General features: G+C 34.7%; 3 protein-coding genes and 1 long non-coding RNA gene across 5 annotated transcripts; all 4 read left to right on the plus strand.

Annotated features, from left to right (window-relative positions):
- Positions 1 to 3,688: 3,688 nt before the first annotated feature.
- LOC146732773 (uncharacterized) lies at positions 3,689 to 11,820 on the plus strand. The gene is made up of 3 exons (XR_014926856.1): positions 3,689 to 3,844; positions 7,716 to 7,808; positions 11,684 to 11,820. It is a non-coding gene; the product is annotated as an uncharacterized LOC146732773 (long non-coding RNA).
- A 1,119-nt stretch (positions 11,821 to 12,939) lies between these two features.
- LOC100374871 (WD repeat-containing protein 76-like) lies at positions 12,940 to 42,784 on the plus strand. Its single transcript, XM_085491952.1, has 11 exons — positions 12,940 to 13,052; positions 14,088 to 14,220; positions 15,514 to 15,653; positions 17,987 to 18,146; positions 20,479 to 20,637; positions 20,945 to 21,081; positions 22,197 to 22,298; positions 23,400 to 23,555; positions 38,261 to 38,320; positions 40,333 to 40,435; positions 41,815 to 42,784. Exons 1-11 carry the CDS (start codon positions 12,940 to 12,942, stop codon positions 41,971 to 41,973), a joined length of 1,422 nt encoding a protein of 473 aa, XP_085348078.1. The 3' UTR covers positions 41,974 to 42,784.
- Positions 42,785 to 49,218: 6,434 nt separating this feature from the next.
- Positions 49,219 to 58,811, plus strand: LOC146732774 (zeta-crystallin-like). Of its 2 annotated transcripts, none has more exons than XM_085492536.1 (9): positions 49,219 to 49,238; positions 51,631 to 51,759; positions 52,105 to 52,257; positions 52,627 to 52,790; positions 53,117 to 53,168; positions 54,165 to 54,314; positions 55,005 to 55,106; positions 57,863 to 57,958; positions 58,595 to 58,811. In XM_085492536.1, exons 2-9 carry the CDS (start codon positions 51,634 to 51,636, stop codon positions 58,757 to 58,759), a joined length of 1,008 nt encoding a protein of 335 aa, XP_085348662.1. In that variant the 5' UTR covers positions 49,219 to 49,238; positions 51,631 to 51,633; the 3' UTR covers positions 58,760 to 58,811. The 2 variants fall into 2 exon arrangements, with proteins under 2 accessions (XP_085348662.1, XP_085348661.1); XM_085492535.1 differs by having other exon boundaries at positions 49,224 to 49,300.
- A 5,024-nt stretch (positions 58,812 to 63,835) lies between these two features.
- LOC102803722 (von Willebrand factor-like) lies at positions 63,836 to 67,024 on the plus strand. Its single transcript, XM_006815452.3, has 6 exons — positions 63,836 to 64,016; positions 64,710 to 64,767; positions 65,002 to 65,304; positions 65,488 to 65,732; positions 66,010 to 66,302; positions 66,429 to 67,024. Exons 1-6 carry the CDS (start codon positions 63,945 to 63,947, stop codon positions 66,436 to 66,438), a joined length of 981 nt encoding a protein of 326 aa, XP_006815515.1. The 5' UTR covers positions 63,836 to 63,944; the 3' UTR covers positions 66,439 to 67,024.
- Positions 67,025 to 72,089: the final 5,065 nt, after the last annotated feature.

Below are 72,089 nucleotides of genomic sequence, written 5' to 3' on the forward strand. Positions count from 1 at the left end.
CTGGCCAACAGAAACCTACCCTAACTCACCAACAGAAACCTACCCTAATTTGTCATTAAAAACTGCCCTAACTCGCCAACAGAAACCTACCCTAACTCGCCAACAGAAACCTACCCTAATTCACCAACAGAAACCTACCCTAACTCACCAACAGAAACCTACCCTAATTTGTCATTAAAAACTGCCCTAACTCGCCAACAGAAACCTACCCTTACTCACCAACAGAAACCTACCCTAACTCGCCAACAGAAACCTACCCTAATTTGTCATTAAAAACTGCCCTAACTCGCCAACAGAAACCTACCCTTACTCACCAACAGAAACCTACCCTAACTCGCCAACAGAAACCTACCCTAACTCGCCAACAGAAACCTACCCTAACTCACCAACAGAAACCTACCCTAACTCGCCAACAGAAACCTACCCTAACTCACCAACAGAAACCTGCCCTAACTCACCAACAGAAACCTACCCTAATTTGTCATTAAAAACTGCCCTAACTCGCCAACAGAAACCTACCCTTACTCACCAACAGAAACCTACCCTAATTTGTCATTAAAAACTGCCCTAACTCGCCAACAGAAACCTACCCTTACTCACCAACAGAAACCTACCCTTACTCACCAACAGAAACCTACCCTAACTGGCCAACAGAAACCTACCCTAACTCACCAACAGAAACCTACCCTAATTTGTCATTAAAAACTGCCCTAACTCGCCAACAGAAACCTACCCTAACTCGCCAACAGAAACCTACCCTTACTCACCAACAGAAACCTACCCTAACTGGCCAACAGAAACCTACCCTAACTCACCAACAGAAACCTACCCTAATTTGTCATTAAAAACTGCCCTAACTCGCCAACAGAAACCTACCCTAACTCGCCAACAGAAACCTACCCTAATTCACCAACAGAAACCTACCCTAACTCACCAACAGAAACCTACCCTAATTTGTCATTAAAAACTGCCCTAACTCGCCAACAGAAACCTACCCTTACTCACCAACAGAAACCTACCCTAACTCGCCAACAGAAACCTACCCTAACTCACCAACAGAAACCTACCCTAATTTGTCATTAAAAACTGCCCTAACTCGCCAACAGAAACCTACCCTTACTCACCAACAGAAACCTACCCTAACTCGCCAACAGAAACCTACCCTAACTCGCCAACAGAAACCTACCCTAACTCACCAACAGAAACCTACCCTAACTCGCCAACAGAAACCTACCCTAACTCACCAACAGAAACCTGCCCTAACTCACCAACAGAAACCTACCCTAATTTGTCATTAAAAACTGCCCTAACTCGCCAACAGAAACCTACCCTTACTCACCAACAGAAACCTACCCTAACTCGCCAACAGAAACCTACCCTAACTCGCCAACAGAAACCTACCCTAATTTGTCATTAAAAACTGCCCTAACTCGCCAACAGAAACCTACCCTAACTCGCCAACAGAAACCTACCCTAACTCACCAACAGAAACCTACCCTAACTCGCCAACAGAAACCTACCCTAACTCACCAACAGAAACCTGCCCTAACTCGCCAACAGAAACCTACCCTAATTTGTCATTAAAAACTGCCCTAACTCACCAACAGAAACCTACTCTAAATCACCAACAGAAACCTACCCTAAATCACCAACAGAAACCTGCCCTAACTCGCAAACAGAAACCTACCCTAATTTGTCATTAAAAACTGCCCTAACTCACCAACAGAAACCTACTCTAAATCACCAACGGAAACCTACCCTAACTCGCCAACAGAAACCTACCCTAACTCCCCAACAGAAACCTACCCTAATTCACCAACAGAAACCTACTCTAAATCACCAACAGAAACCTACCCTAACTCGCCAACAGAAACCTACCCTAATTTGTCATTAAAAACTGCCCTAACTCACCAACAGAAACCTACTCTAAATCACCAACAGAAACCTACCCTAATTCGCCAACAGAGACCTACCCTAATTTGTCATTAAAAACTGCCCTAACTCACCAACAGAAACCTACCCTAATTTGTCATTAAAAACTGCCCTAACTCACCAACAGAAACCTACCCTAATTCACCAACGGAAACCTACCCTTACTCACCAACAGAAACCTACCGTAAGTCACCAACAGAAACCTACCCTAACTCACCAACAGAAACCTACCCTAACTCGCCAACAGAAACCTACCCTAATTTGTCATTAAAAACTGCCCTAACTCGCCAACAGAAACCTACCCTAATTTGTCATTAAAAACTGCCCTAACTCACCAACAGAAACCTACTCTAAATCATCAACGGAAACCTACCCTAACTCGCCAACAGAAACCTACCCTAACTCCCCAACAGAAACCTACCCTAATTCACCAACAGAAACCTACTCTAAATCACCAACAGAAACCTACCCTAACTCGCCAACAGAAACCTACCCTAATTTGTCATTAAAAACTGCCCTAACTCACCAAGAGAAACCTACTCTAAATCACCAACAGAAACCTACCCTAACTCGCCAACAGAGACCTACCCTAATTTGTCATTAAAAACTGCCCTAACTCACCAACAGAAACCTACCCTAATTTGTCATTAAAAACTGCCCTAACTCACCAACAGAAACCTACCCTAATTCACCAACGGAAACCTACCCTTACTCACCAACAGAAACCTACCCTAAGTCACCAACAGAAACCTACCCTAACTCACCAACAGAAACCTACCCTAACTCGCCAACAGAAACCTACCCTAATTTGTCATTAAAAACTGCCCTAACTCGCCAACAGAAACCTACCCTAATTTGTCATTAAAAACTGCCCTAACTCACCAACAGAAACCTACCCTAATTCACCAACGGAAACCTACCCTTACTCACCAACAGAAACCTATCCTAACTCACCAACAGAAACCTACCCTAACTCACCAACAGAAACCTACCCTAACTCACCAACAGAAACCTACCCTAACTCACCAACAGAAACCTACCCTAACTCGCCAACAGAAACCTACCCTAATTCACTGACGGAAACCTACCCTAACTCACTGACGGAAACCTACCCTAACTCGCCAGCAGAAACCTGCCCTAACTCGCCAACAGAAACCTACCCTAACTCACCAACAGAAACCTACCCTAATTCACCAACGGAAACCTACCCTAACTCGCCAACAGAAACCTGCCCTAACTCGCCAACAGAAACCTACCCTAACTCACCAACAGAAACCTACCCTAATTCACCAACGGAAACCTACCCTTACTCACCAACAGAAACCTACTCTAACTCACCAACAGAAACCTACCCTAATTCACCAACGGAAACCTACCCTTACTCACCAACAGAAACCTACCCTAACTCACCAACAGAAACCTATCCTAACTCACCAACAGAAACCTACCCTAACTCGCTAACAGAAACCTACCCTAACTCACAAACAGAAACATACCCTAACTCACCAACAGAAACCTACCCTAATTCACCGATACCTCCCAAAACTTAGTAACAGATACCTGCCTACCTTGATAACATATACTCGAACACACATCTACACCCACCTATTAAATAAATAAATACTTGCCTAACTTGTCTACAGAAACTTGCCTAACCTACCAACCGAAAGAGATCTGCCTAACTCACCAACTGGCTTTGACTTATCAAATACAACATACACATTAACCTTCCGTTTCTGGCTTTTTAAAGAAAGAAAAAGATGAATACTTCTCTGTGAAACCTATCCATAGTGGTGCAATGGTTAGTCCTGACAGTTCTGGATCTCATGAGAACACTTCTGAGCTGAGTCATCCTCAATCTGATGATCGTCTTTCTGAATCAAGTAGTGATGATAGTGAGTCTGATAGTGATGTAAGTAAACTGTCAACATTACATGTTATATATATTAGTAGTCATTATGACTTAAATGAAATTCTATGACTGTGCGACTGACTCGTACACAGAAGAATCTATATTTATGTGCTTCCAACTTTGTAATATATGCAAACTCCTCCCAACATTAGGCCAAATAAAAATGAGTAGTGCGTTTTCGGTAACCCGACGTTCCCTAAAATTTGTATGCTGACCCTGTATCTTTGTACGACTAAACTGAAAAGTGGCCACTAGAGGGTGCTCACTTCCTGTTTGTAGGAGCATGCTGGACAATTACTTCAAACAAAATTTGGGGTCTTACATTTGCATCATTATGCGTTGTTACAATTTCTTTTGCAAAAAATGGCAACATTTCCAAGAACATAGTTAGTTAGTTAGTTTAAATAAATAAATATTACAAAATAAAAAAACCTACCCTATTTTCATCAGAAACACACTACCCGGTAATTATTTTTATTAATGGGAAGTGTCTGTGTATACTGGTAATGCAAAGTGAGAATGGAAACTTCAAAATGAGGAACTAAATATACATTTTTAGGGTTGAGTCGTACAATAATAAAGACATTTCATCAAGGTTTTACTCATTACATCACCATGAAAAATGATTTGGCAACAATTTCTGTTTTGTCTAATCACCAAATCAAACATATTGTTGTAATCACTCAAGGCCACTTTACTTTATTTTAGGCAAGCGTTTCTAACCTTTTCACCACCAGACTTTCTCATCCAAATTTGTCCGCACTTCTTTTCTTGTATTCTTATATATTTCTGGAAATGAACCCTAATTTTAAAACCAACAGACAAAATTTGGATAAAATTTCAGTTTCTACTCAAAAAATTTGGCTACTTTTGTCCCAGTCTTCTGAAGAAAAGTGCAGACTATAAACGGGACTGTTTTGTGAATTTGTGATGAAAAGAGGGAACTGGTGGTGAAAAGGCTAAATATGATTGTAGGACTCTGTTGGATAGGATTTCTCATGAACTGTGATGCTCACATAGATTAGTGAGAGGTTTTCTTCAGATCATACATAGACAACTTTAATAACTTCTTTTTTTGCTAACTCTTTGGAGTAACAATACATGTGTTTTTTAGCTCCGCTGTCGACTTTGTCGAGCGGAGCTTATCATATGAGTGATTGTCCGTCGTCGTCGTCCGTCGTCCGTCGTCGTCGTCCGTGTCAATGTTTTACTTTTTCGACTTCTTCTTGAAAACTACAAGCCTGAATGCTTTGATACTTGGTGTATATGTACCTTGGGTAGACCTCTCTTAGATTTGTTCATTTCATGTTGATATCTTCAATTCTCTAATTTTGGTGAATATTTTTGTCATTTTTAGTAAAAAGTGATATTTTCGACTTCTTGTTGAAAACCGCAAGTGCAATTGCTTTGATATTACATATATAGGTACTACATGTGGACCTCTCTCAGATTTGTTCATTTCATGATGATATCTTCAATTCTCTAATTTTGGTGAATATTTTTGTCATTTTTAGTAAAAAGTGATATTTTCGACTTCTTGTTGAAAACCGCAAGTGCAATTGCTTTGATATTACATATATAGGTACTACATGTGGACCTCTCTCAGATTTGTTCATTTTGTAATGATATCTTTAATTCTCTAATTTTGGTGAATATTTTTGTCATTTTTGGTAAAAAGTGATATTTTCGACTTCTTGTTGAAAACCGCAAGTCCAATTGCTTTGATATTACATATATAAGTACTACATGTCGACCTCTCTCAGATTTGTTCATTTTGTAATGATATCTTCAATTCTCTAATTTTGGTGAATATTTTTGTAATTTTTGGTAAAAAGTGATATTTTCGACTTCTTGTTGAAAACCGCAAGTCCATTTGCTTTGATATTACATATATAGGTACTACATGTGACCCTCTCTCAGATTTGTTCATTTTGTAATGATATCTTTAATTCTCTAATTTTGGTGAATATTTTTGTAATTTTTGGTAAAAAGTGATATTTTTGACTTCTTGTTGAAAACCGCAAGTCCAATTGCTTTGATATTACATATATAGGTACTACATGTGACCCTCTCTCAGATTTGTTCATTTTGTAATGATATCTTTAATTCTCTAATTTCGGTGAATATTTTTGTAATTTTTGGTAAAAAGTGATATTTTCGACTTCTTGTTGAAAACCGCAAGTCCAATTGCTTTGATATTACATATATAGGTACTACATGTGGACCTCTCTCAGATTTGTTCATTTCATAATGATATCTTTAATTCTCTAATTTTGATGAATATTTTTGTAATTTTTGGTAAAAAGTGATATTTTCGACTTCTTGTTGAAAACCGCAAGTCCAATTGCTTTGATATTACATATATAGGTACTACATGTGACCCTCTCTCAGATTTGTTCATTTTGTAATGATATCTTTAATTCTCTAATTTTGGTGAATATTTTTGTAATTTTTGGTAAAAAGTGATATTTTTGACTTCTTGTTGAAAACCGCAAGTCCAATTGCTTTGATATTACATATATAGGTACTACATGTGACCCTCTCTCAGATTTGTTCATTTTGTAATGATATCTTTAATTCTCTAATTTCGGTGAATATTTTTGTAATTTTTGGTAAAAAGTGATATTTTTGACTTCTTGTTGAAAACCGCAAGTCCAATTGCTTTGATATTACATATATAGGTACTACATGTGACCCTCTCTCAGATTTGTTCATTTTGTAATGATATCTTTAATTCTCTAATTTCGGTGAATATTTTTGTAATTTTTGGTAAAAAGTGATATTTTCGACTTCTTGTTGAAAACCGCAAGTCCAATTGCTTTGATATTACATATATAGGTACTACATGTGGACCTCTCTCAGATTTGTTCATTTCATAATGATATCTTTAATTCTCTAATTTTGATGAATATTTTTGTAATTTTTGGTAAAAAGTGATATTTTCGACTTCTTGTTGAAAACCGCAAGTCCAATTGCTTTGATATATTATACATATAGGTACTACATGTGGACCTCTCTCAGATTTGTTCATTTTCTAATGATATCTTCTGTTCTTTAATTGCCATGTGCATTGCTAACAGCGGAGCTATCTCAGCCGACAGGCTGCTTGTCTATGATAATTTCATACCAATGGACATAATGTCCAATTGTCTATACGGTGTCTTGTTTTTGCAAATTTTTTGAAAGATGGATAATAGTTTGGTTATTCAGTATAATTTTGGTCCAATGTTTCCATACCGGTATATTTTTGTGTGTGTATTTTTTTTTAAATTTAAATTTCAAATCAAATTGACATAATTCACAAATACTTACATGTCTTGATCAACATTTTATTTTCATGGAAGATTGAAAAAGTCTGGTATTCAGATGTTAAATCTCTACTCACAGTCACCCTGTGAATATTGAGTGTAATTTTGTGCATGAAAAAATATGTTGCACTTACAAAGTACAGTCTATGCATAAATTAACATTAGAGTGGGCTTTCAGCTTACTTTGCCTTTTTATCAAAATTTTTTAAAATGTCATCATTCTCAATAATTTGAACCTAATATTCTTGGTAGTATATATCTATGTTACCAATATAAATTTAAACACAATTTAGATACATGTATAAGTGGTATTGAAAGTCAACTGTGTTTTATGCCAGCTAAATCTAAATAAATGGACCGTACTGAAAAACTTTGAAGGCCAAAGTCAACATTTCTCACCATTTGCAGAAAAAAATACATATTTTTCAAAAGATCTTGTTCAATGCTTGTAGTCAATAGAAAATCATGTCCACTTGCTCCAAAAGTAAAAAAAAAATGATAGAAAAATACATCAAAATGTGGCCTTTCAAAAATTTTCTAAATGTTTGTTGTGATGTTCTTAGGGGAAACAAGGAGAGATGTCTGCATATGAAAGAAACAGACTGATGAACATAGAAGCCAACACTAAATTCTTTGCTTCTCTTGGTATTTTCAAGGTAAGTACAACAGTTTTTAGCCCATTGTAAAATTCAATCTTACAAAACCCAGTTTTTCTAGAAAAAAAACTGCAAGAGAAAGCACTGCAATTCAGTGGCGCCACCAAGTGGGGGAGATAGGATTCTCTCTACCAGGGTGTGGAGTTTTTGATAATTCTAAGTTAAAATGGAGCATTCTATGCTTCCTTGGGGCCAAAATTACTATCAGACAGATCACAGCTGAAGACTGTGGCCACATGTGATCCCTGGTCAATCAGAATTTTATGGTTGCCAGAGGATCTGCTCCCCAGGGCAAAGGGGTGCATGGCCGTGGCATGATGGCGCCACGCCCCTGTTCCCTTGTTTAAAAAAATCTCTGAAATCTGTCATCAATGATAACTGATTGTGAATAATTGCAGTAATAATTGCAAATTATTTCTTCGATTGCGGTACTATTCAAACCGATATTACTGACCACTACCCCATATTTGGTGTCATTGAACGTCTTAATCACGTGTTTCAGACAGATAATCATGTTCAGAAATACGACTTTTCCTACTATAATAAAGACCGGTTTTTGACCGACTTAAGTGATGCATCTTGGCAGTCAGTTTATAATTGTACCGATCCTAATGTCGCGTACACATTATTTTATAATATTTACTACGGTATTTCATCTAAACATCTTCCAATTAAAACCATTCACGTTAAATCTAAATCTCTTCGAAAAACCTGGCTATCCCAAGGTCTCCTTAAATCGGTCAAAACCAAACATAAATTATTTGGCAAATTGAAAAACAAACCAACTGATATTAAATTGTTAAAACAATATAAAACCTACAGAAACTTGTTAACTAAATTACTAAAATTGGCCAAGAAACGGTATTATTCAAACAAATTTTCAGCATCCCGTGGCAATAGCAACAAAACATGGCAAGTGGTCAACAAAGTCCTTAATAAGTCTAATCGTTCAACCGTTCCACAGAAATTAATTTCAGGCAATTCTGGCAAAATACTGACCACTAGTTCAGATATTGCAGATGAGTTCAATGACCACTTTGTTAATATCGGTCCAAATCTTGCCGCTCAAATTACTAGCTCTGGTGATTTCATTGATTACCTCACTGGCAATTTTCTAAACTCTTTCTTCTTTCATTCTGTAAGCGACATTGACGTTTTCAAAGAAATTATTTCCCTTGACCCGAAAAAATCTGTTGGACATGACAGCATTCACCCAAAACTGGCAAGAGACGCCGCGCACCTAATCTCTCATCCTCTCGCACATATTATCAATTGTTCACTGAGCCAAGGCATTTTTCCAGACTCTCTCAAAACTGCTAAAATTACCCCAATTTATAAAAAAGGACCTACTACAGATACCAACAATTACAGACCCATATCTATCCTGCCTACATTTAGTAAAATTGTTGAATCAATTGTTAATAAACAGCTGATTAATTTCATAGAAAAAAAAAGTATACTTATCAAAACACAATTTGGTTTTCGTAAAAAACACAGCGCAACACTTGCCCTAGCCGACCTGATCTCAGACATAGCCGAGAAACTGGACAAAGGTTATATTACTTTTGGAATTTTTATCGACCTGAAAAAAGTCTTTGATACTATAGATCACAATATTCTGTTCCACAAATTACAATATTATGGGATCAGAGGGCTCCCGCTACTCTGGTTTAAAAACTACCTTTCTGTCCGTTATCAATCAGTGAAAATTAACAATATTACATCTACATATAAACCAATAAAGTGTGGTGTTCCACAAGGATCGATTCTTGGCCCACTTTTATTCCTAATTTACATAAATGATATCAATAACTCAACTAATGCTTTTGACTTTCGCCTATTTGCAGACGATACTAACTTCTTTCAGTATATTAAAAGTAACACAATCAAACTTGCACATACTAACAACGATTTTCAAAGAGTCTGTGAATGGTGCAGTGCCAACAAACTTACAGTCAATGTAAAAAAAACCAAATGCATGACTATTAAAACGCCTCATAAACACCTGGGCATTGAGGGCAGCTTGGATATAAATGGGTTTGAGATAGAGGGCGTTTGTTCAATCAATTATCTTGGCGTGTCCATTGACCAGCACCTCAACTGGAAACCTCACATTGAAAAAGTAAAAAAAATAATTGCCCCCAAAGTTGGTATTATCTCCCAGATCAGACATTATGTGCCCAAATCAGTTTTACTTTTGTTATACAATTCCCTGATTCTCCCGCATATTAGTTATTGTTTAGAAGTATGGGGAAACGCCTATCATACACTATTAGAGCCTATCCTTCTTTTGCAAAAGAAAGTTGTACGGCTTATCTCATTTGCTGTTTACAATGCACATACTGCCCCTCTATTTAAAAAACTGGGCATACTTGATATTCACAAGTTGTGTAAATTTAAGATATGTCTGTTCATTTATGATCTGAAAAGCAACCGCTATGCCCATACTATCAATGACTATCTCTCCCCTCTACCTCATTTATATCCAACACGACTTGCGTCAGGTAATAACTACTATGTCCCCAGGATGAATCTTTCACTTTCCCAACATACTTTAAAATATACAGCCGTAAAACATTGGAATTCTCTACCTGAGCCAATCAAACAAATTACTAATAGAATAACTTTCAAAAGTTCCCTAAAACAACATATACTGAACACCGTACTTTAATATTTAAATACTAGCTTTATCATATGTATGATACAAATATTATTTGCAGCTAAACTTTATTTGTACTTGCCCACGATTGTTCCACTAATAATATGATGTGCAGAGTAGCGCGTTAACAGCTCCATTTTTTTTTCTTTCTTTTTTTCTCTCATTATTTTTTTATTATTATTATTTTACTTATTTATTTCTGGAGATTTTGTTTTTTGTTTGTATGTGTATATATGTATGTGTGTGCACGTATATACATATATATATATATATAGCCTGCATAGAAATTTATATTGGTTAGGATTGGGCCACAGACTAGATTAGTTCGGATGAACTACCTCTGTGGTCCACACCAAGAAATTATTATTATTATTATTATTATAAGATTACTAGAATTATTATTATTGGTGAAATAAATCATATATGGTTTATTGTTTATGTACTGAATCATTACCTTGTTTGAATTTTTCAAATATAAACTAGTAAGCACAGCTTTTGAGCAAAATAAAATATCAAATAAGTGATGTTGAGCAAATAAAAATAGGGGCTATCCAAACTTGTTTCCATGGAAACAGTAATGCATTAAATCCTACATCAGCAGCCATTTTGAATTACTGGTAAAACATGCATACATTCAAGGTTTATGGTTCAGAGATTTGTTTGGAAACCCAAAGTTTATTTGTTTCAAATAGCATTTGTTTCAAATGACCTCATTAAGCATCACCTAATCATGAAGTTGTTTGATTCGGACAAACAAATAAGTAAACATGAACTAATACAGTGACAAAATACATTCACAATTGTTGTGCCATTGAAAGAATTACATTTTGGCTTTGCTAAGACAATAAACATTGTGATAGGGTAAATTTAACTGCCGTAAAAAATTCAAACCGGTTGGAGTTGAAATTGGCATTATCTTCTCCACATACATTTCACATTTGATCTATTTCACATGCTGTACAATATACTATTATTACATCAGTTCACTTTTATTAAGATCTCGTTATCGCGACAAATATTACCGGTATAGCCTGTTTCTTTTAAATACATGAAATTCTTAAAAGTCTGAGCTGCACTCTCCCTTAATTTTTTTGTATTTTAGTGAAGTATGTACCTGTACTTTTGTGTGTTGATAGTTTATTTTTATAATGAAACAAATATAGTTATTTTCGATTTTTCTATTTTTTCTATTTTCTAATTTTACTAACTTTTGAAGGCTAGGGATGCTCTATCACATAGCATGGGTTCAGCAAAGAAAAAGAAACCTAGTCAGTATGGTCTTAAAACGTAAGTATTAATTCCCGAATTACCGCCAGACGTGATGTAATTCTATTTGCGCATACGTAACCTACCTAGCAACGGGCGAGGGTAGCACAAAAATATAAAAAGTCAAAAGAGCACCGGTAGGCATGCAACCCGTAAGAAGTCAGCAGCAAATTTGAGTTTTTTTTAGCTCCGCTCGACAAAGTCGACATATGAGTGATATCATATGAGTGATTGTCCATCGTCGTCCGTGTCAATGTTTTACTTTTTCGACTTCTTCTTGAAAACTACAAGCCTGAATGCTTTGATACTTGGTGTATATGTACCTTGGGTAGACCTCTCTCAGATTTGTTCATTTCATGATGATATCTTCAATTCTCTAATTTTGGTGAATATTTTTGTCATTTTTAGTAAAAAGTGATATTTTCGACTTCTTGTTGAAAACCGCAAGTGCAATTGCTTTGATATTACATATATAGGTACTACATGTGGACCTCTCTCAGATTTGTTCAATTTGTAATGATACCTTTAATTCTCTAATTTTGGTGAATATTTTTGTCATTTTTGGTAAAAAGTGATATTTTTGACTTCTTGTTGAAAACCGCAAGTCCAATTGCTTTGATATTACATATATAGGTACTACATGTCGACCTCTCTCAGATTTGTTCTTTTTGTAATGATATCTTTAATTCTCTAATTTTGGTGAATATTTTTGTAATTTTTGGTAAAAAGTGATATTTTCGACTTCTTGTTGAAAACCGCAAGTCCAATTGCTTTGATATTACATATATAGGTACTACATGTGGACCTCTCTCAGATTTGTTCATTTTGTAATGATATCTTTAATTCTCTAATTTCGGTGAATATTTTTGTAATTTTTGGTAAAAAGTGATATTTTCGACTTCTTGTTGAAAACCGCAAGTCCAATTGCTTTGATATTACATATATAGGTACTACATGTGGACCTCTCTCAGATTTGTTCATTTCATAATGATATCTTTAATTCTCTAATTTTGATGAATATTTTTGTGATTTTTGGTAAAAAGTGATATTTTCGACTTCTTGTTGAAAACCGCAAGTCCAATTGCTTTGATATATTATACATATAGGTACTACATGTGGACCTCTCTCAGATTTGTTCATTTTCTAATGATATCTTCTGTTCTTTAATTGCCATGTGCATTGCTAACAGCGGAGCTATCTCAGCCGATGTTTAAAGATAGCGGAGTGAGTGTGAGTGGGTACAAACAAGGGCAGCTAGAAGAACTATTTAAGACAGCTGAGAAACGTGGATTTCCAGTTGAAAAAGATGATTTTTCAGAGCAAATAGACTGAAATAGAGATGGTAAAATATGACTCGCAAAAAATATGAAAATATTACGCTACAGCCAAAGATAATTTGTATGCTCGTTATTCTTGTTTAGGCAGAATAGTGTGCAAATTTTCAGAGGCTAGGACGAGTTAGCTGAAAGATGATTGCAGTTATATTTCAGCGGAATTTTTACGTTGCACTGACACTGCACGTTCGGAATATTCAAATCTGTCCTACCTTCTGGTTTGTTGTCCTCAGGGAACTGAATATGCGCAAGCGCACAAACGATGAACACACAAACGCTATCAATTCCAGAACCCCCTATTTGTAGTCATTTTTGTCACTTTTAAAAACTTTGCAGAATTTTTCTCATAATTTAAATCCTGGGCAACACTGATGTCTAATGGATGTCTGTTCGTCTGTCTGTATACTGTATATTAATTTTCGCTGAAAAGGCTTTTTGGGCATTTTGTATGGAATTTATTTTCACTGATTTTTGATGAGCTTAATGTAAAATATAGGAAAAAAAGTGTATTTGCTGGATTTTATTTTCACGGAATCATCCCTTCAGCGAAAATAGCAAAAATAAATTCAAGCGAAAATAAAGTATTTCACAGTATCTGTTTGTTCATTAGTCTGTCTGTTCATCGCATTTTATAAGAATTTCATGGACCGTTTTTTATTCCAAACTTGGTACATAGTTAACACATAATGGTATAAATGTGCTCCACATTGTATTTCCTAATTAGATTCAAATTAACAGTAACCATTTTGTTTGACAAAAATCATATAATTTGGTACCTAGACAATTGTATTCTCGTATTCAAAGAAAATTAATCTGTTTTGTGATCCAATACAAGACTTATTTTCATCTTCATTATACTCACAGCATAGAACTAAAAACATGTACTTATACAAAAAGGAGCATGTAAAAGTTGAAACTGTCTGTCTGAAAATTAACAAAAAATTATAGAAAAATATGTGCAAAATGTTAACTTAATTAATGTTGATAAAAAGGAATTAATTTTAAATAATTAATTTTCAGTAAAGTGCATGAAAAATCGCCATTGCCACCACCTCGGACTCCGTCTTTACGTCTTCGCGGTTTAAACCCAAGTGGTGATCCTGTGCCTGACACCCCGAGTAGGCAGACAGAGCTGAGAGAACATCGTGAATATGTAAGTACCACAATCATTGTAAAGGCTGGTGGTTGCCGTGCTACACATGCTCAAGATATGGGTCTTATATGGAGAAAGATGCCAACTTAGTACAAATTGAGACTAAGCTTTAACCAGGTAATTTCTGAAGGTATCCTGAAGTCACCACTGGTAATTTGCATTAGAAGAAGGCATTGGATTGTGGTGAAACACAAACGTCACACATGCATGGTACAACGACCACTGCCCTTTAACACATACATGTAGCTGCCTGTAGCTTTAACATCAACTTAAATGTTGGTGTTCATGTTTGTTATTACATTTAATAATACTTCTTAGCTGAGTAAAAGTCTTCATGTTCCTTATCTGGGTTAGTGATGTTAACATTGGTGATGATAAAATCATGTCCTTTCCTATTTATCATGATTTTAACAGTTTTTTCACATAAATCAAGTCATATAATAATTTAACTCACCTGCTGCTGACAACATTTTAGTCTCCATTCAGACGCTTGTGTTTGTGCTAAAAGATCATCAAAATCAACATTTCTTGCATTCTGGAACCAGATCTTGGCTGTTTTCAGATGGATTTTGTTCAAACTTGGTACATACATTGGACATTATGGGTTCCTGATGCACGTCATTTTGTTTTTCAGATGCAATTCAAAACGGCTGACTGGCGACCATTTTTTTTTTAATGAATGTGGTTCTAGTGCAATATCTCTGATATGCTTTGACTGATTATGTTAAAATTTTAAATATTTATTATACATCATATCATAGATATACTGTACAGATGTATTGGTTTGATGATCCGATTCAAAATGGCCGGCCGTGGCCATTTTGTTTTAATTCAGAGCAATATGTCTTAGTATAGACAAGTACTCATTTTACGATCAGGTACAAGATGACTGAATGTCAATTATTTTAATGTTAAAAAATCATCATAATCAAGCATCAGCTTCATGATCCTTTTCTCTGACATGTTTATGTTCCAACTATATTACTATAAACAAAACTATATATCTTAAATATGATAACAGGGACTGTACCATGCATGGCTTGTCCCTATTCATTTTGTGTAAGCTTTCAGCAGGAAATGTTTTTAGGGTAACCATTTTTCATCCGAGTAGGGGTAGGAATACTTTGTGGAATACTTTCCCAATTAATAAAAAAATTTTTTTAACTACAGTTAATTAGTATATTAATTTTGTAAATATACTGTACTTTCGTGTTTGTGTTAGTAATTAACATGTATACATTTTATTTGTTGTTGTTGGAAACGGTTCATGCTGATGTACTTTTATTCTGATAGGTTCGAAAAGCACAGGGTCCTTTACCGTTGACCGCAACCAACATTGAGGAAGATGAAGCTGCGGCTCTGAGTCAAGTTGTGAAGAATGTCTGTCAAAATAAAATATCTAAGAAACCATCTATTTCTAAAGACTTTGAGAGGTAATTTACACAGTAATAATCTGAAAATCTTCTAAATTTTAATTCCTGTGACTCTTTGAAAGTGAGAAGGAAAAAATTGAGAGTACTCTCACTGAACTCTAACTGTATATGAATTCTTCAATTCAAAATGGCCTCCAGAGTTGGGCTTGCTACAACAAAGTGATCACAGTATTATTGGGTTCTGTATGTGTGCATGCTATTTTTCAGACATGCTTTGACCAATCTCATTCAATCTCAACAGAAATGAACAAGCTGATATATTATTCAAAACTGTGTATCATGATTATTTCTATTGGGTGCAGATCATATTTTTTTTGAGATTAAAAATTTACTCTCATTTTTGTTCATGTCCTTGCATATTTCTCACAATATATCGCCTGATTCATTTTGCACACAAGCTTCACCTGCTCTAGAAAGTGATTTGTAACACGAGTTCTGATTGGTTGCTGATTCTACGAGACTTGAACGCGATTTGTATAGGTACTTGGTCAGATCCTTGTGGGCTTTCGCGATTACCAAAACTTCAAAAAAATACCAGCAAATAAATTTTGAAAAAAATAAATAATAGAATATATGAAAAAAATATGAATGATATTATTTAAAAAAAAAAAAAAGCCCAAACCAGGATCTTATTTTAATCAGATTGGGGCGTTTTGATCGACAATCAATAATGGTTGTTTCTAACAATTTATGTTTTGGCCCCCAAATTCTAATTTGTTCTTTGTCATTTATTTGAAGAACCATTTCTCTCATCAAAATATTAACAGTTTCTGTTGCTTTCAACTTTCCTGTTTTGACGTCCATACTTCCGTGTGTGTGGACCAATCACAATCAAACTTCACACATACATCATACATGATATTATACATATGCACATCAATTTGTTTCACTATCTGATTCAAGCATTTCTCAGCTGTTTACAGATTGATTTTGTTCAAACTTGCTATATACGTTGGACATTACAGGACCTTGATGCACATTATTTTGTTTTTCAAATAAGATTCAAAATGGCCGACTGGCGGCCATTTTGTTTTAATGAATGTGGTTCTAGTGCCATATCTCTGACTGTGACTGATTACATGTATGTTCAAATTTTGAATATTCAATATACATCATGTCATAGATATACAGATATATTGGTTTGACGATCCTATTAAAAATGGCCGAATGATGGCCATTTTTGTGCTAAAAAATCATCAAATATCAAGCATTTCTGGCATTTATGGATGGATTTTGTTCGAACTTGGTACATACATTAGACATAATGAGTTCCTGATGCACATCATTTTATTTTTTAGATCTGATTCAGAATAGCTGACTAGCGGCCATTTTGTTTTAATGAATAGGCTTCTAGAGCCATATCTCTGACAGGCTTTGACTGACTATGTTAAAATTTTATATATTCATTATACATACGGTACTAGTATTCAAAATGGCTGATTTTGTTTTAAAAAATGCTGTTCCAGAGCAATTTCTTCCCATACTCGTTTGACGATCAGATACAAATGCTAATCATTTAAATGTTGAACAGTCATCATAATCACATTCCTGACATGTTTATATTCCAGCTATAAAACTATAAACAAAAATTCTATATATTAAATTTGATAACTAACAGGGACTGTGCCATGCATGGCTTGTTGTACTTGTTATATAGTTATGTCCACCCTTTGAATGCCATAATTTTGGTGCAACAATTTGACTATTTTATAGGTTTTTTTGGTAATTTTGCTGATAATTTTGGACCAAATGGACATAATTTCATACTAAATAAAGTTTGTGATCAAAATTTTTGAAAAAATGTAGAAAATTTTGTGAATGGAGACAAAAGTTGACTTTTTCACTCAAAGAGTTGTTTCATTTGTGAATAATATGAGGAAATTACGAGGATACCTCAAAGTATGCACGAAGACAGTACAGCTGGAGTATCGACTGACGCGCAGGGATGTCGATGCGCGGCGTACTGTGTGAGTGCATAATTTGAGGTATTCTCGTGATAACCTTATTATTATACATCTTTTCCTTCCAAGGATGCATCATGGGAATGCCAAAATCTAAATTGTTTAGAACAGAATCAGCGAACTTCTTTGTGTGGAGTCAGGTCAAACCCTGATGGCAGCCATGTTTGTTTTTATTATTAAAGGACGTTTACGGGCATAATCATTACATATTTGGAATTCGTATTTCCTTATATGGTAGGATGAAAATACCCTGTAAAATACCGCAAAATTACGGCACGCTGTAACTTATGGCGTTACGGTGACAGATGTATAATAATACTAAGTTCATATCATTTAGTCAAACATTTTTCATTTTTGTTTTACCAAACAAAGGTTCTTGGCTGATCTGTCCAGAATGTCTATTACTGAGAAACATGTAGCAAAAGTTGTTCCATCAAGGATTTTTTCCGTAGCTGTGCATCCGTCAGAATCAAAGACATTACTTTTTGCTGGTGACAAAACTGGACATGTTGGATTGTGGGAAGTAGTAAGTGTGAATTTAGTTTAGTATGGGTAATGAGAATGTAAGATTTTCATCTGACTGTGTTTGCCATTTAACCCATCACCAAAAACATTTCAAGATCTAATCAATCGCACCGTTCTCTCTAGAGGGTTTCAGTGTTGATATCCCCATTGCCATATCCATGTTCATAGCGAGTAACCTACCCGCTAATGGGACAGATTTTGTAGAAAATATAAACTAAAATAAATAATAAAATTTGGTCATCTTGCTGGTGGAAGGTCTTCAAGACAAAATGAATATCGGTATTATTGTTTGGTTGTATAAGTAACTAAAAAAGTTTAATTTTACCAGATTACAGATGTTGCAACTAAAGTAAGATGTTTTTCATGACCACTATATCTGTATGATGTGAGTGGAACACTGCATAGATTGAGATACTACTAGCATTGTACATAGGCATTAGTGTAGTTGCTTATATACTGTAGTGAGTGGAACACTGCATGGATTGTAAGCTATATTCAAACAATGAGATATTACTATCATTGTACCTAGGCATTAGTGTAGTGGCATACCTGTATATACAGTAGTGAATGGCACACTGCATAGATTCTAGGCTATATTCAAACAATGAGATATTACTAGCATTGTACCTAGGCATTAGTGTAGTGGCTTATACTGTACACTGTAGCGAGTGGAACACTGCGTAGATTCTAGGCTATATTCAAACAATGAGATATTACTAGCATTGTACATAGGCATTAGTGTAGTGGCATACCTGTATATACAGTAGTGAGTGGCACACTGCATAGATTCTAGACTATATTCAGACAATGAGATATTACTAGCATTGTACCTAGGCATTAGTGTAGTTGCATATATACAGTAGTGAGTGGCACACTGCATAGATTCTAGACTATATTCAAACAATGAGATATTACTAGCATTGTAGCTAGGCATTAGTTTAGTGGCATATATACAGTAGTGAGTGGAACACTGCATAGATTGAGATACTACTATCATTGTACATAGGCATTAGTGCAGTGGCTTATACTGTACACTGTAGTGAGTGGAACACTGCGTAGATTCTAGGCTATATTCAAACAATGAGATATTACTAGCATTGTACTTAGGCTTTAGTGTAGTTGCATATATACAGTAGTGAGTGGCACACTGCATAGATTCTAGACTATTTTCAAACAATGAGATATTACTATCATTGTACCAAGGCATTAGTGTAGTGGCATACCTGTATATACAGTAGTGAGTGGCACACTGCATAGATTGTAGGCTATATTCAAACAATGAGATATTACTAGCATTGTACCTAGGCATTAGTGTAGTGGCATAATACAGTAGTGAGTGGCACACTGCATATATTCAAACAATGAGATATTACTAGCATTGTACATAGGCATTAGTGTAGTGGCTTATATACTGTAGTGAGTGGAACACTGCATGGATTGTAAGCTATATTCAAACAATGAGATATTACTATCATTGTACCTAGGCATTAGTGTAGTGGCATACCTGTATATACAGTAGTGAATGGCACACTGCATAGATTGTAGGCTATATTCAGACAATGAGATATTACTAGCATTGTACCTAGGCTTTAGTGTAGTTGCATATATACAGTAGTGAATGGCACACTGCATAGATTCTAGGCTATATTCAGACAATGAGATATTACTAGCATTGTACCTAGGCATTAGTGTAGTTGCATATATACAGTAGTGAATGGCATACTGCATAGATTCTAGACTATATTCAGACAATGAGATATTACTAGCATTGTACCTAGGCATTAGTGTAGTTGCATATATACAGTAGTGAATGGCATACTGCATAGATTCTAGACTATATTCAAACAATGAGATATTACTAACATTGTACCTACATGTAGGCATTAGTGTAGTTGCATATATACAGTAGTGAATGGCACACTGCATAGATTCTAGACTATATTCAGACAATGAGATATTACTAGCATTGTACCTAGGCATTAGTGTAGTTGCATATATACAGTAGTGAATGGCATACTGCATAGATTCTAGACTATATTCAGACAATGAGATATTACTAGCATTGTACCTAGGCTTTAGTGTAGTTGCATATATACAGTAGTGAATGGCACACTGCATAGATTCTAGACTATATTCAAACAATGAGATATTACTAGCATTGTACTTAGGCATTAGTGAGTGGTGGAGATTATAATGAATATTACATGTAGGGATTCTAGGCAAGCATGGCACAATATATCACCTCAGACATAATGATTTAAAACATGGTAAAACATGACCTGTATTTGTGCATCTGTTTACATCTGAATATACAAACTAGTTGTATCTTTCTATTCCAGGATGGCCAGTCTAAACAGAATGGTGTGTTTACATTTGAACCTCACTCAAGGCCAGTCACCTGTTTACAGTTACCAAGGCAACATAGTCATAAACTGTATTCCTGCAGTTATGATGGCACCGTTCGATGTGGAGATTTTGAAAAAAGTGTATTCGATGAGGTAACCAGAATTTCAATGCAATTTATTTGAAGTGTTGTAAGTGAATGAACAAGGAAGTGCTTCTTAGGTTGCAAACGATAGTCATTGGCTAAGATTGAACTTGTTGAGATCAAAGTCAACTTTGTCATCGTTCACAAAATAAACTGACTGTCTATTTTAGTATGTATACTAATTGTTGTCTTGGCCATAGGTTAATTTACAAAGTAATGGTGTTATATTCGCTCCAACTTAAAGCATACATTTTTAATTACCAGTGTGAAGCATAGTGTAACATAGAATGAATTCAATATTATATCTATTTGTACAGGTTTGTTCATCTACCGTAGGACTGGATGTGTGGTATAGTCATTTTGATTTTCTCAGTCCAAGTGGTGATGTCCTGGTCCTTGCTCACAATGAAAACAATGAAGGATCCATTGCTGTGGTAGACACCAGAACAGCTAAGTAAGTTTTCATCATACGGTTAAACGAATTCACAAAGGTATTTAAGACCATCGTCCTGTAACAACAGGCCCAAAAAAATTAAAAAGTTCTCTGCAGTGCTGCAGTGAGGCCATCGTAGGCAGTCGGAGATGGCCAATTTGAGTTTGTAGCAGGCCGAAACCCTTGGTTAAATTGGACACTTGCTGACCTCCCCTTTCCCCCATAGATTTTGGTATGTCATTGGAGGTACTCAGCAGGCAGTATGTCTAAATCACAAAATAAATCCACATAGTAATTTAAATATTTATATTTATCAATTTTGATTCAGAACTGTACTCAACGGAAAAATTATGTTCATTTGATCCAAAATTAACAGAGTGTCACACGCAACGTAATATTACCGTAATTGGTATAGTACAGGTGTGATGGTTCAAATACCAAAATGGCAACAGTAACAGAAAGACTTCCCTGGCGTCGATGATAACATACGAACACGGAGTCAACAGATGAGGTTTCAACTGGTACTGGTATTATTATACTCTGCAAACATCAAGTACAATAACTCGGTAGAACTCCAAACCTCCAATAACTAGATACTTAAACTCCAACACAATTCAACGAGATCTCCGATCTGATCTCAGTGCTGAACAACTCCCCTATATATACCCACACTGTCTATAAATAAACCATTACATCAGCATACATAATGAGTCTGGAACTTACTACAAATTTCTAGAATGTTCCATTACCTATTCAACCAGTTTCTAAAAATTCCACCCAGACACAGTACGGTTCTAGAACATTCTCAGTCACACGGAAGTGGTAAACAAGTCGTATGCGACACAGAGAAATTAGAGATAATTACAGGTAAATGTGCAAAATAATCATTTGTTGTTTGGCCTACTCTTAGTAATTATAAAACTATGGTAAACTCAGTCAAACTGGGCATCCCTTTTTATTAAAGATGTCATGATGGTCTACTGGATTGTGTACCTGATTTCTGGGTAAAGGAGAACGGGTGTTGCCATTGATGGTTCAAAACCACTCAAAGTGAATATAAAATATTTCACAAAAATTAATCAGGAAAAATTGTGACTTTCAAAGGGTTAATATATTTGTTCTTATTTTGTTTTCAGGAAGACTGCTGAAAACTTTTACAGAGCTCATGATAAGAGCATTAAAACTGTTAGTGTACACCCTGTAATGGACTCTTACATTGCTACATCCTCTAGAGACTGGTAATAATGGTTATCTATTCTGTAAACTTGTATATTTTTTTCACAATTTGGTATTCTGATCAAAATAAGATGTATTCACAAACGTTTGTGTCATCTAATCTTTTGCCTGGAACCCTGCTCACATACATTATACCAACACCAATGGCTTCAGAGTAAATCACTCAAAACAAATTTATTATTTAATCTTTTCACCACCAGTTCCCTCTCTCATCACAAATTCCGAAAATAGTGCTGTTTATAGTCTTCACTTTCTTTCAGAAGATTGGGACAAAAATAGCCAAATGTTTTGAGTAAAAACTGGAAATTGACACAAGTTTTGTCTGTTAGCTCCAAAATTAGGGTTCATTTCAAGAAATGATTTTGCTTCCAAATTTTCAACTACATTTTTTTGTTTTTTAATTTTCTTTCTGCTATTAGCGTTAGATTAAAAATTCTGCCAATTTTTTGTGTCAACAACATGTTAGTTTATTTTTGTTGTTGCCACATTTATGTGTATTGTTTCATGTATCAATACAAATTATTGTGTAATTAGATTTGAACAAAAATGTCTAGGAGTTGGTAGGATCTATGTGACTTTGAAAAATATAAAATATAAAAATGGCAAAAATATAAGTTGAATAAAAATTTGAACAAATTGTATTAATTAATTTAAAGACAAACAAGTGTTTTCAGTCAAATTGTATTAGGCATTAAGTGCCATGCACTTGTATATATATGCAGATTTTGTAGTTAATTCACACACATATGTATGTAAAATTCTCTTTTTGCGGTGTAGATTGTTGTTGAGATATACCAATATAGTTTACTTATTTTTCTTATCAAATTAAACTTTGTGCCTTGATATCATTCATGAAACAACTTCAGTTTGAGAAAAAAAATATTCTTCTCCAAAATGTCGCCAGAACTTTCCCATACCAGTATTTACATGTATGTGCTGATTTAAGATATTTTCATACAGAAACGAGTTTTGAATTCCTTGCTTCTGCCTTTTTATCAACATAAAACTGATTGTGCTGTTTTTCACCGAGTTAAAAGGGTTTTAATACAGTGTATAAAATTTAGATTATTTAACCAATTTTTTTGTGAACTTTTAACTTGTAGTTCGGTGGCTGTTTGGGATATTCGCAATATGAAAGCAGGTGGCAAAATAAACAAAAGATTAGCAAGTACAGAACATTCTAAGACGGTGTCTGCGGCGTATTTTTCACCTTTAACAGGCGGCAAGATTGTTACAACCTCGTATGATGACAGAATTCGGTGAGTGCCTTGCTTTACTGTCACCAATGGAAGTCCAAACATTTTAGTTCCTGTTCTGACGAATTCTGAGAACGAGAACTTATGGATTGACATCACACATACATCATGGAAGTCATGTATGTCTATTCATTCACGATTTGATCCAAGACGGCCAAATGCCGTCTGCCAGACGTACAGTAGTACGAAACATGGATTTTTTTGTCAGTCTGTACAACCATGTTCCTGTTTGTCTGTCTAACATTTCTAAGAGATGTGTGGACGTTTTTTCTGAAAGACAAGTTGACTATTGAATGGCTTACTTTGCATTCACAACCAGTCCTACATGACGACTCATTTTGTGGTGAACGAAAGATATAATTTGGATAATTTTTTGTGGGTGGTAAGATGGTAACAATGTTAAACCAACAACAACAAAAATCAACTTTTCTGAGGTGGTTCTCGAGTATAAGCCCACCCCTTACTTTTCCCGATTTCAAATGTTCAGGCCACTGGGCTTATGATTGAGAAAGAATGGTATTTCATTTTTAAGAAGTGCACATACAAACCTCAAAGCCTTACACAAATGTATTTATTCACTGACAATGCAATTTACTTTCTTATAATTTTATTTTTTCATATGTTTGTGTTACAAATTATGTATGTATTCTTATTTGGATATTGACTTGGAAAAAGTTACAAATAATGTATGTACCCTTATTTGGATATTGACTCAGAAAAAGTTACAAATTATGTATGTATCCTTATTTGGATATTGACTCAGAAAAAGTAACAAATTATGTATGTATTCTTATTTGGATATTGACTCAGAAAAAGTTACAAATTATGTATGTATCCTTATTTGGATATTGACTCAGAAAAAGTTACAAATTATGTATGTATCCTTATTTGGATATTGACTCAGAAAAAGTAACAAATTATGTATGTATCCTTATTTGGATATTGACTCAGAAAAAGTTACAATTTATGTATGTATCCTTATTTGGTTATTGACTCAGAAAAAAGTTACAAATTATGTATGTATCCTTATTTGGTTATTGACACCAAAAAAGTTACAAATTATGTATGTATCCTTATTTGGATATTGACTCAGAAAAAGTTACAAATTATGTATGTATCCTTATATGGATATTGACTCAGAAAAAGTTACAAATTATTTATGTATCCTTATTTGGATATTGACTCGGAAAAAGTTACAAATTATGTATGTATCCTTATTTGGATATTGACTCAGAAAAAGTTACAAATTATGTATGTATCCTTATTTGGATATTGACTCAGAAAAAGTTACAAATTATGTATGTATCCTTATTTGGATATTGACTCAGAAAAAGTTACAAATTATGTATGTATCCTTATATGGATATTGACTCAGAAAAAGTTACAAATTATTTATGTATCCTTATTTGGATATTGACTCGGAAAAAGTTACAAATTATGTATGTATCCTTATTTGGATATTGACTCAGAAAAAGTTACAAATTATGTATGTATCCTTATTTGGATATTGACTCAGAAAAAGTTACAAATTATGTATGTATCCTTATTTGGATATTGACTCAGAAAAAGTAACAAATTATGTATGTATCCTTATTTGGATATTGACTCAGAAAAAGTTACAAATTATGTATGTATCCTTATATGGATATTGACTCGGAAAAAGTTACAAATTATGTATGTATCCTTATTTGGATATTGACTCGAAAAAAGTTACAAATTATGTATGTATCTTTATTTGGATATTGACTCAGAAAAAGTTACAAATTATGTATGTATCCTTATTTGGATATTGACTCAGAAAAAGTTAAAAATTATGTATGTATATCCTTATTTGGATATTGACTCAGAAAAAGTAACAAATTATGTATGTACATGTATCCTTATATGGATATTGACTCAGAAAAAGTAACAAATTAAATTCAAGCAAGAAGCGTTAAAATATTGATTTTACAAGAAACTTGTTTTTTGTTTCTTGAACACCAGCCATAGTGTTAGAGAATCACTGCACTCCTTGAATCCCGGGTTGTTTCTGATTTTATGATACTTTTCCAGTGCAATAATAGTGTATGGAACTCGACCACGTTTGGCTATTGCTATATTCATCTTAGTACTAAGAATTTTCATGAGTCCCATTCCACGGTATGCTGGGTCACAGTAGGGACTCCCAGTATCACAATACTTATTTTATAATAGCCATGCGACAGGTTGACAGTGTTGATCAAAGACAACCAATGAGAGGCAGTATTCTAACCTCTTTGCATATAACAGCATATCATTGTCGGGGTGAATCCATCGTTCTTCTGCAAGTGGAGCATGTTCTGGAGTTAAGGGACCAAGACTGAAACCATTAGGTAGCGGGGTTTGGGAAATTTTCCTCATAATATCATTAGGTTCTCTTATTACGATTACCCCACTATAATGATATATTTTCTGAAAACTTTGCTCAGACAATTTCTTGGTTGAAATCTGGCACCCCATTTAAAAGCAATTTTTCTTGTCGCCAGTCGATAAGATCACCAGAAGTTAGCATGGTTTTAAGTCTCTTGTTGTCTTTGGAAAACACAAGATACTCTCTGTTCATTGGAGGATAGCGGTAGTTCTTAACCACAATCACAACACTTGTACATTGCTGGATTTTTTCAGTGTCCGTGTACACATCTATAATAGGCCAGACATTCTGTGTGGATATGCTGTTCTTTATCATCCAATAAATCGGATACGAATCTGGTGCCCATCATCACGCTTAAGTGGGATCGCCATGTTTCCACTGTTTTGAGATTCAGATACAAAATGGTTAAATTTCAACTCTTCATTCAAAGTTCAGTAAACTTTATATAGTTTAGTAAAATTTATATGTCAACAAATTTGACTCAAAATTATATCCATTTACACTTCAAAATGTAGCAAACCAAGTGACATTTATTAACACTTAAAAGTTGGATTCTCTCGTATTATGTTCCATTTACAATCCGGAAGGTACATCTGTTTTGACCTTTGACATTGTATTACAATTGAGTATGTTATATCAGTGCATGGCTCAGATTTCAAGGAGGTCATCAGTAGGTTATTGTGTCAGAGGTCTAATCTAATTGTCGCAATGGCCCTTAAAATATAGTCTGCTACTTCTTTAACAAATTAAATAATTTTACCACTTTTGTTCTTGAAATTTGGTCCATTCAGGATACAAAGTTTAAGTTCTGCCAGTGTCGACACCATAGTTGACTTTTAGTGCTAAAGTCATAATCTCCAATGTTATATTTAAGCCTTTTGCAGCAGTGATATTTAACAAAAATATTTGTTCACAATTTTATAGACCTTTTGAAACTGACTTTGCAATTCCCACCACCAATTGGATATATTGTCACAGGATTTTGGCTCATTTTTAACAAATCAAAAATTAATCTTGATAATTTTGTTTACTTTGCATGTGTGCCATGAATTATTCATAATGAATACTAAATATAGCTGTTCTTGTGGGTGAGGTTACTGTAAAGAGGTCAGTGAATATGTAAAGTTTAGCATAGAACACATTATGTCAGTGATAAAACCGTGAATTTAAAACCCACTGAATATGCCTGAAATGCTAAATTTAATCCCACCGAAAATTAGTCATTTTACAGTACATCACAGAACGTTCTACATTGCCAAGACACACACCAGCAGAAGTCCAGAGAATGACACAAACTCAATTACTAGACAATCCTGAACAACAAAAATTATATATGTTGCACGTGTAGGAGTAATCTTGTTACAGTGCTTAGGGGACAGGATTGTCAACAACCATCCCAAAGTACCATTTTCTAAGAGTTTTCAGCCTTTGCTCTACCGTGATGATTGCCAGGTGGTAAAAATAACCGGATGTCCACCATCGAGAATAGTTATAGCCAGCAATTGAATCATCGATCTTCATGAGTGATGTAACTTGAATTTCAATCTATTTGCTTCTATTCCTACTAACCTTACGGTCAAGCGACTGTTGTCAAATTTGCAAGTGTGTGTGTGTGTGAACATTTCATTTCAGTCCATGGTATGCTGAACAATGGTCAACTTTGGCCTAGTACCATTGTCAAATATTGGGGAGCCGAGAACTATTCATATGGGAGTCATTCCAATAAAGAATTGTTAAAATTAGCATATCGAAATCTAGTATTGAAACATAACATTATCTATATTCACCAAAAAAACAATGCTATCCTTCTAGACACACAACAGACTCGAAACAAAAAAAAAACGTCTTATCTAAAAGACCTGTGTCTTTGAAAATTGAGTCTTGAATCGCCCTTGTGTTTCGGAGTGAAAAAAACATTGTTCTTCCCATAATGCATTGCATTTATGTGCTGTAACAGACTCAGTAGTGCAAAATTTGAATTTACCTCAAACTCCCCTATAAACGGTTAAATAAAATTCCTTTGTGATTCGAACATAACTTTATTTTAATAATTGTCACTGTTTATTTTACAAACATCAGCCATAATGTTAAAGAATCACTGCCCCTGTATGCCTTGTTTCGTATTTTTCCCCCGATGTGCTTCTGGCCGAACATTGGTATATGGATCCTCATCTCGTTCGACTATTGCTATGCTCATCTTTTCTCTTAGAATTTTACCAAAGCCCATCTTTTGATACGCTTGATTGCAATATTCACTTCCAACATCTCCATTTTCTAGTAGCCATGCGACAGGTTGGCAATGCTGATCCAAAACGGTCAAAGGAACGACCTAATTTAGCTTCATTTATCACAAAAGAATGAAAAATCACTTATGAAAAATCACTTATCAACAAAGGAACATAAAATGTAATTTTACAGATATGTTTTTTGTTTCCTGAACACCATCCATAATGTTAGAGAATTACTGCACTCTTTGAATGGCAGCTGTTTTTTCATTTTCTCATACGCTTTCAACTCAACAATTGTCCACGGTACTTGACCTTGTTTGACTATTGTTAGAATCATACTTGATCCAATAAGTTGCATCAGTCTCAATTTACGGTAAGCATGGTCAGTATAGGCACTCCCGATATCTCCTGTCTCGTTTTGCAGCATCCATGCAACAGGCTGAAGGCGCTCATCAAAGACAGCCAAGGAACGACGGTATTTCAACCGCTTTGCATACAGAGGTGTATCTTCTTCAGGGTAAATCAATCCTTTTTCTACAATTGGAGCATGTTCCGGGTTTAGGGAACCCAAAGTGTAACCATCTGGAAGTGGCGCTTGAGAATTTTTTGTCACTGTGTCATTGACTTCCAGAATTATCATTACCCCATTATAATGATATATTTTCTGATAGCTTTGTTCAGCACATGTCTCCATGACAACTTCTTTGTTGAAATCTGGTACAGCATTGAAACTCAACTTTTCTTGTTGCCAGTTGACAACGCCATAAGAACTCAGCACAGTTTTAAGTCTCTTGTTGTCTTTGGAAAACACAAGATACTCTCTGTTCATTGGAGGATAGCGGTAGTTCTTAACCACAATCACAACACTTGTACATTGTTGGATTTTTTCAGTGTCCGTGTACACATCTATAATAGGCCAATAAATCGGATACGAATCTGGTGCCCATTTGTAGAGATGAGTGAGTAGTTCTGGTAAGACATCACGCTTAAGTAGGATCGCCATGTTGCCACTGCTTTGAGATTCAGATACAAAATGGTTAAATATCAACTCTTCATTCAAAGTTCATGCAAGTTCAGTGAACTGTCAGTCATCTGTGATTCACTCATCAAATTTTTAAAATACTTCAACTCAAGTAGCAAATCAACATTTGTTAACAACTAAAGTTAAAGCTTGATTCTTCAACATTATATTCAGTTTATAAACTGGCAGAAATATCTATTGTAACCTTTGACATTGAAATACAATTGACAGACCTTGCGTTTTAAGACGAGCGATCGCTCCACGCTCCTAACGCTCGCCTGAAACGCCTCCCAGGCGAATGATTTATCGCTGACCTTGTGAAAAAAAGATCCTACATTTTTTTATTACAGTATTTCGGTTTCGATCGCTAGTATTTATGCTCAGTTCCTTTCTATCGTCACTTAACCGTAAAAGGGTGATAAACCTTGTGGTAGTAGGTAATTTGTATCGTGCATTCTCATTGGTCGACATGACGCATTTTCTTTCAAGGTGACAGTCAATAGCCAATTAGATTACGCGATACAGGCTGAATTCAGTTGTACCGAGAAATTGACCTCGTAACCTAAACTCAACTACGCATGCCTCATTTTTGTAAATAGCCTCCGTCATGCCTTCTAGATCTTCGACTCGCCGATCAGTTGTAAACTTTTTAAACTGGATGGTTGGAAAGGATATGCGTTATCATGTAGACGAAACCGAAAAAGGTCACAAGCTTGTTACGGAAGTGTGGTGCAAACGCTGCGCAAAATATATTGACAAGATACTCGCAGACGGGAACATTAGAGGCCAAGCCAAAACAGACCTCCAAGTGTATGTTAAAGCATGGAACTATAAACCCCAGGAAGAACAACGACTTCGTTTCCTTTGAACTATGATAGTTGCCGCGATGTCGAATGTTTATTTTGACTGTTTATTTCGTCGCATTAAAAAATAAGCCGATTTACGCAAATGAACGTTTATCTCCGACTATCGGTCATTTTCGGAGTCAATCGGGCGACTTCGGGAGATCACGTGATCGAGTTGTTTCGGCTATAGCCTAAAAAAACAATGGCGCCAAGACAAAAACACTGATAAATGAGCGACATTCAACGGGAAAAAAAAACACATTGCCACTTCTGGCGATCGAAGAGAAACACGGAATAAGTCGGGATATCTCGACAACAAACAGCATACCAAACCCCATGTTTCGCAAACTTTCGCAACCTTATTTTTTCGAGGGTTGAAAAAAACAAGAAGTAATCTAAAAACGACATTGAAAATTATGAAAACTCGCTAAAACTCTGACCCGTTGCATGATTTCCGGTACACTGAAGGTCACCCTGCAGACCGACTTGTTTGCGCATGCGTAGTGAACGAAATATTTTACTGCGCAGATATGAAATTTTTTTTTCAAGTTTTCCGTTTCCAGCAAAGCGATTGATACGGGCGTATCGGCGGCAACTAACATGGAGTATGACTAATGTTGTGGAAACAAAAGCGAAAGCACTGTAAGATAAACTAAGACAAAGGTTTTTTTAATCCTCTTAGTTACGTTGTTCTTCCTGGGGTTTATAGTTCCATGGTTAAAGGGACGAATTATGTGACAAAGCATAATGTTACAAGACATTTATCATCCAAGGTTAGTTTGGGTAGTTTGCTTTAATTTTATTTATATACATTGAACATTATGACTGGCTAATATTTTATCAACACCTGTGTATCTGATATAATAAAGTAATAAAAATTTATAGTTATAGTTCTACTTGTATGTATCTACATGTATGTTATTTAGTACCATATAATCATTGTTATGTAAAATATGTTAATGTTTTAATACCACTACATGTTTTAATTAAAGTTAATTCCATAAATATTTAAAAATTACTGTTACAGTTTACTATGAAGTTCAAGACTTGAACCAGTGAATGTGCTAATAATTTAACTACAGTGAAAACTTGATAGAATATTTCCAGTAGTGATATTTCTAAAAGAAGTCAGCCTCGAATTGATGTTGCTATTAATGAGCAGTCAGAGGAAGTCTGTCGAAAGCTGCTGAAAACTGCATATCTCATGGCAGTTAATGGGCAACCCTTAACTACATTTAAAACACTTGTTATGGTACAAAAAGCTAATGGAGTGAAATTAATTCAAGGAACTGATTCCAGTAGAGCAGCCAGAGAGTTTGTTCATGTGATTGCCAATGCTATTCGTGATAAAGTAGCCATTTTGCTCTGTAACACAACTTGTTTCTCGATTCTAAGTGATGGTTCTGTGGCTAGGAAAACTGGCAGTGAGAAAGAGTTGGTACTGGTAAGGTTAGTAAAAAGTGGAATACCAGTCTATGTAACAGTGTCCCTACAAGATATAGGTGAATATGGGGATCCCAATGCTGAAAATATCAAGCTGTCACTTGATGATATATTTAAAAATAAAGTCATAATCCCAGCAGATATCTACATACAGAAACAAATCTCTGCAACTGCCGATGGAGCATCTGTCAACACAGGGGTTTACTCTGAGTTTTAACAAGAATGGTGAATGATGGTCGTCCCTGGCTTTTGACAATTCATTGTATTTCTCACAGAGTAGAAATAGCGTTAAAAAAGACAGTCTGTTAAAGGTGAAAGACTTTAGCAATGTGAAAGACCTTATGGTAACGATATATTATCTAATGAAAAGATCAGGCAAATTTCAAAGACATTTCATGGTAACAGATGAAGGCTTTGGGACAAGGTTTGTGAACCACCAAAGGGGTGGGGTGACCACTTTGCTACACAACTGGGTACCTCTATTTCAGACCTTAGAGAATTCTATAGCAAACAATGAATACAGATAAGTATCAGCAAAGCTGCGAGGAATTTTAAACAAGATGAAAGATGTTCGCTTTCTTGCAGCATGTTGTCTATTCAAGGTTATTTTAGACATCATTGCAAAGTTGTCCCTCAAATTTGAAGAGGGAGAAATGTTTGTATTTGAAGCCATTCCAGCATTAGAAGCAATGAAAAGTGAGCTTGCAGATCTAAGGAAAGAAGAAGAATCTCCTATTTCTACTGTTGGTATAGAACTTGTGAACGCTAAGATGACCTGTTTGCTACCAAAACCTAGTCATGGAAAAAGAAATCCAGAGAACAGAGAGTATATCACTGTAAATTACGAGGAAATGAAACATTCTGGACAAGATGAAACTACAGTTAACCGATTAAATAAGAAATACATGTTTGCCAGCCCTGAATGCATGTTTTGACCAGAGATTCACTTCACTGTTCATCAGTAACAATATTTATAAACATATGTTGTGGGCAAACCCAGCCAACTTGGTTGAGGAGAATACCAATACTGAGATAGAGCACCTTTAGTCTTTAGCTGAACATTTCTCTATAACTTTGTCATCTGGCAAGACAAAATATGATGCCAGTAAATTAAAAGTAGAATGGAAGAACTTGAAACGTACAGTCAAGTACTACTACCAAGGAGTGAAAGCAAGTGACCTTTGGGAAAGAATCCTTCAATTATTGGTAGAAATAGTTCTCTCAATTGGACTAAGTAATAGCACTGTAGAAGCTGGTTTTAGTTTTTTGACAGCAATGCTGTCTGACAGACGTCTTTCAATGAACCACCAGACCATGGACGATCTGCTAGTCATCAAGGCAAACAATGTTGTTTGGTCTGAAAAGGAGAGACTTGATATCATTGACTCTGCACTTCACAAGTACATGCAAAAACGCCGCAAACTATTAACTGATGATGACAGCAGCATTTTGGATCTGGGCAATTCATGCAAAAAGAGAAAGCTTGATGAGCCAGAAGTCAATGATAAGGATTGTGATGATGATCACCATCAAAGTGAAGATTCAAGCAGTGACTCAGACGATACTCTCTCCATCCCTGAACCAGTCATTGATTCAGATTCAGAGAATTAACAATTTTTAGTATAAACAAACACTGAAAAATCTGTAACTTTATTCAAAAGTAATAAAAATTACTTGTACTTGATATTTCTTGCTAATCCACAAGTGTTCTGATTGTATTTTTTTCAAAATTTAAGTAATCACTCTCCTGTTACTCTCCTTACTGTTCTCAGAAGAGCAATTTCCAGCTCACCTGCCATTTCTAAAACACAAGCCCTGAATTGAGAATGTTAGTACTGCGTGGTTCAGAATCAAAGAGGTCATTAGTCGGTTATTGTGTCAGATGCCCAATTTGATTGTCTCAATGGGCCATTCCAGTTTATATCTGCACCCCCCTGTTGATGAGGTCTGATTTCCAGCACTGTATGATGGGGAAAATACCCCGGAATTCCAACTGTATATGGAGAAACAGAATCTGTAAATCTAGACAAGTATGGAAAAAAAAATTCTGGAAATCCAGGCAGTTATGGCTACTAAATAAAATATGGCCTAGTTTATTTCACCACATATCAGTTGATGAGGTTGGATTTCCAACACTGTATGACTAAAAAAACTTGGAATTCGGACTGTATTGGGCCAGTATGAAATAGTTATTACTGAAATTAGATAATGATGGTGGGACGAATGAGCTCATCAACACAGTGAATCAGGACTAGTTTGGATTTCCATTATCAGATATAAAATTTTGAACTTGGTAAATTAGCATATGATGAGAGTTATATTTGGAAATCCTACTTTGTATGGTGTCACAAAGGAACTCATCAACACCATAAGTAGAACCTATAGTTTTGGATTTCCATTACTGTATGGTGAATGGTGATTTGGAAATAAAACTTTGTATGACTTATACACCCATGGAAATTATACCCTGTATGAAGTAAACTCACAAACTCATCAACAGTGGGGGTGCAGATATAAACTGGAATGGACCAATGGTCCTTAATAAAGTCTGATACTTCTTTAATAAATTGAATAATTCCAATTATAGTAGAACTTATTATTAGTCCCTGTTCGAAAATTGTTGGTCACGTGATAGGATGGTGCCGCCAGTGGCCGTTTATCTCGAAAGTGGGCTATTCGGTCTTCGTCCGTCTGTGCATCCGTCCGTCCGGAGTCATATTTCAGAATCCTTTGGACCGATTTCGTTCATTCTTTGCATGTGCCTAGTACTTTATGTGGGACATATGCACATGCAGTGCCGACTGGCAGCAATCTTGTTTTTTGAAAATAACATGAACATGTGCCTTTCGCATATCTGGGATTGCTTTCCGCCTCTCAGATATGATTATGGGGATATGGACGTTTTACCATAGACCTTAGAAAACAGGGACATGCAACTTCTGTCTGAGACAAAGGAAAATCCAGTTTCATGTGTGCAACGTGGGTTATAATCTCCTGTATAGATAATCCCATTAATACATATACCTATACATCTTAAACAGTTTTAGTTCTTACCTTTCTACGCTTTTTTATATGTTTGATAAGTTATGCTGTGCCAATATTCACATTTGTCAATGTATAACGGGTGCACTATGCTATATCTGTTCTAAATATGATGAAAAATCCACTTGTTATAATGACACAAATGTTGACAGGTCATTGTTTATGTTTAGGCAGTTTTGTTTTCTTGTAGACAAAACTGACCATTTTTATTTCCCTTTCCTGTTTTCATAGTGATATAAAAACTGTTAACTTTGCAATTTTCAGTTTCACTTGTATCAATAGAATGGACTTGGTTATTCAGTTTTAATGAAATGTAATTTTTCTGTTTATATTCTTACCACAAAGTTGGCTCATTTTGTGTAGCTACTCCCTGGCAGCCATGTTTGGCTTATATAACAGGAGAGGATGTAACAGTGGTGTTGACATAGCTTTATTGTCAGTTTCACTAAGGTGTTAATTGGGTAGAGGATTATAACTAAGGTTACATGAAAGGGATACCCACAGTAGCATGTCCCTGTTTTCTAAGGTCTATGGTTTTACACTAATACACTGACGAACTACGAGTTGTTTTAATTTTATGATGTAGATGGGCAAGTGTAATTCACAGATAGATCACCATTGTTTGACACCCTGTAAATTTAAATTATAGGCATGACAAACGTTAAATTGTATTCAACTGATATTTACTAAAACTGCAAATTTAAATAACACACCAATCAGCTGTCTTAATGTATGCAGATGATATAGTTATTCTTTCTAAATCCAAAAGTGGCCTCCAGAATGCCCTTGATAATGTCTCAAAATACACACAGAAATGGAAACTCGCTGTGAACACAGAAAAAACAAAAATTATGGTTTTTAATAAAAATAATAAACTCTATGACAGTGATTTATTCTTTTTTGAAGGGAATGAGATTAACATCGCGAGAAATTATAATTATTTAGGTATTGTTCTCAGCCCTAATGGAAAATTTAAAGCTGCTATGAAACATCTGAAATACAAAGGAATGAAAGCATTATTCTCTTTGAAAGCCAAATTAGGTCATAATGAAAGCCTCAGTCCCTCATTATTGTTATCATTGTTTGATAAACTAATAAGACCAATTCTTATATATGGATGTGAAGTATGGGCTGAAGAAAGTTCATTCAACTCTACTATAGAAGATGTACACCTCAGCTTTTGTCGCTTCATCCTAGGCGTTTCAAAAAACACTCCGAAATTGGGAATTTATAGTGAGTTGGGTAGATATCCTATCGATTTATTCATTAAAAAACAGTTAATATAATATATATAAACCACCTAAACAAAATTCAAAACCCCATTATTAAGGAAGCCCTCCTACTTAACAAGACTATAAAAAGTAAGTGGTACAATGAACTTAACTCAGTACTGAAATCTACAAATACAACACTATCAGATATTGACAATATAGAGCTAAAATCGTCACAAATGTCACGGATATATGATAAAATAAAAAATGTATTTATAAAACATTGGATTAACTCAATTAATGATGATAACAGACAAAACACTAATACAAAAAACAAACTGAGGACTTACAAAAAATTTAAAACAAACTTCATTTTGGAAAACTACTTAATTAAGCTAAAAAATAAAGAACTGAAAAGTACCCTAATTAAATTCAGACTGAGCAATCACAGTTTAGAAATTGAAAAAGGAAGACACAACAGAATCAAAAGTAGCGACAGAATCTGCAAATTGTGTAATAAAAATGATATTGAAAATGAACATCACTTCCTCATAATATGCCCAGTATATAGAGAGGGTCATTTTATACAATGAAGCTGAAAAGATTATTCCTGACTTTACTAATCTCACACCTGAAAATAAATTCATAAAAATAATGTCAAATAATAACTTAGCAATTCCTCTGGCACAATATCTGAAATACAGCTTTGCTATTAGACAGCAGCACCTACTTAGTCATTAACTTTTTTTTTAAACCTATTCATTGGGTTTTTGTTTTTATATTCAGTTTATAGTTTTTTGTTGGTGTTTCATTTTACTTTATTATATATTTCCGTTACTAACTTCAATTTAGTCTGTTTCTGGTTGTCTTTAAACTATTAGCCATTGTAATTTGATTAATTTTTATCTGTAATTTTTGTTGTTGTAACCTTTAACCTCCTTCAGTAGGTTGTTATGAGTTAATAAATTGTTTGTTTGTTTGTTTGTTTGTTTGGAACTGCCTCCACCATATTATTCAACACAAGAGGGTGCTTGACTTGTACAAATGGTCTATTAGCCACTTCAGTCCGGAACTAACAATACAGTTACAAAGAATTGCAATTGCTGTATTTGGTCATTACACATATGTTAACATTATAAGCCCCATGTAAAGACTTACTGTAGGGCACCATGGCAACATGCATTCATATTCATGAGATGTATGGTAATGTAATTTTAGTGCTTCATTCCCATCCTCAGACTTGCATTTTCTCAAACATACTTTAAACAATTTTAGCGAGTGCAATAACATAGACATGCACCTCAATTTGTTTTACTTTCACTTGTGATCTATGTTTTTCTTTGCTATGTCTTAAACCAGAGGGGTTGTCGCACAACACGTGTTCGAATTTGATGTAAATAAACAATCTGTTGTATTTGCCACTTGGAACTCAAGTTTCAAAGACACGCTCGTGACAACCCCTCCGCTTTAACATGACAAGCACATAGAGAACTTTAACGGCTCTGTGTCATTTTCAATGACTGGTTATCAAAGTTGTAGTATGATTTGTTGGCATTGATTTTGATTGATTTTTTGGAGAGGTATAGGATATATCAGTATATATATATTTGGTCAGATTCTAGATGGCCAAATGGCGGCCATTTTGATATAAAAATTCACCAAAATCGAGCATTTTTAGATTGCCCCTTTCATTGGATTTAGCTTGCATTTGTTGAAAATTATAGATTAAACTACCAGTACCTAAAATCATAAAATGTACTTCATGCTTTTGGTCTTGAGATGTTCCAAAAAATGTTGGCATACTTATTCTTGCCATTGGGAACAATTTCATGCAATTGCAGAAGAAAGCAATGACCTAGCAATGACTGGTATGGTGCAAATGCTCAATTTTAATGAAGCACTAAAATGGCTGCCATTGGGCCATCTTGAATTGGATCATGAAACAAACTCATGTGCTTTGGTATGATAGGAAGATTGATGTATGTGTAAAAGTTGAATGTGATCAGTCAAGGCAGAGATGTGGCCTTGGAACAACATTTATTTGTACATGTCTGTTTGTGTATTCAAGAGCTGTCAAGATATCGTCTGATAACAGGGATATGCATGGTACTGACAAACGAGAATTACTGTTTTAATAATGGACATTATAATGGTATTATAATTCTTTGTAATGTTTCAACATTTCATTTAGCATTATTCTGTCAATAAATTACTGAAGTGATTTAATTTGTCTGTAAAAGGAACGCTGTTGCAATGGCCAAAACAACTGACCAGAGTAGATAGTGCCCTCTGATGAGAATCCCCACTAGGAAAATGCATTAAAAGGCTTGAGCTGAATGGAGGCAAAAATCTGCCTTATTTGAATAAATAAATAATTAACAAAACATTATAAAGTTGCATTCTAGCCTTGCAATTTTCATGACATTTTTACTGTGATATCACGTCTGGTGGTATCGACTAAAATTCTCTTCATCTTTCCTAGTTGTGTCTCTTTGTGTAACAATGTTGTTTCTATATAATCTTTCATAGGGTATTGGATTTTACAGCTGATAGCAAAGGAATTTCAACAGAAGTTAAAAAGTCATTTTCGTAAGTTTCCTATTTTTGTGTCATTTTCACTCTTAATCTTGATAGTAATCTTTGATAGTTTTGTTTACTTGTAATAAGATATTTATTGGTTATCTTATGTTTACTTGTAATCAGATATTTACTGGTAAACTTATGTTTACTTGTAATCAGATATTTACTGGTTATCTTATGTTTACTTGTAATCAGATATTTACTGGTAATCTTATGTTTACTTGTAATCAGATATTTACTGGTAATCTTATGTTTACTTGTAATCAGAAATTTACTGGTAAACTTATGTTTACTTGTAATCAGATATTTATTGGTTATCTTATGTTTACTTGTAATCAGAAATTTACTGGTAAACTTATGTTTACTTGTAATCAGATATTTACGGGTAATCTTATGTTTACTTGTAATCAGATATTTACTGGTTATCTTATGTTTACTTGTAATCAGATATTTACTGGTTATCTTATGTTTACTTGTAATCAGATATTTACTGGTTATCTTATGTTTACTTGTAATCAGATATTTACTGGTTATCTTATGTTTACTTGTAATCAGATATTTACTGGTTATCTTATGTTTACTTATAATCAGATATTTACTGGTTATCTTATGTTTACTTGCAATCAGATATTTACTGGTTATCTTATGTTTACTTGTAATCGTATATTTACTGGTTATCTTATGTTTACTTGTGATCAGATATTTACTGGTTATCTTATGTTTACTTGCAATCAGATATTTACTGGTTATCTTATGTTTACTTGTAATCGTATATTTACTGGTTATCTTATGTTTACTTGTGATCAGATATTTACTGGTTATCTTATGTTTTAATACTTGTAATCAGATATTTGCTGGTTATCTTATGTTTATTTGTAATCAGATATTTACTGGTTATCTTATGTTTACTTGTAATCAGATATTTACTGGTTATCTTATGTTTACTTGTAATCAGATATTTACTGGTTATCTTATGTTTACTTGCAATCAGATATTTACTGGTTATCTTATGTTTACTTGTAATCGTATATTTACTGGTTATCTTATGTTTACTTGTGATCAGATATTTACTGGTTATCTTATGTTTTAATACTTGTAATCAGATATTTGCTGGTTATCTTATGTTTACTTGTAATCAGATATTTACTGGTTATCTTATGTTTACTTGCAATCAGATATTTACTGGTTATCTTATGTTTACTTGTAATCGTATATTTACTGGTTATCTTATGTTTACTTGTGATCAGATATTTACTGGTTATCTTATGTTTACTTGTAATCAGATATTTGCTGGTTATCTTATGTTTAATTGTAATCAGATATTTACTGGTAATCTTATGTTTACTTGTAATCAGATATTTACTGGTTATCTTATGTTTACTTGTGATCAAATATTTATTGGTAATCTGAAGTATAATAATTGTAATTGGATATTTACTGGTGATCTGAAGTAATCAGATTTTAATCAGTAAAATGTAGTCTACTGATAATCGGAAGTTAATGGTTTTAGTTCAAAACTAAATTTGTGTTCACATGTATACTTTCATGTATGAATGAGAATTGAATGATGGTCGTTGTATGTTGTGGTGTGCCTATCTCAGCCATATTTTTGGTTGAATTTTACTGTGTTAAGAAATACTTACCTCATACCTAATTGATTGCAATATATTGATTGAAACTTTTGCATTACTTGAGGCAAAAAATAAATAATGCCTAAAAGTTTCAATCGATATCAATTGTGTGTGAGGTAAAGTATTATTTTACTATGTACAATGTCAAAATATCACCTCAGTTACTTTAAAATTATTCACTGGGTTTTAATTTTGCTTATTTTGCTGACTGATAAATGTGCTAAATTAAAACCCAGTGAATATGTAAAATTTAGTATAGAACACATTATCAAAATGATAAAACCGTGAATTTAAAACCCACTGAATATGCCTGAAATGGTAAATCAGCAAAATTTAAACCCAGTGAAAATTAATCATTTTACAGTAATTTGTTAATCCTCTGCTCTGTAGACATAACAACCAGACAGGACGCTGGCTTACACCATTCCGAGCTGTATGGCACCCTAGTAGAGAAGACGCCATCATTATTGGCGCTTTGAGTCGACCTAGAAAGGTGAGATCACATGATATCAGGAATGACAATTACAATTTTTTTGGGTTTTGAAACTAGTAATAGAAAGCTCCATTTTATGTTTAACTTTTTCAAATTATATTTTTTTTGCCATTTTTTTGGATGTATTTCTCTATAATTTCTTCTTCAATTTTTGGACTAAATGGCTACAGATCTTGTTGAAAAATGAGTAAATGTAATGGGTTTATTTTAAAATGTTGATTTTGGCATTCAAAAGTGTTAATTGGACCGTCTTTGAAGAATCAATCATAAACTGTATCAAGTCTGGTTTATCAATAATAAATATAATATAAACAATAATATTTATGTTAGAAATAAATAAGCATGTCTTTATATTTGAACATTGGTACATTCTCACCTAATAATTACATAAATTAAGCAATTTATATGTATTCCACAGTTATCTTGAATACTACTCATCAAATTTGTATTAAACTTGGTACATACATGCTTTTTGATAATCCACAAATCTGATTACTTCAGTGTTAAAATCTTTGAATAAATGGGGTCATGTGACTTAAATATGCATAACTAATATCCAAAAGCAGTATTGCAGATAAGGACATGCAGCTAGTGCTATATTGGAGACATTTCACAAGAAATATGAGTGACCGTAAATGACCAAATGTGGTCATGTGACCTAATTATGCTTATGCTAAACTGAAATGTATTAATCACTATTGCGAATATCCTCAGAAAATGAGTTTTTCCAAAGCTTTGATTGATTTTTCATTACACGCCAAAGATACTTTAGCAAAATACACTGACGAAGCCTGTAATTGATTCATTCATGAATAATAGCCAAATGACCAATCAGCAGTTGTTTTAGAATGAGGGCATGATTGATTGGTTTCCTGTAATTGAATGGTGACATGCGGATCAGACCATTGTTTTGCTAGCTCCTGAATACTACATGTACAATGTAGGTGTGACTTGATGATTGGTTACACAACCCTAACACCTAACAGTCAAGCCAATCTTAAAGCAGCTTGTTCTTTCAAGAAGTTAAATCATCTCGTATAAATATTTGTCTCAACTATCCAGGTTTTATGACAATATGTTGGTGACTGGGAATGTGCGAAAGAAGATACTACTCATTCCACATAACGAATAGTAACTGTGCACTTTGCCACATTATAACCTATTTCAATTTTGGGACTTCATGACAGGGCTGCATTCCTACCATTATGGCATATATCATTATTAACACTATTCCTAATTCATAGTTCCTAATTTACAATTCCTTTTTAAAATTTGCCCTGTGATTGTGCTACTGCAATAATTGGAAAAAAGACAAATATTATTATATTAAATTGAGATTTGAAAAATTGTTTCCTCTTCTCTCTTTTTTTGTTTATTAGATCCAGATATACAATGATTGGAGTCACAACATTCACAACTTTCTAGATGAAGACCATCTGTGTTCTGTTTGTTGCATCAATGCTTTTCATCCAACTAGAAATCTTCTAGTTGGTGGCAATGCCAGTGGACGTTTGTACGTATTTATGGAAGAGAACTGAAACCCATTTGAAGCTTTTTTTAATTTTTAGAGCAATAGCTTTTACACTAGGGAGTTTCTCAACTGTGTTACTAGGTTATTTAAGCATAAAATTATATGTTTCTTAATTTAGCATCATTATTTGGTTGTTTAATTCTCTGGTTTGGAGTATACTGTTGTACATTTTGATTAATATCTCATCATATGAAGACTTGATTTTCGATTTTGCAACCTTATGAAAGTATATAATTACGAACATGTGATTATGAGAAGTGTACATTTTTTTGGCAAATTTATGGTTCAAAAGCAGTGCAATACATCTAAAACAGTGACTGCCCCAGTGACAAACATTGCAGAGAAAATTTGCAGATGAAGTATGTAGAAAAAATGTTAAAGGCCGATAGTCTTTGAGCCGCACATGTGCGACATTTGTGTTGATAAACATTGATTTTCCCACAATCCAATGCGCTTTTTTAATGAAATCATGAGTATGAGTTTTTCCTTGGGCGCCACTTGCACTAATTACAGCTGGCCACTCTTTTGATACTTTCCAAATACCAATAAATTATCTAATTAAAGCTTGGTAACCTCTCAGTTTGTACATGCAAGGTGTGTGTAACAATCAAAATCGTCATCTTTGTTTATAGGAGACCAATATCTTGCGCATGCGTGCATGACAACTAACAACCCTTGAAGATCCTCTTTGATCATCAGTGCTAGTTCACCCAATGTGGTGTTAGAATGGCCTTGTACTGTAGATGTAGTAATAAACATGTATTTATAAATATTTAAAAAAATGCATATTTTTGCAATAAACCTTTCATTACTTTAAATTAGTTGTATATTGTTTTAATTATTGTGATGATTGTGGGTCTGCCTGTTTCACTGATATCTCAAGAACCACATGTTGATTTTTGATGAAACTTGAAGCATACATACTCTGGGCTTAAATCCATGCTTATTAATTACCTAATTTGCATGATAATTAGCTAATTTTTAGCTGTTCCACTGATTTTATTTTAATGAAACCTTTTAATGATTAGTTTTAGGTAAAAACCATGCATAATTAATTGCATTAATGATTAGTCAATTTTTGCTTTTCCACTGAGACCTCAAGTACTAATCGTTGCATTGCAATGAACGTAGGTACATAGATGTCATAGGACAATGCACAGTTTTTGGCTAATACCCATATCTAATAATTACCTAATTTGCATGATTAGTACATTTTCGGCTTTTCCACTGATATTCAAGTACTTATCATTACATTCCAATAAAACTTAATACTTAGATGCTCTAGGACTGTGCACAGACCTGATAAGTTTTGTGTAAAAATCAGTGCATATTAATTAACTAATTTGTATAACAATTCATCATAATTTTTCAGATTTTCCAGCGATGTCTCAAGTACTTAACTTGTCAATGAATCTTGGCACATAAACAGACAGTGCAACTAATTAGTTTTGGGTTGTTATCCATAATGATTCCTTAATTTGCATAGGAATTAATTATCACATTATAATGAAACTTGGTCAATATTAGCCATGGAACAATACACATATTAAATCAGTTTGAGATTGAAATCAATGACATAATAATTACTTAATTTGCATAATAATCACCCAATTTATTTTGAAAAACAATACAAGTGCATGGGATCAATGTATTAGTTTTGGATTTAAATTCGAGCATACTAATTGCATAATCATCACATTTCATTGAAATTTGGTTCATAGATGTGATTAGTTTAATAATGAAAAACATGCTCCCAAATTAGAGCAGCTCTCCAGATTTTTGGTAGATTTGTTATGAGGCAGCATTGAGTCAAAATTAGGAGAGGAAGATTGGATCGGACACGTACCTTGTAAGCAGTCAACAAAATGGTCTTGGTGATTTAGGGATGCCCAGTGGGTCCCAGCCCCATTTCATGCTGGCCACCATACATGTAGATACAAATTACATATTCTCACTAATACCTATACCTCAATCCTATTAATCAACTTTGCGTAAGCTTCTAATTTCTTTTTGAATAGAAAGACCAAATTGAGTCTTGTATGTTTGTTCTGCGGATGACCCCGTCTGCAGAACCTTTGAAAAATATCCCTAAAGCAACTAGATCTAAAGATTTTCGAAAATATATTCACTTTGTTAATGTTTGAAGGGCAACACCTATTTAATAAAAACTGAATAGTTTTGTTCATTAACTGTTTTAGTTAGTCATTGAAAATTGCATCTCGATTGAGATCTTAAGCAGCCTCTTACCGATTGTGCCCTTCTGAAAATGTTATGATAATCTATTTATAATATTTGAGTTATAAAATAGTTGATCATTCCTGAAATTGCTGTATCCCTGACAACCCGATCCAAATCTCTTATACATATAATTGTTTGCTACTATAATTGATATCAAAATGTAATGGCTTAGGGACAACCTTGTGATTATTTCTTGAAAATCCGATGATCATTTGAGTTTTAAATAAAAACAATTCCCTAAATTGTTGTTTCAATGGCAACTACATCCGAGTCTCTACCAAAATCTAATCCATTGGACCGTATCAGGGCGACCTGTCATGATAATCTGGGCATTTTGATTTATAACTGAAAAATCGTTCCCGAAACTGTTGTTTCCAGTAGCATTCTAGATACGGTCACGAGTAGGAAATCAGTTACAGGCCAATTTTCATTCTCAGTAGTCAATTGCAGATATCACATCTTTTCACCTTCCCTCCACACAAACATCAACAACAGTTGTCAAGGCAAAGGCAATCCAAACAGAAGTAGCCTGTCAGCTGTTGAAAGGAGTGATCACAATCTGCATGATCACCGATCCTGTTTTTACGCTTACCTGTTCCTAATTCTAATGAGCAGTGGTAGACTTTGTCATATCTGAATCAATTTGTTGTCCCACAGTCTTTCCAGATGGTCACAGACAACATTACAACAGTGTGTCAGATGGTGTGTCAGGCCAAACCTGCATTGAAGGATGCGTACCTATATATACACACTCAGCCAACCCCTTTTGAGATTCGCAGTAGATGGCATGGTGTCCCATACTTCTGTTTGGTCTCTGCTCAGCTGCTCTAGTGTTTAGAAGTAGGTAGTCCAACTTCATTTTCAACATTTTCATCTACCCATCCATTGACGGATTGTTTCTTCATCAGTGAAAAACTTATCAGTACACACTCTAACTCACACTCTAACTCAAACTCCTGAGATCAATATGATTTGTAGTCAGCAAAGGTAATTCCGAATAAGGATAACCAGATGTCTAACTCACCTAGGGATGGAAATAGATGTGTACATTTCAGTCTTCTGCCTCTCAGACAAACAAATAGTGATTGACATAAACCAGCTGCAAAAATGAGCTCAGGTACTACACACAACACTGCACACTAGATGTGTTTCGTTGGTCATACAGGCATGTCTGAAACTATCTAGACATCCCAGTGTACTTAACAATAAAACACAAGCAAGTTCCAGTCTGGTTGACCACCATCGATCACCTGGTGGTTAGGATCCTTCCATTCCACCCTCACCATTCATTTTGTCAGATGGGTTGAACACACGCGGGGGGAGGGTGCTCACATAATTAACCTACATTCACAGGGGCAAGACTCTGTTTGATTATTAAAGAAACAGGCCCTGTATGCGTTTTTCGACTTGCGCCCTCTATCAAAAATGTGTCGCAAGAGTGACATGATAGTTGTTTTTGAAACGATGCACATGATTGGATAAAAGTAACATATGTATTGTATTCTGTCAAATCATATACTTTTTGAATGGGGTATTCAAATAGGTTTGGACAATTTTTGGAGAGGTATGTTCTGTAAAGTATCTGATTAGTAATTTGTTATGCTTATAGCAAAGGAATTGATTTGAAAAACATTCAAGTGAAAGTACGTCCTGTCACCCTTGTGATCAAAATGGTTTGGTCAAATTGACGCAATATTTAATACTAACAAATCTTGTTACGTATTGGTTCATAGTAAGTGTGTACAGCCACTAATGAGATGCTAAATGTTTTGGGTCAGGAGTTAAAATTTGCTAATGGCGTGATAACATAACAAATTAAGTTGTAATTTCAGTTGGTGTGCAAGCGAGAAGTTCTCCATTATATTCTTTAATATCGCTAAACAACATGTGGTATCATATGGTATATACTACACCAATACACTGCATTGATTTTAAAAAAAAATATCTCAATCTTCATGTCTATAAGGTATGCTCATGCGCAGACTGAGCCATGGCTTTTCAGAAGGGCCAGCTAATACCATGCTCAAGTTTCAAATCAGTTATACAGGAGCCACTGGTACCTTCCTTCTATGTCAACTGATAGCTTTTCTCTGCCACATAGATAATACTAATAAAAAAGCACCAACCAGATTGGGGAATATCAGATCAACACGGTGTTGTCTATTAGTTTAGGTAAGAACATTGCAGAGGACAATTGCATTAAAACACTTATCAAGGGGCTCACTGGGTTTCGCTATGTTCATTACCTTTGTTAAATTCTTTTGGTTAAAATGTTGCCTTGCGTCGGGTAAATGATTTGAATACTTTTTGCGAGTTTAGTTTGGTGGGATTCATCTCATGGAAATAGGGTTCTATTTGATGGCGATAGTGAGAAATGTAACCAACATCCCTTTCATGACATTTGTCATAAAGCTGCATTTTCCATATCTTGGTCACTCGCACCATGGGCACAAGTAATAACATTGCTGATGCTTTGTCTCAATTTCAGATGCAGTGATTTCATTCTTTTACTGCACAAGCAATCAATCAACACAAACCATGTATATCATTTAAGTCATATATGACAGCACTTCAAACGGAACCCGTGTGAATGAGTGTTAGTCTGTTCCTAGAGCGAGGGATCTTCTAACATGTTTAATATCTCAATATTTCACAAAGTTGGAAAGTTTTTTAAGTTTAATTTCTCTTTCGTGAATTTTGATAGTGCTGTTTACCTAGTTCATTAGACCAGCAACTATGTTCTTGGTTGTTAATGAAATGCATGACGCACATTTTTTTTTTCAAAACAATTCCATATACTCTTTCACACAGTTCTGTCCAAGAATGAGATGTCTTCGAGTACAAACCCCTATATTTGTTTTCATTTGTTATTGCATACAGATAAACTGAAAATCGTTTAGAGCGCAATTGGCGGTATTGAGGTGCTTGCATGCGTACATAAAATGACCCTGAAACTTATGTCCAGTCCCTAATTGATCAGCTAATGTTTGCATGACCTGCATATACCACTAGTTGTCTAATGTTCACAGTATGTAATTTCGGGGTTGTCACTACAATATACGTATATACATATGTACATTGCCCATGTCATTTACAAGCATTCTTTTTGGTCATGTAAACTACAATAGTCTACATTCATCTACAGAAAAATTTGCTGTACAAAATGGGTTATTTTCGTCTACATTTGTTGCGTACTGTAATATCTACATTTGGAGGAAACATGATGGGAAGCAAATATTTTGCAAAACATAGGAAAATCAGAAATGCAGTATGTTTGAGGGCACCTCAGATTTGGAGTTATGCGTCTACTTCGTTTTGAAACCATACGCAGCGTTGTTTAAGTGTGGCATGTGACTTTGTATCTCATCTAATATCACATCTAGTACTCAATACTTGTTTCCTTTAATCCTGCATAGGTTTCTTGGCACATAGTAAACATTTCTCCATTAAGAGATTGTGTACTTACCACAATTTTCTCTGTATTATAGTTTCAAGCTAAAATAAAACTTCATCATTGAAGTAATGCAAAACAACAGTCGTCTTCAGACAGATCTAAAATTTAATAATGATTGACTCGAGAGCTCCCCAAATTTATATTTACAGAGAATCTGAGAATTATTCGGACAGTCAGTTAGCAATATATCTTGGAACTTTGCAAAACACTTGGGTCTTTTCCAATCTAGACTTGGCGTCGTTGTATTGACACGCCCACAATTGGGATCATTCCATTATCTTGCTAGATGCGGGTAAAACGCTGTTCTCAAAACGACACGCGCTAGTTACCACATATTAACAGGTCATATGTTGTATATGCATTCAAAGTATTATTTTAAATTTTTATAACCATCTGACCATTTACAAACAACTCCCAAGTGTTGAGTAACCCCACGTATCAATGAACTCGTCGTTGGCGGGAAGGCTCAAAGTAAAGTTTTTTAGCTGGACTTGCTGCAGTTTCGCGACAGTTTTAGGCCAAACTAAAAGTTATTTTTACATTACTGGTGCATTATGTATCCAATTCAAATTTTATACCAAAGTGGGAGAGTACGTCAGGGATACACGGACGAAAAACTCGATTATACCGGTTTGATGGACTTTGTCAAATCAAAAGTGCCTTCCTTGAGCTAATCACTTTTTCAACTGACTAAAATGAGCGAGGGGTTGACATTTTTCGACAAATTTAATTACCGTAACACCTAACTTGTGATTTTTAAAATTACTGAAAATAATTACAATTTAAATATAAAAAATAAAGAATGGTTGCTGTAAACGCAAGCTAGATAATACTTGCAAATCACCCTGCCGACAACCCCTATGAAATAGTAATCCCATACCACGCGCCCGTCAATCAAGTGGCGCCGACAAGTCTAGATTGGGCAAAGACGAAAGTGTTTTGCAAAGTTGCAAGTCATTTTGCTAACTGACTGTCCGAATAATTCTCAGAACGACTGTAAACTTGAAATACCAGAACATTGAATAATATCATTCCAATCACGACAATTGAGACCATTAAACATAAATAAAAATGTTATTCCAAAACATAGTAAATAAAACGAAGACGTCTATTTTATAGTTTAGCGGAAGTTTCTCATTTATAGCGGAACACAGACGCGCACGCAATCGCCAAGTGGAAGCGCGCATAATTCATCGATGGCGGCGCTGTTAAATATGTTTTACAACTCTCTTGTACTCATGTGTTATTGATAACTTACGACTTTCTCAATTTATCTAATACGTGTCATATTGGTAAGGAAATTACATATAGATATAATGGCGTAGTGTCTAGTGTGTGTATATTTAATATGAATATTATTTTTTAAGTCTTTCAAAGCAGAATGTATCACTGATCCAGCACTTTTGCCTAACGCACTTGATTTATATATATAAATATAATGAGTTTGTTGTGTTGGTAATACCATGGAGGTATTATAATACCTCCGTGGAAGTACGACGGATTGGGATAAAGCGCCCTCAGTGAGTACGTTCACCAACAAAGTTCACCGATAGAGGGCACACGTCCACTAGAGTTTAAAGGTGAGTGTGTATTGGTGTTGCTGCACGAGTGCTGCAATGCACTTGGACTTGGACCCGCTACCGTAAGTTTGTATCGATGATCGCCTGACCCGCTAATTGCTAGTGTTACTCTAAATAATCCAGAAGCGTGGCTGAATAAAATGAGAAACGTCAGGTCAAAGTTTATCAATCGCTAAAATTGAAATTGTAACTGTTTCAGTGTTTGTATAGAATCAAAGTTCAGCCGTATTACATTCATAACTGACTTAGTATGTTATTTATTTTGATTGGCCACACTCCTCAATCATATTAAATGCTAGAGTCATTTGCATTTCCAATAGCACAATGTGTATATTCATCTCTTGGCCACAGAACTGTTTGACGGGCAAGAGTGTCTTAGTAGAGTCCCCCCGGGGGGGGGGGGGGCTACTTTCACATTAAGTGGGTATAGGTGTGAAGCCCACCTCTCGAAAACCATACTCACTTCTAAACCATTTTTTTTTCTATTTATATACCCACTTCTAATCACAAGTGCTTTCAGCGAAAAAAAACACCCAGCTCACAACTTCTGCAACCAGTGAGTGCATTTGGGCAATGCATTTTATTCAGCCTTTTCCAGTATTTGGCTTTGAATATAAGGATCTGTGAAAAAGTAAATAAATGCTACACATTTCTAAACCAAACCATTGATAAATGGCTACCCACTTCTAAACAAAATAACGTGAAATGAATGACACCCCAGTCATACCGTACCCGTATTGCACTTCTATGGAAGTAGACCCCCCCACCCCCCACCCCCGGAGTCCCCTCACCCATAACTGTATTTTAATTGTATATGCCTCTCTTCATGAGATTTATTGTTATCTGGAGGGGCATATGAAATTGTATCAGTGGGCTGCAGTGTTAAGATTATATGGTTTAGATTAGGGATTGGGGTGGGGGGGGGGTGTGGCTTAAGGAGCTTTTTCCCAGCACACAGGCTGATGTACACATTGCTGGGTTTACACAATGGTTATGTGATAATATAATATACAGATAGAATAGAATAGAATAGAATAGAATAGAATAGAATAGAATAGAATAGAATAGAATAGAATAGAATGTTTATCGCTATCGTACCTTTTATTTGAGGTTTTGATGAAAAGTACAATAAAGTAATACATTCTGAAAAATAACTAATCACTGACACTGTAAAAATCAAACAAAATGTAAAATGCTGCAAATTTCTAAACACGTAATGAATGAATGAATGAAATGAAATCTCCATTATGTCTGCGGCTCCCTTATTCTTTTAACACCAGGTTTGCAAAAAACAAATGTGAATTACGTTTGTCCTTAGTACCTCCGTTGTTGGGACATTTGTTGATCAGATCTTATTAAACTGGATCTTGACCTTGAAAATATTCTGTCATTTATTTTTACCAACTGTAACATTGTGTTATACTATGTAATTTTTAATACAGTTATTTCATACTCTGTTAATTGTTGATTATGATTCATCATGAATTAAAAATAAAATTTTTGCAGCAAACAAGATATTCATTCAATAAAACAATGAAATGATTTAAATATGCATGTGCACTGATTGTTATCACATGCGTTTTTCATTGAATGAATACTGTAAGTGTAATGTGTGCTGCAAAAAACTAATTTTTAATTTTATGATAAATTATTATAATTCAGTTTGGTCATCAACTATATACAAGTTGTTGGTTCTTTGTATCAAGAAACAAAATTGAAAAATAAAGTTTTTGGCATATATATATATATAAATAGTTTCCACCTATTTCTCATACATGCCTTGACCGATTGCATTCAAAACTCATAAATACATCATGTATACTTACACATGTCTATAGATTTTGTGATATGATTTGAGTATACTGGGTCATGGTCCGGTTTGGATAGAATTCATAGGAACTTAGTAAAAACATTAGACATTATGGAACCTTGATGCACATTATATTTTTCAAATCAGATTTAAAATGGCTACCTGACAAATTCAGTTCCAAAGCTATATATCAGATATTCCGCGACCAATCATTTTGGATATACATCGACCATGCATCATAATGCTCATATAATCATGTGGTGATTCAAGATGGCTGTTGATTTTAATGTGACAAATTCATCCAAATCAAGCTTTTCTGCAATTCCAGATCTGATCTCAGTCTTGCACAGACAAATTTTGATGAAACTTAGTTTGTACATTGAAATTTATGGGACTTTAATGCACATTTTTTTTTTTGTCAGATCAAAATGGCTGACTGATGGACATTTTTTTTTTAAGTGAATCCTGTTCTCAAGCAACACCTTTGACAAGCTCTTTACTGCTCATGTTCCAGCTTTATATATTTCTTAAACTTGCGAGCTCACAAGGATTTTGTAATGTAATTTCTTGTTTTATTTATAGCAAATGTCTAAAGCTGCTGCTAGTGGTGTTGGTAGAATTATGCGTGCTGTGAAAGTTTCTGAGTTTGGTGCTCCAGAGGTACTGAAAGTGCTCAGTGATGTAGCAATCCCAGTTCCTACAGGAAAACAGGTTTGAACCATTCATTTGAAAAGATAATAATTTAAGAAGTACATGATGATCAAATCATACATTGTTAATTAACTCGCCAGAGGCCATTATAATAATATATTTACCAGGAACTGAAATAGACAAATAAGTGAACTTGGAAAGATTTATTTCCTACTGCCTGCTTCTACTATAATAATTACAACACAAAAAACATTTCATGCACAACTGGATGTTGTTTTCTGGTCAGTATGGTTTGTTTCAATAAATGTCAATAAGATATTTTATGTCTTTTATTCTCTCTCCCCCAGAAAACTGTTATTCTAATATATTTGCCTAATTAATTGCTAATTACATTTTTAAATACAGGTTCTGATTAAGATTGCATCTGCTGGTGTCAATCCTGTGGACACATATAGACGTTCTGGTAACTATCCTCTCCTTTTAACATTGCCTTTTACACCGGGCAGTGATGCATCAGGTATCATTGAGAAAACTGGACCCGAAGCCACAAAATTTAAGGTGCTAAACTTAACTCATTTTGTTTAAAACTGTATTGTATAAAATTGAAAACTAGAAATTGTTTCTTTTATGTGTATTATTTCAGGGAACTGCTAAAAAAATTGTCCATACTATTAAATATATGAGTATTCATCTTCTGTATCATATTTCACTATATAAGATAAGATAATTCTTTATTACAACCTTATAGAATGAATTACATATCTATTTTGGTTTATGAAATGCAATAAAGGTGTTAAAATAAACATAACAAGTTAGATATCTAAAATCTACTACATATAAATAAATAACTAAATAATAAAATAAATAAATAATATATATATACATATATATATATATATATATATATATCAATCCATTTCATTTCAGTCCGGAACCCGAGTTTACACATCAAAATGTAGCAGTGGCTCTTACGCAGAGTATGGAGTAGCCGCAGAGGATGATGTTCACGTACTCGCCGATACTCTTAGTTTTCAACAAGGAGCGTCAATAGGGGTCCCATACTATACAGCATTCAGGTCACTCTTTCAGCGGTAAGGACTGAATCATTATATGTTAGGGATTGTAAGGTTATAATGTGTGTGCAAATAATATGACTACATTTTAAGTAGTTGTGAAAAGATTTGGTATAATTGTGAATAATGAATGCACAAAACCCAATTCGGGATAATCATATTAATCAGCAAGTCAATATAATAGTCACTAGATAGTTTGTTGGTGCAGTTTGTTTTTCAGCCAATGTTTTTCAGGAAGAACTGTTTTTGTTCTCAGCCCTCACAGAAATAACAGAACATATATGATTTTTTTTCTGGTAAAAGAATATTTATACTAATCTAATTTCACTCGTCTTATTTTACAGGGGCAACTGTAAGGCTAGTGAAACAGTTCTTGTACATGGTGCTAGTGGTGCTGTAAGTACAAACATTATTTTCTATATGAAGAAACAGAGAATTATGCAATTAGAGTGTGTGCTCATGGACAAAAAGTATCTTACTCATTGCTACAGCTACAGTCTTTAATACTGAGAAATATTTGTATACTACCAGCATATCTTCTAGGTCTTAAAATCACTGGTTTATTAAGAAAACAATATATTTAATGGGTAACTTTGCATATTCACTAAGATTTAGCGCATTTAACAATCAGCGAAAAAAAAGGGAAATTACACTTAACTTGTATGTGTGTCCTTTACAGTACATGAAGAGATAGAGCCATTGCTGTGGTATTGTTACATATGAAGGCTTGAATTTCATTTCATCAGAGGCTGCATTTCCATAATAAATATAATTAATAATATGAGCTTAATACGAGGATACCGCAAAGTATGCTCAAAGACAGTGTAGCAGGAGTATAGGCCGCAACACAGCGACCGCATACTGTCTGAGTGCATACTTTGCAGTATCCTCATAATAAATTTTTTTATTATACATCTCTTCCTTCAGAAATACATCATGGGAATATGGAAACAGAACTTTGCGCTTGGGCAGCCCTGTTTGTTTGTATTATTATTAGAGGACGCTTACACACGTAATCATGGTTCCATATTTGGAATTTGTATTTCCTATTATAGTAGGATGAAAATACTCGGTGCAATACCGCGAAATTATGGCACGCTGTAACTTATGGAGTTACGGTGACAGATGTATAATAGCAATAAAATAATAATAAAAAAAAACACATAATACTTCTGGTAGGGCCATAGTAATATTTTGATTACACTGTATGTCTACTTTGGTCTAAGATTGATGCTAGATATTCTGTCATGCTTAATTCAGTAACACACACTAGTGCATCATATATTTTCAGTATTTATATTGACTCAGAAATCATAACTTATTTTTTTATCCTATTTTAAATTTTTTCACCATTTAAAATATTATCACATATACCCCACTTCTCTCTATTAGGTTGGCATTGCTGCTTTACAACTTGGCAGTGCCTATGGTTTGAACTTATTTGGAACTGCAGGAACGGCTGATGGTTTGAAACTAATAAAGGAACACGGTGCAATGAAGGCTTTCAACCACAATGACAAAGACTATGTCCAGAAAATAATGGTGAGCTTATAACGCATAGAATATTGTTTATTTTGGGCCAACAATATTTAAAACTTGCAGCCCATGTATAACCCCTCCCCCCATCCCACCTCTTGCCATATTTTGTTGCATAAGTCTTTTTATATACTTTGTTAGTATGAAAGATAGATATAAATGCTTGTTTGCAAAAGTTGTAATGTTGCCACCAAAAACAAACTTACAAGATAGATAACAAGCTGAATGGAATCAGGTGATAAAATGTGTGATTATATTATTAAATTTCCTTGAGTGTACAGTGAAATTGTCTGAATTTGTTGACACCTAAGTTTTCAGCCAGTAGTTCCACTGCATTAGTCCATTAATACTAGCGACAAATTTCTTTAATTATTACTTACACTTACATTAAATTATTTGATGTTATTTTGTCAAAATCCTATAACTGTGTATGCACATTTGTTGCACCAACATTCCACAAACTGATTAACTGATTTGGAAACTTCATGCTGATAAATTCATGACACAACCTCAATATTCAGACACTGTATTTAAAAACTACAAGATGCATGCATAATAATTAGTTAATTTGCATATCAACTTTGCTTAAGTACTGTTGTCTCCCGATTCAGATAAGTTCCAATAATCAGATAATATATATATTATATTGGTTAATATGATATATCATTTCTCTTCTATATGTATATGTATATGTAGGATGAAACTGAAGGAGAAGGAGTGAATGTCATCCTGGAAATGCTAGCTAATGTCAATTTACAGAAAGATTTACAGATGCTGGCACCCAAAGGGAGAGTCCTCGTAAGTTATCAGTGTTAATTCTACTTGTAAATCTGTGTAAACAAAATTGTATTCATGTAATGAAACGTCTCCAATTTATATGTGTAGGTAGTAATTGTGTGGCTTATCATTAAATCAACAATATTTCAACCAGTTTGCTTTTTAAATATTTAGCTGAGGTTTTTGGAGGTGAACATTTTGAGAAAACAAATGTTTTGGGGTTTTCTTGGGCTGAGAAAATAACCAATTCATTACACAAATTAACAAACGTAAATATATTCTGTTTCAGTACTTATCTTCAAACTTGGATTGTTTAGATGTATGGTATTACTATATTTAGATGATATTGCAGTGGTGGGGCACGTGGGTGGGTGTTAGATGGGTGGTCGCCCCTTAAAAAAAACTGTTGGCGGGGGCCTTACCCTTTGTGTCAGCAAATTTGTCCCTCAGAATGCAGGGAATAGCTTTCAGACAGTCTAGATTTCAAAATTTTGAAGTTGAAGCATGCCCCCAGACCCCCTAGTAAGGTCGCGCTTCGGCACAAGGTTTGTGAGCAGATTTCGCCCTCCCCATGCAAGATTTTGTGCCGCCGCCTTTGTATTGCTCTTAATGATACAAGATTCTAGTTAGTACCCGTTCGGACGAAGTCCGAAAACGGGGACTTATAATTCGGTCTCTGTTCGTGCGTCTGTGCGTCCAGAGTCATATCTCAGAACCTCTTGGGCCGATTCCGTTCATTCTTTGCATGTGCCTAGTACTTTATGTGGGACATATGCACATGCAGTGGTTTAGCGATTCAATTCAAAATGGCTGACTGGCAGTCATCTTGTTTTTTGAAAATGTTGTATTTTGGACATGCTTTGTCAGTTTTCATTCAAACTTGGGACATAGATTATACATGTTAGGATACATGTTCATGACGATTTATTTCACAATTGGATCAAAGATGGCCGACTGGCAGCCATCTTGTTTTTTGAAAATGTCGTATTTTGAACATGCTTTGTCAGTTTCCATTCAAATTTAGTACATAGATCATACATGTTAGGATACATGTCTCGATCGTCTGTGAGTTCCTGAGTCTGTCCGTCCGTGTGTCTGTCCGTCAGTGCGTCAGTCTGTCCAGAGTCATATTTCAGAATCCTGTGGACTGATTCCGTTCATTCTTTGCATGTGCCTAGTACCTTATATGGGACATATGCACATGCAGTGGTACAGCGATTCGATTCAAAATGGACGACTGACAGCCATCTTGTTTTTTGAAAATGTTGTATTTTGGACATGCTTTGTCAGTTGTCATTCAAACTTGGTACATAGATTATACATGTTAGGATACATGTCCATGACGATTTATTTCACAATTGGATCAAAGATGATCGACTGGCAGGCATCTTGTTTTTTATTTTTTACGCGGTATCTTGGACGTGCTCTGTCAATTTTTATTCAAATTTGGCACATACATGTATTTTATACATGTTAGGATGCATGTCCATGACAATTTGTTTCAAAATCTGGTCAAGGATGGCCGATTGACAGCCATCTGACATTTTGGCTTTACTACTATATTTCCACAATTTATGTACCATTTTCATTCGTATTTGGCACATACATCATACATATCAGTGTGTTTCATAATCAGATCAAAAGTGGCCGAATAATGGCTGTTTTCATTTTTGGCCATATTACTACAACATGGAACACATGTTTTGATGTAAATAAACAATCTGTTGTATACGCCACTTGGAACTCAAGTTTCAAGGACACGCTCGCGACAAGCTCTCCGCTCTAATATGACGAGCACAAAGAGAACTTTCAAAAATTTAACAGAGACTGTGTCATTTTCAATGACTTGTTTTCTTACGAGTATATGCTGATACTTGGATTATAGATTTATTACTAGCATATTTGCACAGTCTGAAATTATTCCTGTGCACAAACTCAGTTGGGAGTCATTGTGGTTACTATGTACATGTGTAAGTACATATGTACATGTCTGTTTCACCAAGACCACCAGATCCACTTGTCAGATTTCAATAAAACTTGGTACATGGATGCCCTCGGGTAGTGCACAGACCTGCTGGTACTAGTTTTTAGTCATTGAATGCCGCTATCTAAGCTGTTCATATATAAGTGATTTTCCAATGCCTTCCTTCTTGAATTCATCAACTTTTGAAATCAATTACTTCTTTTTGATTGCTTTGGTTCTTAGTATGTAACACCTCTTAGAAATTGTTTTATTTCATGACAATGTCTTAAACTGTCTATTTAATGAATATAATTTTTTTTATAATAAATCATATCTTCTATCAGATTTGTTCATTTTGTGCCAATATCTCTATTTGTTGAGCATATTTTTGTCATTTTTAGTAAAAAAAGGTATTTTTTAGCATTCACTTTAACAATTGCTCTTGTACTTGGTATGCAGAAACCTTCGGTATAACCCAATGAATTCAACTTAGTTTTGAGAAATATAATAATCTACAAAGGGGCTATTGTAAGGTCATCTCGTAAATCCTTGATATATCCCATCACCATACATAGATACCAGAGTTGCATACCCATATCTCTTAAATTCTTAATATATCGTTATAACCATACATAGATGCCAGAGTTGCATACCCTCATCTTATAAATACATATTTTATCAGATATCACTATACATAAATATCACAGTTGCAAATCGTCATCCTATAAATTCTTATATCATTTCATTTGAACAATAGTGACTCAGTTTGGCTGTTCATATACATTTATAGATTTAGGTAATATATTTAATTTAGGTAATTGGTAACCGTGCACCTACTGAGATTGATGCCAGACTAACCATGACAAAGGAAACGTCTATTATAGGTGTTAGTTTAGGAAGTACTACAAAGGTTAGTGAATATGTTAAATTGTATTGTTAAATATTAATCAATTTGAAAAAATCTTATTTAAAAAAATGTTGTCTTGGAGCCATATCCTTGACGTTTTTTTTACTGATTGCAATCAAACTTTATACATACCTCATATCATACATGTTCAAATGAATTTGTTCCAATTTGTAATGAAAAATTGCTGTCTTGTCGCTGTTGTTGTGGAACTGACTCATTATCCATGACCAAGTGCAAGATCAAATGTGGTAATAACTATTCGCCTTAAAGCGGGAGGGTCGTCACCTGCGCATGTGCGGGAATTGAGTCCCAAGCAACTATAACAACACACGCTAAAACGCAAAGGCTCATGGGTAGACGCTTGTTTGTAAACGATGACACGCTACGGCCATATGACGCATGCACAGATGACGACTCCCCAGCTTTAAATCTGACAATTTTGTTTAGATTACGCGCAACACTTGTTAATCAGTATTAAATTCGATAGATACAGATATTTGATCAGATATCAACAATAAAACTTACTTTAATGTATTGAACATTTATTCATACTTATTAGACATATTGTATTGCAAAATGTTGAATTCTGAGATTATATTATTTTTCTCTTCTGGTGACTTGCTACATTTGTATTAACAGGAGGAGTTTAAAGAGATAACAGCTGCAATGCATGCTGGGTTTGTCAAGGGATATTTACAGCCTGTGGTAGGTAAAGAATATCCACTTGAGAAAGTAGTAGAAGCTCATCATGAAGTCATCGAACATAAAGAAGGATCACATGGGAAAATCGTTCTAAACATGTAATCAACACCAATATTCAATGAGAAATACAGATATCAATTTACATAACCAAGAATCAGTTTTTAAAGTCTGTATTTACTCTGATAGGATAGTTACTCATTAGTTACTCAACATGACTTGCCACACTTGACTTGATGTTTTACATTCAGTAGTGACTTGCAAGTGATTGGTACACAGTATAACTTGAAAGTCCACATGAGTGTATAACTCTAAAAATCATGCAATGAAAATTTGATGTGTGAATTATACATGTAAAATATATCCTGTTGCTAGAACCTTTAGAATCAGTAGATGTTGGTCATGTTTATAGCTTCAGGCGAGACACGTTTTCATATAGTTCACATTTAAGATTGCCCTTCTCCATTATCAATCATAGATAAAGGTGATTTTTGGTTTGGATTATTTTATTTTCCTTAGAAAGTGAGCATGATTCAGAGAAACATAACATATTTGGATCTGTATTAACTGACATGCTATTGTGCCATCACAAGTGTAGTCTGAAGGCATGCAATTTCATAAAATTGAGTTTACAGCACACTCGCTAAGGGTTGACACCTTGTAACATGCAACCAAATCCATAAAGTTCACAAGTTTTGAATGTTGGGGGAAGCATACAAATATAAAAATTATCACAAGAATAGACATAACTGAAGTAGTGGACTAGGACTTGGCAGTCAAACTATTCTCTCTCTAAGCATGCGGCAAAATAAATTGATATTGTAAATTAGCTGAATGTGACAGCTGATATAAGTATATTCTAATCTCGGTGGTTTTGCTATATCACCATCATGGCTATGTCACCACCATTCTATTAATTGTTATCACAGAAATTGAAAATACAATTTTAGACTAAAAACGACAAAAAATATTTGCTAAAAATAGAAAAATTATATCATCACATTATAATTATATCGGGGCTGGGCGGGGCTGGGCGGGGCGGGGCTGGGCGGGGCTGGGCGGGGCGGGGCGGGGCTGGGCTGGGCTGGGCGGGAGCTGGGCTGGGCTGGGCTGGGCTGGGCGGGAGCTGGGCTGGTCGGGTCGGGAGCTGGGTGACAACTGACTGAATTCGTGTTCACGTTCGTCTTGCACAAGCACGAACAAAAGAATATTAATTAGCAATGACAATACATGCTGTCTATTCTAATTCCGCAGCTGGGCAAGCCTCACTAGCTAATTGGGCATTATCAAAATACATTTATTTTACAGCAAAAATAGAATATCATAACACTGCGTGTAGTGCTTTGATATGACTTTTGCACTGATTGTACTTATATAATGGTCATTGCAAATACCATTTGACCCTGCGCTCCTTTATCGAATCATCGCTGCAAAAACCTAAAAGAGAATGATAGGAATACATCAACATAATTATACAGTATACAGTGATGGCACGTTTGCAATTCATAAATAGGTATTTCACATTTGTTTGCGATTTGAAAGATACACAACATGTACGAGTTATTCAACTCAATTTATTTACTCACCTTGCCAGAATGTGTTGGTCCGAAACGACTCAATGTTCCATATACTTCAACGAAGTGACACGGCCAGAATAATAATAAAACAAACTGAACACGCATATGCACATCTTTTCCCTAGACACTAATATGTACGTTCATTTGTCGCGTGCTCGTTGATATGTTTTACGATCCCCTTCTTGAAATTACCAGTATGTGAAAATATTATATCTAATATACTCGTTTAATTTCATGGGTATGATCTGTTTCAGAAATGTCAAATAGACCGAATCGAAATGACTTGTACACACATCTTAGTAGCACGTGGAAATTTGACGAAACTGCTGTATTCACCAATAACTATACATTGAGTGCACTACACAACGCATCTACAAATTAGATAGTGTACTTGCATAGATAACAAACACAGATGCTGCGGTTAACGATTAATATGCAAATATACAGTGATTTTTTTAATTCTCACTTTTACTTTTTTGTGGTACAATTCAATAATTGTACGTGTTCTCGTAGATTTACAATGCGGCCGACGATACATTTACCTACACAATTAAATATGGTGATCATATGACACTCAACTAAATTAATAAATGCAACGTAATATATTCGATACGTACAGTTATACATCTTTAACAATCCAATCATCGGTAGTTAGGTCTTTGTGTATAACCCCATAATTGGTTTTGTCATTTCTAGGCTGATTCATGCAGTCAGTCATATATCTGTTCTATCAGCATGTACGACAATATTTCCACTGGCCAAAATAATATCAGGGTTACGTATCTGATACACCTCATATGGTACAATATATTTGACTACGATATTTAAAATATTCAGCCAGATAGTCCAGTATATTGAATTTCTAGAAAAATTACAAGTAACTAGTTACATATTGATATTCAGCAGAAAAAAGCATACTTCGAAATTAAACTTGACAGTTATCGGTAAAAGATGGAATACTTGTAATTAATTGATTGATCGTAACATATGTGTTCTGATGACACTTCGCTACGTGATATTGTAAGCATAGTGAGAATAGTAAATAATCAGTGATTTTATGGTATAATTTCTCATACGCCAAGAATAGTGTTTATTTGTCAATAATTCGAAGCTAATTGGTTTAGGTGCAACAAGTTGTTTAAACTTAATTAATAAATAAATATGCTGCTGACTTTGGAAATAATTTTCATTAGTATGATCAATGGAATTTGTCATTAAAAAAACAATGATGAGAGTATCTCGCACACTGTTCAACAACACACTCCAATCGAAAGATCGCCAATCATGATGGTATTTCGTTGGATTTAGCTATTTTAGCGCTATTGACGTGTGACATCGCCAACGGAGCGAGTACACAATGACCTAACATCATGTTTTCATAGTAATTACACGAGTAATTAGGTAATTGTAAAAATGGATTGCATACTGATGCATTGAGTGTTTTCACAATGTTCATTATTTTTGCAATGTTAATGAAACCAACATATAATCAATACATCTTAGCATTTATGCTTAATACTATTCTTAATTGATTAGTTGACCGCTGGAGAATAGTTACGTATTACTGAAAAAAAAGGACTTCTTGTGACCCTGCTTCTCCTGCTATAATAATGACATAGATCAGACATGGCCGTGCCACATCCATTGTACTGGGAGATAAGAAAGTGCACGGTAAATGATGTGGGTTTCTTGGAGTTTCTTATGGAAATCCACACAGCAGCTTTGTGAAATATGATTGTCAGCGTACAGTCCAGTATTTTATTTCTTGTCGGGATCACTGAATAGCTTCGTTTATTTCGGAGTTTGGTGGCGATATATCTTTTTTTTTCAAACGTGATTACACTATAAATATAACCTATATAATAACCGTTTTCTACATATATATATAAATAGTTTTGATACCAGAACCGTGTCGTGAACCATCACTTAACACTCAATAATTTGTACGGTATAAGTTCGTCAGTATGGAGGATATTAGGAGACAATGGCAAACAGGCGTGCAAACTACGCACTGTTGAAATATAGGTCGAAATATTCCGTTACTGCATCTGAACAATGTGCTAGTAAAATCGAGCCCCTTTTCTAATTTTGTTTGTTTAATAATTTTATAGAGACACTACCATTGTGTCGGGTGTACAAACAGTAACACATGCTAGCTGAAAGGTTGTCACTCGAAATAATTCAACACAAATCGATTTAATAAACCATTTCGCTAGAATTTAACAGATTAATTTTACCACACGGCTGTATTTTTTTTTATTAGTGCACTGTTTGCAGAAACGTCAACACAAACATCTATACAGTCAACACAAGATTCAACAGGCGGTGCTCTGTGTATTATTTCGAGACAAAACGTGTTATTTTAACAATTGTTAAACTCCGAAACAGTATTCTCCTTTTTAAACCAGATATGATAATTTATTTCATCTACCATCATCTATGCTTGCAAGTTATCTACATTGAGTCCATACAATTTGTTTATATTACACGGGCTATATTGGTAGCGTCATTTTTGTTTGTCAACAGTTTTTTTTCGACGTATCAAATTTTGCCTTGTATATATACGAAATTGCAGCTTCTCGCTGTTTGGCCGACTGTTATGTGTTAGATTTGAGTAGCCAATCATACAACATCTTGTAAGTAGCTTCGCATTGACTGTAGACTCTCCATTTACAGTTTGCACACCCACGTCAATGCTTATAATTCTCGGATAAACATCAGCTTTTTGCCATTTTTAAATTGATAAATTTGCTTTTAATCTGGTTTCAAAAATCGATCTCCTCGTTTGCCGAGTCGTATTGATTATATTTAATCTCACGTTCGTCGTTTCCTAGACAATTACCGCTTCGTACTCTTATGATGTATCGCACTAATTCAACCAATTTAGAAAATATTAATAAGCTTTTTTAAAAAAAAAATCTTTTGGAAGGTTTACTATAAACTAGTGCAATGTAATTAATTGATTTATATTAGGTCTTCTTTACTAACACTGAAACTAATAAATAAATGTGCTGTAAAGAAAATTGTGCACGTCGTCATAGTTGCGACACATGTTTAGGGGATTTTAGCATAAGCAAACTTTGTTTTTTCATGTATAATATCTATTTTGCTGGAGCACATTTAAATGTATTCACAGTCGTATAGATGAAATAAGTCTCATACCAGATGTTACAGTGAAAGAAGAATATGTACGTCTGAAATAATATAATTTTTTTTCATAGATATTCAGCATATTCAATATTTGTGGCCTATTTTCAGTATTCTTAGTAGTGTTCGATGTCTATTTTTTATCCTTGTGAATCGCAATTTCGCCTTACTTCTTAACAATGACAATATGTATCAATGATACGGCAGATCGGTATTTTGTCTTCAAAACTGTTGTGTGTTGTGTTTATGTTTTATGTCGCGTGAACGCTTGGAAAGATGTTATAATAATATTACGCGTACCGTTAAAGTATGAATGAAATGACGAGAATGCGGAACTAGCTTAAGTATAATCTGTTTGCATATTTTAAATCCACTTGTTTTTTGCAGATGTTTCTTTGTTATTTTGCAAACGACGAATGCAATATAATGAGGACTATACTGTTAGTTTTTTCACTCTTTCAAAATACCGTGTGTCGAGCACTCATTCGGAATACCGTGTGTCGATTACTTTTTCGAGCGTAGTTCACTTAATAGATCGGTGGCTGTACGATTTATTTCCAATTAAGATGTGGTTCCGTTGCTGTTTTGTGCTGCTTGTATTTGCGCTAATGATTTGTATGGCGACTGTTCCCGTTAAGGTAAGTATACACTTGAAAGTCCAGTTTGAAAGTAAGTATAACTTGAAAGTCCCGTCTGAAATAGTGCGTACAATTAGTAAATACCTACTTTACATACACAATGTGTGTTAGAATCATTGCGAGAAAGTGTGGCTATATGAACCCATATAGATATGAGTTTTAGTCAGAGTATAATTTACAAGGAATTGTTAAGGCAACGAGTGGCCCGTGATTAAACATGCTTGTTGCATGTATTTATCCGGATCGTGTTTTCAGAACTGATCATCGACCCACTGCTAATCTGCGCAAAAGAAGAGACATAAACAACCACGATGGGTTTTGTGAAACGAACCACCAACACTTAAGAAATACTATAAAGAACTTTGGTTAACCACTGTAAAATGAGTAATTTTTACTGGGTTTATTTTTTGCTGATTTACCATTTCAGGCATATTCAGTGGGTTTTAATGATTATGTATTCTATATTAAATTTTACATATTCACTGGGTTTTAATTTAGCGCATTTTCCAGTCAGCGAAATAAACAAAATTAAAACACAGCGAATAATTAATCCTTTTACAGTATGTTATACAACGAATTTGAACGTTAAAGTTCAACAAAGTTTTGCTAATTGTAAATGATTTATGTAAAATTGTAACCATATATTCACCCAACTCAAAACCAGTCTTTATTGAGTTTGTATCATACTTACAGACGGCACCGTCAACTGAAATTGCGGAGAATGGGGCCCACCATGTAGCAAAACGGACAGGTCAGCTAGTCATTTTACCATTATCCTCCACATTGAATGTGTTGTTTTATACTTATTAATAATAGGCGTCCTGCTCGGTAAACTGGATTTGAGTTATTCGTTATATTGAAAGTCAACTATAGCTTAAACTGTTTCCAATACAACATGTTTTGGTCACATCGAATTTGTTGTTTATTGTGTTCAATATGAATGTCTAATGACTGATTTGTCCCCATACTATATTATCATCTGTAGGAGACACTTATAACTGTAAAATCGAATGGATAGAATGCACTAAAATACGCATTGCAATACAGATTATAATATACATTACGTCTGCCAACGATGAACCATTGACACATGACCTTGTTACACCGTACACTATCGACGACGAGAGTGATAACACAGTTCTATGGAGCGGAGATATGGTATTGCCTGCTGGCGAGATGTCTGCCAGTACCCCCATCATCGATCTGACGAGCACAATCAGCACTGTGTTTGGACTTGACTTTATTGACCCATTTCTTCACAAAGCAATCCACGAAATTCTTGGGAAATGTAAGTCAGTATACTATAAAAGTGTAGAAATAAATAAGCTTTCGATTAATCTTAATTTGAATTTATTTTGTATCCCCAATGTACATTCTGTGATGTTTAAAAGGCGCTGAATGTTCGTTACATCAAGTCTCCCATTTGCATTCTTTGAATGTACTTTTTAATTTATCTATAAATGTTGTTTAGGTGGCCATGGCACCGGCGATCCACATATGATGACATTTGATGGACGTAAATTTACCTTCAATGGTCACTGCTCCTATGTGCTATCAGAGGAGTGTGGCAATATCGACCCGTCTTTTCAAGTCACAGCCGATTTCCGAGGTAAAAATCCTAATACACCATATGAGCCACCGACGAGAATGGTAGCATTTAATATAACTAACTATGGAAAGCAATTGGTTCGTATAAATGAAGACAATTCCGTATTGGTGAGTTTTGATATTTGGATAAGCTTTCCCTTCATACTACTTCTACGTGTTTCTTAAACATTCTACTGTTACAGTAACACCGCTGCTGTTGTTTTGTATTGAACATGAGGAATATACTATATGGATGTCATACACCGTTTGATACATTGATATATTACAATTATCCCTTGAAATTGTCATTAACATAATAACACAAAGCGCTAAGATCGATAAGTAGTTTTTTTAATAGTTTACACACCTGAAGCGTAAATGTAAACGATAGTAATTCTCTTCATAGATTAAGGGAAAAGCTTTGACTACTCATAGCGGTCGTATTGGTGACAATGAAGGATTTGTATCGCGTAGTGGTAGTAACGTTACAATATACTTGACCCAACCTTCCGTATCACTGAATTGGAACAGAGCTATACACGGTATAACTATTGGCTTGGATGATGCCGACTTGTTTGGCAACGTATGTGGTCTGCTCGGAAATGCGGATGGCGATCCACATAACGATTTTGTCATGCCAGACGGATTCAGAACATCCGATGTTGATATGTTTGGTAATAGCTGGGAAGTCAAAGGAAGGTAAGCATAACACCTCTTATTCATAATGTGACATCTATTGGACTATCAGTGAACCATATGAAAAACTAGTTCAATCTCAGAGCGCCTGAAGCAATGTACTAATATTATTGTCCTTTTATTTTTTAGCTGTCCATAGAACAAATATGTCATGAATCAACCATTATGGAACCAAACCTTGGATATACAATTACAGATATTTAGATTTCTAGATGGTGTTAATTTAACTTTCTTTGATATATAACGACACATACCCACCGACGAATGCAATTATTACGTAGTGGGCTTTACTGTTGTTATTGTTATTGTTTTCTTCATTTAATCTCAACCATTTACGTTATAGTTTTCGATAGAACTTAAAGACATATACACTATTATGGTTATACATTGCTATACGTATATGGTGCAAATATTTCATGTGACACAACATTTCAATCCAAGGGTACTTCACAGATAATTTATAGTGATTACATAACTCGGGAGTCAAGGATAAGAAATAAATAATTGATTACTTTCTACTGCAACTCAAATCTTAACTGTTTAACACACGAACAAGTATTTTGACATAATCTGTAATTTATCTGTAACTTATTACTAACTTCGGGTTTAATATGTCTACATTTTTGTTTCAAATCTTAGTACTGAATTAACTACTTCTGTTTATGTAATTAATATTACGTATATGTTTATTTAATATTAAATTTAACTTGCTGGTATACGTGAAATTTGCATTTTTTGTTCGCATTAGGTAACATGCTAAAATAGGTTTTCTTTTTATGATTTGTGTTCCCATTTTTTTAACTATTTTCTTTGTCAGATTTACGAGGCTGACGTTGCACTGTCATAAAGACAGACTGAACGCAACCGAACGTAGGTTGTGTGCATACTCAGATGGGATTCGTCGGGACTACTTCATTTGCATAACCAACAATGTCCACGATATTTAAATCAAATGGGACTTCAATTTCCAATTTGTGGCGCTTCTTCGTAGATCATAAAAAGTAATAACGATTATTGAATCAGTTCGTCCTATGGATGTTAAAAAAGGTTAAAACATAAAACTAAATGGGTTGGTAAATAATTACGAACTCTTGGTGTGTTCGAATTTGTCACAATCACAACATTTCACGATTGAAAAAATAAAGTACTCCCGACTGGATAGCATGATATTACGTAGTAAATGTGATTGTTTTGTAGCGGCCGTATCCGTCCGAGCCGCAGGTAGAGAAGGATACTATTAAATGTGGATTCGCAACTGTGGAATTACGGGGGGATTATACATATCATACTCGTAGGCACAGTTTGTGAAGCGTAAAGAAATTTCTAGGAGGATTGTTTTGCCTGTTATCGAAGAAATGATGGGACTACTTGACTAACGCAAAATCTTGTTAAGCACTATTTACTGAACGCACAGTCAAACGCCACTGTATAACTTCGCCAATATTCCTTTGATTTCGATTCGTGCCAAGTTTTCTGTTTAGTACTACGTTACGAATATCATAACTTGCGACATGTGCTATTAAGACTGAGTGGTTGAGTATCTGTGTTCTAGTCTGATTTACACTGGAAATGATTTATAAGTGTTCATACATATAATCGGGCAAATATGCATAATTTATAAGACAGTTTATTCGGTATTTTAACCAAAATAAAAAAAAGCAAACATTTATTTTAAACAAGTTATTACATGGAAAGAAAACAATATCAGCTGTAAGATAATTTAATCTGTGAGATCAACTACAGAACAATATTTCACACCATCAGCCCCAATATCCAGGCAAATATCGCCCGCTTTTAAACTTCTTAAACCGGGGTGAATTATCAAATATAAGTTGACCCCTGAATATAGATTATTCCCGGTCTCATTCATGAATTTAAACTGAAAAAAATTATTGTACATATCAGTAAAGGCCTGAGTAAATTTTAAATTACTATTACCAGTGAAAATTGCTATCGTATTTTTTGGTATATTCTATGGAGTGGTTCCCGTCGTGAAATACGCAATTAGCGCTAATTCTGGCTCGTTCAGCAACGAAATGGGGTGAAAATATAATTTTATAGTAATAATGTACCAGTCATTGGCAACCCCAGCACAAGTCGTGTAAAATACACAACTGCCACATAATCCCTGCTTCCACGAGAAGACTGAAAACACATACATCCCCGATTTCTATATTGATACATATACAACCTGTATTGTTAACTATATTACATGTCAAATGCCAGGAAATCCCGTTTTAGTTATTTGGAAACGGAGTACGACGACAAAGTACTCATCAGACAGTACGCGTCGCGTCGATCTCCGCTGCGCGTCGGTCAATACTCTTGCTGTGCTGTCTTCGTGCATACATTGAGGTATCTTCGTAATAACCTCATACTTCTCATAATTTAAACACAAGCTCATATGGGACGACCAAAATGAGAACCGTTACAGTGACTGCCCTGAAATAGTCAGACAGTTGGTCTGAAATAAACAACTAATGAAACCATTGCGACTCACAAAAACATTTGTACCTTGCTGTTACAGTATACGGGAGATGGCGTCATTATATTTAAAATGGAACCTGGTATTCTGTGCTGCTAAAGTTCACAGTACTGCATATAAACGCTTACCAATTATCCGGTATTGTAGGCCTTTTAATGTGTCATTATCCCGATACAATGTTTTTGTATTAATTTTTTGGGGCTCGGAACAACCTCCTAAAGTGTACCGCTTACCATCATTCAGTGTCGCCAGCCGTATCGGGTGTGCATATTATGTTTAACGTGTAAAAATTCTTTCTATAATTACATTTATCTTATTCACGTAAGGTTAATTGTTTAAGGGGATGTATATATACTTGATATATATATAATTTGAGCAGCCTTTTTGGCATTTTTATGTGACATATGTGACCTAACATATATACACTTTATTCACTGATAGATCTAACAGAAGGAAGAGTTATAAAAAGGGTTCGTGAAAATATTAATACTGTCAATCAGGGATTAGCTATTATTGCAATATAAGTTGTTTACACTTTTGTTCACGATATCGTACTGTGAATGTATAAAACGAGTTTAGAACACATTTTTGTAATATAGAAGAAGTCTTTTATAATTTAGTTTATTAGGATTTAAAAATGATAATACATGAATCACTGAGTAAAACTCGAATGTTTGATTGTCGGGGGTATTTTGAGTAGCTAGTCCAGTTATCTGTTAACCTATCTCTCTTTGGTAATGTCCTTAAAAATAATTACAATAATATTGTATTAGCAAACAAACATGATCTTTGTACACTTTCAGGTATGCCAAGCTATGGCAACACCACTGTCTGACAGAATTTTAGTTCAAAAAGGCACATAGACAAATCTTATGTTTTATTTGCAACTAAAATAATATGTTGGAAATACTTTAACTATCATTGGTTAGATTAAATTCAAAGACAATGAGGTAAAGTGGAGCAATATCGATTTCCCTATCACAGAGCGTGCACACAGATTCACAGAGGTATTTTTCAGGCGTCTGTAAAAGTTCGTAAACATTGCAGAACATTGTTTGAAAACATTAGCAGTTGTTTTGTAGAGAAATGTAGTCTTGTGTGTAATATTATAATAAGTAAGATGTGACGTGAAAGAAAAGTACGTTATCTGTTTCGCAGAACATGGAATGGAAGACAAAAAAAAAACCGTAGAGTGGAATTGCCGAAAACTTCGGAAACATGGAAACCTCGGAAAGTATGGAAACCTCGGGAGCATGAAAAGTTATAGGATCTAATTCAAATTCAATCAATTCAAAACATTTAAATCATTGAAAGATTCAAGACCTTTCTACAAACGAAATTGAGAAAATACGGGATACTCGCTTGACTCGTTAGCAAAGGTCATGTGGTCAGGTGATAAAATCAGCCAATCAGCGGATGATAAAATATCGTCAGCGGCCATTTTGACTTTCTATGGCATTTGACGCCCCCAAGAGGCTGGATTTTGCGCTTGTTTGAGGGCAATATATTACATTGCAATCATGAACGACATTGGAGGAAAGGGTTAGGGTTAACCCTTGCACTAACCCTAACCCCTAACTTATTTTTTTTTTAATTTTGGTTACTGCCAATTTCAACTTTTCCGAGGTTTCCTGCAATTCCACTCTACGCAAAAAACACACAATCAAGGGGGACATGATTGTTGTTCTGGTATTATTGCAGCTGAACGAATTCCAGAACAAGGATCTAAATATATTGCAGAAAAACCTCACTGATTTTATGATGCTACGTGTTGTGTCACATGTCATTTCCGCTGTTGATGTGTATTATCACCAAGCCTACCTACGGTTTGCTATCATTCAGCTATCAGCATTGCGCAAATTCAATCAAAGATATACATTCCAAAAAGAAACACACTACTTTATTATAAACAAAAATCATTCGTGACATGCATTTCTTTTGAGTGAGCTTCTCAAATTTGTGGTGCATATGTGTTAGGGTTTTTTTCTGGAAAAATCATTCAACAATAATTCAAAAAACCCTGACATAAGAAGACTTATAGATGAGTTTAGTTTCCATTAGCATTATAATTCATGCAGCTGACAACAATCCTTGTAAATATGCCAAAGTTACTCTTCATGGCTGTTGTCTAATTGGTGAAGATCTTGCAAAAGTCTTTGGTCGGATGGTCAGACACAAAGTTGAATCACAGAAAGATGGAGCAAACATTAGCCATGTTTAAGTAAAGAGATATACAGCCGCTTGGACCTGGGGCCTCTTCCAGATACGTGCGATGTGATATTTTACACGCTCAAGATGATGAGTTAACAACTCACTGCACTAATCATACTGTATTTGAGCTCCTGAAAGATGCACATAGCATACTATTGCAGAATGCTCAGAGTTATCACTACAATTTGAGTCTGATCTTAAAATGCAAGTGTGGGATGTTCTTGGGTACACTTTAAGAAATCGATGTGGGCCATCGAAATAGCCAAAAAAAATAAGTTGCTTAAAAAATCAAGACATGGGAAATCACGAGGTTCTTCAATTACATCGAATATGGACTGCATTTCAGATTTAAATACAACAAAGTGTGTTTTGAAATACCAACCCGCGACCAATGAGACTCATGATTATCCTTTGTGTAAGGTGTACATTGATCTTCTGGAAATGATCTGCTGGGAACTTGGCATTTCTCATATCTTTGTTCATGTGGATGGAATAGTTTATACAAGCCTGCAAACTTAATTTGGAGACTCTAGTCTTGTACATACAAATCTTAGTAAATTTCATTAGTCACGTGACCTAAGAAGATTTCCACAAATATAATGTTTTGAATTGTTTCGTCAACCTTCTATAATTTCACAATCCAGTGCGAAAACTAAGGTCGATTGTTGAGAAATACATCCTTTTCTATGTGTACTGCATGTATATTCGTTTCAATTGCTTTGTGTGTAAACGATTTAGCGATGTAAACAAATTGCTAATAACACCACCGTGTACTCTTTGGCTATGTCATTATTTCTATTGACGAAATCCTTATAGTACAACTCATACCAAGGAACCGGTGATCAGATATTTCACTGGTTATCTTATGTTTACTTGTGGTCAGATATTTCACTGGTTATCTTATGTTTACTTGTGATCAGATATTTCACTGGTTATCTTATGTTTACTTGTGATCCGATATTTACTGGTTATCTTATGTTTACTTGTGATCCGATATTTACTGGTTATCTTATGTTTAGTTGTAATCAGATATTTATTGGTTATCTTATGTTCACTTGTAATCGGATATTTACTGGTTATCTTATGTTTACTTG

Source organism: Saccoglossus kowalevskii, chromosome 17 (genome assembly GCF_978046115.1).
Source record: "Saccoglossus kowalevskii chromosome 17, keSacKowa6.1, whole genome shotgun sequence".
Lineage (NCBI taxonomy): Eukaryota > Metazoa > Hemichordata > Enteropneusta > Harrimaniidae > Saccoglossus > Saccoglossus kowalevskii.

Bases quoted from the DNA above. Each gene is read 5' to 3' on its own strand.
- LOC102803722 (XM_006815452.3), top strand. From the start codon at position 63,945: ATGTGGTTCCGTTGCTGTTTTGTGCTGCTTGTATTTGCGCTAATGATT. The intron at 64,017-64,709 runs GTAAGTATACAC...TCATACTTACAG, and splicing joins TGGCGACTGTTCCCGTTAAG to ACGGCACCGTCAACTGAAAT. The intron at 64,768-65,001 runs GTCAGCTAGTCA...TATCATCTGTAG, and splicing joins CCATGTAGCAAAACGGACAG to GAGACACTTATAACTGTAAA.
- LOC100374871 (XM_085491952.1), top strand. From the start codon at position 12,940: ATGTTTAAAGATAGCGGAGTGAGTGTGAGTGGGTACAAACAAGGGCAG. The intron at 20,638-20,944 runs GTAACCAGAATT...CTATTTGTACAG, and splicing joins AAAAAAGTGTATTCGATGAG to GTTTGTTCATCTACCGTAGG. The intron at 40,436-41,814 runs GTGAGATCACAT...TTTGTTTATTAG, and splicing joins CTTTGAGTCGACCTAGAAAG to ATCCAGATATACAATGATTG.
- LOC146732774 (XM_085492536.1), top strand. From the start codon at position 51,634: ATGTCTAAAGCTGCTGCTAGTGGTGTTGGTAGAATTATGCGTGCTGTG. The intron at 54,315-55,004 runs GTGAGCTTATAA...ATGTATATGTAG, and splicing joins ACTATGTCCAGAAAATAATG to GATGAAACTGAAGGAGAAGG. The intron at 57,959-58,594 runs GTTAGTGAATAT...TTGTATTAACAG, and splicing joins GTTTAGGAAGTACTACAAAG to GAGGAGTTTAAAGAGATAAC.